We start from the raw sequence: 69,645 nt of genomic DNA, 5'->3' as shown, positions 1-69,645 counted from the left end.
TATCAGATTTTATGGCTCATAATGATTAATGATTATTAGTAATAGGTCTTTTTTGAACAAAGCTTAAGCTTCTTACAGTGCTACATTCCCAATTCTTAATGTGATTAGGAATACACTCAGTTTCAGCTTCATCTTTGTGTATCAGCCCTTGATTTTTAATTGAAAATGCTACTGTGATTTTAGCTGTTCAAACTGTGTAACACTGTTCCTGACAGGCCCACAGAAGTTCTCATGTGCTGTGATTTCCCAGGTGATTAGAATAAAGTTCAAATGGTACTTCTAAATATCCTTTGAAAAGGTTAGACTCAAGGAAATGGAGATTCTGAATCAAAGGTTTGCTAAATCAGAGTTGGAAAGCCTGGCCTTAGCACTCAGCTACTTTTAGCTTCCATTCAATACAACTTGAACTTTCAGCCCTTTGATTAAAAGGTAACCCATTTATTTCATGTTCTTGGCTCCCTGGACAAAGTGGCAACAGTATAAATGACTACTCCAACAGCAGCACTGAGGAGACAACAGTCATGAGCTTTGGGGCTACATCCCAGAACTGATTTCCAGGCCAACGTGACTCACAAGAGCAGAGGCCGCCAGCCATCGTAACCAGGGATTCCCACACTACTATGTGGCGGTGTACATAAAGTAAGAATTCGGTGTTAGATCTAGTTTTGAATTTTAGCTGAACCACAAAGAGTTAGTGTGCTTTTGGACATGTTATCTAACTACCCTCAGACAGTTTCTGTATCTGAAAAGGGGCTTAATAATGCCCACCTTACAGGATCACTGCAAAGACGGAGCAGTATCATGTATGTGAAAGGGAACTGGAAAGGCTGGTTATCATTATACTTACTCCTTGGTCACTTGATCTGGGACTCTGTGGGACCACCATCCACAGTGACAAATCATTCTGACCTTTGCAACAACTGATCAGTTTAGACAATTTGACCCTTTTTAACTGAATGCCCAATTAGTTAAATCCTTTAAGTCTCAGCTTTAACTCAGACCAGCCGTTGCTCAACTGTGTGTTACTAGAAACAAAGGGACTATTTTGTGATAAGGGCGGGTCATCACAAAACTAGGCGACCATGCAAAAATGACTCGATGAGAGTGAAAAACAACAAAACAGTGGTGTAAACTGATCTCATTTTTGGAAAGAAAAAACATCTTGGTATATATATATACACAGAGAAAAAGCACAAAAGGAAAATGCCACAATATTTTAAAAAAGAATTACCTGAGTTTATGAATTCAACAAATATTGATCTAGCCTCTGTGCTAGGTATTAGTGATACAGTAATTAATGACCCATATAAGGTCACTGTTCTGATGACGCATATATAGTTCAGAAATGATTATAATAAAGGAGGGCCAATAGGATGATGGTACATCTAAGGAATCTAATCTATTACAGGGGTCAACAAGACCCTCTGAGAAAGGGACATTTACACTAAGACCTAAAGGTAAGTGGGAGTTAGCTGGAGAGAAGGGCAGAAGAATAGTAACAGCAATATAGATGATTTTGATTTTCTTCTTTTTGATTATCTATAATTTATAATTTTTCTTAATGAACATACTAAAGAGTCCTTATTGTTCTGTTGGTAATATCTTTGTACTCTGAGGCCGAATACATTTTCTGATCATAACCAAAGTTTTAGTTTGGTATTTATTTGAGGCCAGCTGCAGGCCTTATCTATATTCTTAGGCACTGGAAGAGGCAAAAGGAGAACAGAGTTAAATAGCCCAAAATCTAAGAATTGGAAAGAACCTTGAGAAACATCAACAAACTCTCTTAGTTCAGAAACAGACCCAGCGAGATGAAGCATCTTAACTAGGAAAACACTGCAAGAGTAGCCAGCCCCACAGCACCAGTCAGAATGATTTGACAAGTCTGTTTTTTGTTTCATTCTGAAACCTGCAATCCTCTAATATGTGTTTTTTGATATGATTGGCTATAGACTAAAAATGACTATGAGACATGGCAATTGGTAACAGTGAGTAGCCATTGCTCATCGATTACATTAGGAAAATAATTTAATGAGGTAAAATCCCATGCTCATGAGGGTGTGGTGAAATTGAGCCTATCAGTTCATTGATGATAACACTGCAAATCAGTACACCCCAATCAGAAATCAGCACAGCAGTGTATTACAGAAGCCATAAAAATAGGCAACCTTATCCTAAGGAAACAGATAAATTCTGGTACACTAATAAGGAGATGTCAAAAGTCATGACTATGATTTGACAATAATGGAGGAAAGGTCACAGACTAATGTTGATGCCATTCTATACACCCACAGCACTTACAACCATGTTTATGAAGAAGCTTATAACCTGCATCTGTGTCTTAAGCCACTACAGTGGCTTTCTCCAAAGTCCACCAGGGAGCCTAGTTGCTGAATACAATGATTATGTTTCAGTCTTCCAATCACCTGACTGTGGGAAAGCATTTAACATCTCCTCCCTGCTGGACCCCTTAACCTCCTTTCCTCCTCTCGCCCTATTTGGTAGTCTTCTAGACCTGAGCCCAGGTTACTGCATCTGTTCTCTTAGTACTCTCTTGCAGAGGAATTTCTTTCATATCCTATTCCACATCAGCTTCTATCTCCATCTGTGTGTCAAGGATTTCCAAATCCTGACCATTTGGATGACTCTAAGTTAAACCTCTCCCTAGAGCTCAAGGCACAGAGTCACTAGCCTGCTGGATATTTCCCTTTGGATGCTGCCCAGGCTCCTCAAATTTAGTAAGTCTCAAATGGAACTAACTCTTTCCCACCAAAAGATACTTACTCTCTCTTTGTACCTCTTTGATACTAGATCCTCTCTCATCACTTCCTCCTACCTGGATGATGACCACAATAGTTTCATAAATGGTCCCACTGTCCCCAGTCTCTCCACCCTTGACTTAGCTGAAAGAGTGATCCTCCTCAAGGACAAACCCCTGCCAAGGTCATTCCCCTGACTTAGGTCCTACAATGGCTCTCTGCCTTCAATGTAAAGCTCACCTCCTTGGCTGGTACATGAGGTCTTTCCTAATCTGGTCCTCACACACTCTTCTCTGGGCAAAGGACAAACCAAGTGCAGTTGCCAGAACAATCCACATTCTCTTGCTCTGGTATATACTGAATCCTGTAAGTGTTGTAAATCCTTAAGTGTCTGTCTCCCTGAACCAAATTTAAAAATCACTCCTCCAGGAAGCTTTCCTTGACTCCTGAGCTGAATGAAATGACTGTCCTCTAGGATCCATTTTATAACTTTTACCCCACCTTTAGACCTCTTTAATGGTTTTTCGGGTCTCTTTCCCCACCAAGAGCTCTGTGTAAGGTCAGAGAATATGTCTTCCACATGTGTGTCTAGGACCCAACACAAAGAGACATGAGGTAAGAGGAAGAAAATAAAGCCAAATGGTGACAGTAAATTGTTATACTGATAGAGAAGCATGTGCTTATTTTTTCTCTTCCTGTTTTCTATATTCTCTACTATGTGGATTACACTATTTTTATACATTTAAAAAAATTGTTTATTTTTAAATTGTGTCCAAGCTCTCCTACATAGCTCTAATAAAAGAATTCACTGCCTAAGTGAAATTAAGTTCTTCTCTCCCCAGGTCCCTCTGGCTTCTCAAGACCCCCCACCTCAAGCTCCACAAATTCTTTAGAAGTTAGCAAAGTAGAAACACTTACTTCAACACTTTTAGTAGACAGAAGGACCACCCACACACAAAAAAATTCTTTGGCCTTGAAAAGGTTACATTGCTCTAGTAGCTGAGTGCCAAAACCCATTTTTGGGCAAACATTCATCAGAACCTCACTGTACTCACAGCCTAACACAAATGAAGAAGTACATTCACAGAACCTGCGTAAGATTTATGTAGGATGGAGACAATGAAACTTCTGAATGATTTATCTATATCACCTTCTCAACTTGAGGCATCAGTGAAAGATAGGGGGTGAAAAGCCCTCTGAAAATTCTTCATTTGTTTTCTTTTCTTTTCTTTTTTTCTTTTACCAAAACATCTTCAGATATCAAAAATTTCAATCATGCACATTGGCTTGTAATTCTTTTAAACTTGTGAAAAATAATCCAACCATGTAATATTCAGTCTGACATTTGTTACTATTTTTCCTTAAAACAAAATCCTGATTAGTTCCAAAAATAAAGAAAAACTCTGTTGAAAAGCAAACCCTGTGGCTTAGAAATCATCACTCTAATTAACAGCACATAAGTATTACCTGACGAATGGATTCCTATCTTAAATGTAATTAGCACAAATTCCTTGTGATCCCTACTGCTCTAGAGTTTATGCCCAACTCTTGAAGCAATAACTTTAAAAGCAATAAATAAAAGGAAATCTTGCCTCAGCATTTGGACAGACTGGACCACTTTCCACTTCAGTCAGCAGAGACCCTGGAGTGAAACACTGGATCCTGGCTCAACAGCTGTCCAGGAAGGTACTTACATCTCTACCCTCAGAAGTCCTTGCATCTACTCCTCCAGGATCCTGGCTCAACAGCTGTCCAGGAAGGTAATTACATCTCTACCCTCAGAAGTCCTTGCATCTACTCCTGGAGGGGCTCTTATCACAATTAAGCCTATTGCCAGGGCCCACTGAGACAATCAGAACAAGCAAGAAATCCCTGCCTGATGTGCCACTGGCCTCCATCCTGGGGATGACTCTACCACGCTGTCGGCAGTGCCAGAGCAAGGTGCTTCTGAGAGTGAGGATGAAACATCATGCAAATTAAAGAGCCACTGGAGTACAAGAACGTCAAATCTGAATTCACTTCCTCCAGGAAGTCAGGGATGTAGAGTGTGGCAAAAGATGAGGGATGGAGGGAAGGATGGGAGGGTCGCGCAGCCTTTTCACTAGGAAAACTGAAAGGGTCTGGCAGGCATGTGTGTTACTGAGAACATACTGTACACAGGCAACAGCATTTAGAAGGTACAATTTCCAAGGTTTATGATTCAACTCAACACATGTTATTTGTCTATAGGTACCACCCATCATTATCGCCTAGAAACTTACCTCCTGAAGATTATGTTCTTACCACAGAGGACAGGAGTAGTGAAAAAGTGAGAAAAAGAATGTGAAAGCAGGTCAGAGGAAGATCAAATGACTGATTCAAAGCCGCGCGACCATCAGAGGTATTGTCACAGCCAGGAGACACCTGTTATGCTTCATCGACCATTAGTTTATTGCAAAGTGAAGTTTTGGCAGAACAAAGGGGAAATAAGTCCACCAAGAATGAATTACACTAATTAATGTAGTCAACTCAACAGATAGTAACGTGTATTTAGTATCAGCAGTAGGTGGTTCTCAAAGTCAAAATTTATTAACTATTCAAATTTCAAGCTGTACAGATTTTTTCAGATGTACTTACAACATATTTATATCATAATGAAGTTAATTTTTTATAAAATGTTATTCCCTTAAGGACTAAAGATGCTAAAAAGCTTCAACCACCAATTAATTAAATATTCGATATACATTATAGGTATTATTAAAGATCTGACATAAATACATAAGTCACACAGCTGAGAAAAAAAAAGCTATGACCCCTATAATTGCATACTTGATCTATCCCACATTAAAGTAGAAAACAAAATTATGCCACATAAATTGAGCAGATTTTAAGAATATTTTTGTTAGAAGATAAAAGCTACGTCCATTTAAATCATTATTCCTAAAAGACTTCCAAACAATAAAGTTATTACCTTAAATCTCAAGCTATAACACAATCTTTACCATTCAAATTATCTTGGTTGATACAGTACATCTGATCCCTCCATGATATATGCAGTGGTGATTAATGATGACAACTAGCAGTAGTTATGTATACATAGTGGAAGCAGTAGAACTAATCATACACACATTTGAATCACTACTCCCATGGAGAATAAGGTCAATAAAAATAATGGTTAAAAACAATACACATTTTATCTATTCACCCGCTTGCTATCGTTAGCAGTAAATGCCACACAACACACATATTATTTGTTCCATAAAATCTTTACGTGTCAAAAACACTTTTTAATACAGGTTCAGATCATCAACAATAAAAAACGTTCATCTTCATTCTTACCTTCACGGACTTTGGCAGGCCTGCATTCACTGGACACACAGAAACGTGAGTAACTGGATAGACAATTTAACCATTGACTGTTTGCAAAACACAAATGCTCTATTTTAAGGCAAGTATCTTTATCATATACATACATAGCAATTTATCCATTAGTGAACTTTATCACATGACAGTACAAAATTCAACAAAAAACTGAGGTATAACAACATAAATACAAATGTCAGAAAGTATAAAGACATCCTTAAGGTACTTAACATATTTTACTCATAACTAAATAGAGAACTCTTCTCAAAGTTCTTATATGTCCAGAAATACCCGAGACTCTGAATTCTAGAAAATATACTAGAAATTAAATACTCTAAAATTTTTGCAGTAAGGCTCTATATATAAGGCTAACCTTTGATATAAGGCTACTTCAATTTGGTTCCTGAAAACAGCAAAAATGTGTGCCAAAATTCAAGCTATTCTAAACTAAAGAGAGAGGAATTGGTCTCATGAGAGATAGTAACATTAGATGAGTTTATTGAGCAAAATTGAAACAAGGCAATAAGCAAAGTTTAAAACACATCAAATAAAAATTTTTCTTATCATATTTCACCATAAAACTGATCCATTGTGACATAAAAATGTTTGAATGTGTAAAGTACTTTTTAGTGTAAAACAGACATATTTACCCCTTATCTGAGTAATTTAAATATAATCCCTAACTTGGCATGTATACTATATTTAAAAATCTACATTCTGTGACCTTTACAAAAGTAGATCTATTCTTTACTTTCAAGTTAGAAACAGTTTAACAATTTATCTTTGGATATGTCTAGTCAATGGCTATATAGAATTAAAGAAAAGATAAATTTAAGTCATAGGTCATTAGGTACATTAACATGTAAGCCATCCGTTTTGGGTCCTAAAAGTGAAAAATGATTGATACTACAGAAAGTGGAAAAAATATACCCCAAATTTCTGCTCTAGTCCAAAAACTTATAGTCAATGTGTATTTTTAGTTATTGAACGGTTTGATAGCAATGTCATTCAGTGAAAATGTACAATTACTAATTATACTCACATTAAAAATGTTTTTCTTAAAATGAAAATAGGTAGTATTCATTATGCCTAAATATAAAGGAAAACTAGTGACAAGGGAGATTTTTGAAAAGTTTGACAATTACTGCACTTGCTTCCTCTGCGAAACTTCTAGTGACTTTAAGAGAAAAAAACTGTAAATATGTTCATCTAATAATTTAATCAAGTACTCTAGAAAAATACTGTTTTGAGGGGAAGTTAAGCAGAAATTGCATATTAAGTTTCCAAATTAGATTAAAATAAGGGAAACAAAATGGGATTCAGAAGATTAGACTATGTAACTGAATAAATTATAACAATAGAGACAAATGAAATCCAAACTTTGGAAAACTCAAGAGCAAACTTTTTGGTAACCTCATTATTGATTGTACAAGATGAAAAGGAACTTAAGATTGTAGATGGATGAATGTAAGTTTCCATTAAAACAGCTGTACAGAAGTAGATCCACAACCCAAATTCCGCTTCTATAATGATGTCAGGCATCGTGCGCTTACGGGTTGTGGGGTCTCCTGCTGACTCCTACGGATTAGGCACGAGCACCCTCAAGTTTTCACTGGCACCAAACTCAGATAGTTGCTCCTTTGCAAAAATGTCCTAACATTGGTTAAAGGTGGGGGAGGGAAAAGAGGAGCCATAAGTCTAAATACCAAGTGCTTCTTCATTTCAAGCAATCTAGAAATCTGCTTATTTAGTAATTAACTGAATAGGCCACTGACTTCGAACACCCGTACTTCTAGAGACAGCCACAAATCAGCCACAGCTTCTGCCCACTGAATGAGTCACTCTTGTTGTAACTGTGGCTAATCACAACAGCAATTTGAAGCTCTGGGTAAATCAGTTTTCTACTCTGAGTACACCAGACAAGGCCAAGCACAAAGAACTTGCTACCTCCTGTTCTTCACGCGTAATCAGCAACACACCATAAATGTGGTGGCCCAGGGTGTGGTTTTGTGCATTGTCTCTGCAGACCGCATAATGGCACTTCCAACATCTCCTTCTAAAGGAAACTGCCCTGCCCACAACGATTTCCCCACCTCAAAAAGATTGCTTCCCCCAAGCCAGGGGGACTGGCTTGAAAAACTGCTTCTCAATTCAGGTGGTGGTAAGGTTAAGCTAATGTTCCTCTGGAATTTGAACAGGAAAAAGAAAGAGAATCAACCAGTAGATGTCAAGTGGAAAAGATAATGGAGGAGGTGCAGAGATGCCACACTGCCAAAAGTGATGCCAACTCCGAGAGGCAGGAAGAGAGACATCAGACGTCAGGCAGCTGCTGCTGTGTCTTTATAATAAATGCCCATTGCCTCTGGTGACCTACATATTCCCTGTAACAAATGAACCTATAAATACAAAAAAATGATGTATTTTTGAGTTACCGCTAGTTATACATTTTGCTTCCTCAGCAAATTTTGGTTTTTTGGATGACCAATTAGGGTCAGATTTATTTTCAGATTACTTAATAAAAGCATTAAGCAAAAATAAAAGAATTGTAAAACATGAGTACATTATTTTTTATGAAAAAGTTGCCATAATTTTCATTACTCTATAGATTTTAGAAATTGTAGCCATTATTCAAGCATTCAATGACTAGTAATTGGGAATCCTACTATTCCTAAGAATAGTTGCTATGAATAGCACTGAAAATACTTATTTTACATTTGTAGCAAAGTATACTTCTCTTTAAAACCTTTTTTCCTAAATATTTGCTGTAAAAATATAACATTACAAATGTAGCATACTCCAAATCTTGGGTGGTAACTAGGTTTGAAGATTGTTAACATTTGCCCAGCACATTCATGAAATTTATTTGAAATATAACCATTAGCCATAGGCTTTTGGAGTGTATGTACAAAATCAGAAAACTGTAAGTATCCAGTCAAATACTACATTAGCAATATTACTCATGAAAAAAAAAATTGCCAGTAAGGCTCTATCCATTCAAAGGTGGTCAGATTGAATATAGTCAATAATATTGTAATAACTATGTATGGTATCATATGGGTACTAGATTTATCAGGGTGATCACTTTGTAAGTTATATAAATGTCTAATCACTATGTTGTACACCTGGAACTAACATAATATTGTATGTCAACTGTAATTTAAAAATAAAAAATATTATTTAAAACAAAAGTCAGACTGGAAAACTCGATCTTGCAGGTGATTTTCCAAACCCATTGGGGAAGTATTATTTACAGATAACACTGAACTATTCTCCAATTATTTTACTGACATAATTTCCTAGAGGAATTTCAGAATTATTATTTTCATAGCGAGAGATTACATTAAAAACTCTGGGTTTAGTATTTGTGTAAAGGACCCTCAAGTTAAATCAAAGAATGGGACTTTGGGGCAGAATAGGAGGGGTTTTTCAAAGGGTATCTGCCAGGGCAAAACCAGCCGATGATCATCTCTGTGTACCCCACAGGGCACAGCACAGCAGTGACACTTATTAGGCAAATGTTCCTACTCCATGCACACAAAGGATTAACAAAAATAAAAAAAAATTTCCTGCAGTGATGCCACAGGTCTTGATGAAGCCTGCCTTTATCCACAGTTTGGTATTCTCCTAGTACTCCTGGAATATCTGAGTGTGAGAAGCTAGGTTAGGTAATAAACAGGAATTAAAATAAAGCAACCAACAGAAACAAATGATCTTATCTCTTTTGTACATGTGTGTCTCTACATCTTTAGGCAAGTGAACACAAACTCAAATTAACTTGGGTTAATGAAGAGAATCAGTTTAATACTCTTAGAATCCATTAAATGTATATCAATTGACGAACTGTAAAAACCATCAACAAGCACTTCTATGGCTTCAATCTTATTAGTATCTTGTATAGATTTAGAAACTCACTTCAACAAAATGTATTTCCTGACACAGACAGTACAACGACTCAACTCATAACAAAATCCGTCTATCTCTTCAAGAAAACACATCGTTAGAATCCAACAACCCTTTCATGATGAAAACTTCAAACGAACTAGGAATACGAAGAAATTTCCTCAACCTGATCAAGGGCATCTATGAAAAATCCACAGCTAACATCATACTTAACAGTGGAAGACTGGAAGTTTTATCTCTAAGATCAGGAATAAGACAAGGATGTCCACTCTCACCACTTCTATTTAACATTGTAATAGAAGTTCTAGATGGGTAATTAGGCAAGAGAAAGACATAAAAGGAAGAAGGATAACTCTCTCTCTTTGCAGGTGACATAACCTTATACATAGAAAACCATAAAAATTTCTCAAAAACCAATTAGAACTAATACATAAGTTCGATAAGCTTGCAGGATACAAGATCAACTTACAAATATCAGTGTGTTTCTATACATTAGTAATGAACAATCTGAAAATAAAATTAAGAAAACAATTCCATTTACAATAACATCAAAAAGAATAAATACTTAATAAATTAAACCAAAGAAGTGCAAAGCTTGTGCATTGAAAACTATAAAACACTGAAAGAAAGAAGACTTAAGTAAATGAAAACACACACTATATCCATTGATTGGAAGACTTAATGTTAAGATGACAATATTTCTCTAATTGATCTAAATTCCCTATCAAATTCAATGCCATCCCTATCAAAATTCCAACTGCCTTATTTGCAGAATTGGACAAGCTAATACTAAAATTCATGTAGAAGAGATCCAGAATAGTCAAAACAATCTTATAAAAGAAGAAATCACACCTTCTGAGTTCTAAACTTACTACAAAGCTACATATAGTCTTCCGTGTGGTTGTGGCATAAGGATACACATATAGATCAATAGACTTGAGAGTCCAGAAGTAAATCCATACATCTATAGTCACTTGATGGTAGTAGGGCAAAAATACAGAATGGGCTAGTACCACACCCACCTGTGGCAGTTAAGAAGTAGGAGGAATATCTCGGCTGTGGAGGTCCCCCCAGAGGAGAATGGGGTCCTGGCCCTACACCAGGCTCCCCAACCCAGGGTTCCAGTTTTGGAAAGAGAAGTCTCCACTATTTTCGGCTGTGAAAACCAGATAGAAGGCCGCTGGAGTCACAGACATGCCTCTCAAGGGGCCCACACATGGACTTATTCACTGATGGACTCATTCGCTCTGAGGGTGAGAGTTGAAAGGGCAACTTTCTTCGAGACAGAAGTGCTGGTGGAGGCCACTATTCCTTTGTTGAATCCTCCTCACACCCTGTGTGCAGACATATGCGACTGCCATATTGAATCTTCATCGGCCTGGCTAACACTGGTTGTCCTGCCCAGGTGATTCCCTGAGACCCTGCCCCACCCAACTTGTGGGCCCACTCAGGCCACTTCTAGTGGATTTTCCATACAAATGGCCTGTCTTGGCTCATGCTGCAAACTTTCCTAAACTCTCTCAAAGATTTGCAAAACCTTAAAAAGTAGCATCTGGCCTCAGTGTGTCCCATACCTCTTGCTGAGCAGCCCCAAGCCCAGTACTAGAGACAGCCAGCCTCAGTTTGCAGCTTGGCTTCTCAAGGCACATCCAAGCCCAGTGTGGGTGGTAGCCATCTATGAATTGTTTGGTGGCTCATGCTAGGTGGCCCAGGGCAGGGCACAAGCTGCAGCTGAACTTGGCCTTTGGTAGGACCCCTCCCAGGAGGCCCTGGGACCAGCATGCCAAGTTACCAGCTTTAGTCTGAGCCAGAGCACAACCTGGGGCCACATCCGAGGACGACACACCCAAAGGGCAGACTAGGCAGGCACGAGAGCCCTGCTAAAGTGAATCAGCCCCTGTATAACAGCTCCTCCACTGTAATCGGCCAGTCATCACAACCAATCGGCCCAAGGGGCAATCCCTCCCATTGACATGCAAACAGCAACCAAGGCTCAACTACAACAGGAGAGCACACACATCCCATACAATGAACACTCCTGGAGCACCTAGCTCAGTTAACAAGGGAGACTGTGCCACTGGGCCCCACAGGGCACGTACTACATAAGGCCATGCTACTAAGACTGGGAGACATAGCAGCCCTACCCAATACATAGAAACAAACAGAGAGGCAGCCAAAATGGGGAGACAAAGAAACATGTCCCAGATGAAAGAACAAAACGAAGCTCCAGAAAAAGAACTAAACAAATGGTGACAAGGAACCTACCAGATGCAGAGTTCAAAACAGTGATTATAAGGATGCTCAACAAACTTAGGAAAAGAGTAGATGAACTCAGTGAGAACTTTAACAAAGAGATAGAAAACATAAAAATGGAGATAGGAAACAAAAAAAGAACCAGTCAGAAATGAAGGATACAGTAACTGAAATGATGAAAATCTTAGAAGGAATCGACAGTAGATTAGATGAAGCAGAGGACTGAATCAGCAATTTGGAAGACAAAGTAGTAGAAAACATCCAATTAGATCAGCAACAAGAAAAAAAGAATCCAAAAAAATTAAGATAGTTTAAGGGGCCTCTGGGACAACATCAAGCGTACCAACATTCACATCATAGGGATACCAGAAGGAGAAGAGAGAGAGCAAGGAATTGAAAACCTATTTCAAGAAATAAAGATGGAAAACTTCCCTAGACTGGCAAAGGAAATAGACATACAAGTCCAAGAAGTGCAGTGAGTTCCAAACAAGATGAACCCAAAGAGGCCCACACCAAGACATATCGTAATTAAAATGCCAAAGGTTAAAGACAAAGAGAATCTTAAATGCAGCAAGAAAAAAGCATTTAGCTACCTACAAGGGAGCTCCCATGAGACTGTCAGCTGATTTCTGGAGCTTCTCTACTTTGTAGGCCAGAAGGGATTGGCAGAAAACATTCAAAGTGATGAAAAGCAAGGACTTACAATCGAGATTACTCTAACCTGCAAAGCTATCATTTAGTATCGAAGGACAGATAAAGAGCTTTCCAGATAGGAAAAAGCTAAAGGAATTCATCACCACCAAGCCAGTATTACAGGAAATGTTGGAGGGACTTCTTTAAGAAAAAAATTTTTAAAAAAAGAATAATAAAATGGCAATAATTACATATGTATAACAATTACTTAAATGTAAATGCTCCAGTCAAAAGATAGGGTGTCTGAATGAATAAGAAAACAAGACTCTTACATATGCTGCCTACAAGAGACTCACTTCATATTGAAGGATAGAGACTGACAATAAAGGAATGGAAAAAAAAGTTTCATGAAAATGGAAACAAACAAAAAGCAATATTTATACCAGACAAAATAAACTTTAAAACAAAGGCTATAACAAGAGACCAAAAAAGGACTCAGTTATCCCACTTCTGAGTAGCCAAAAAACCCTAACAGACTGCTTCAAAGGGGCATAAGAATCCATATGTTCATTGCAGCATTATTTACAATAGTCAGGCTATGGAAGCAACTTGGGCAATCATCAGTGGATGAACGGATAAAGAAGAGGTGGTACATATATACAATGAAATGTTATTCAATCATAAAAAAGAATGAAATCTTGTCATCTGCAACAACATGGATAGACCTAGAGGGTATTGTGCTGAGTGGAGTAAGTCAGACAGAGAAAAACAAACGCCATATGATTTCACTGACATGTGGAATCTAAAGAACAAAGTTACAAACAAACAAAACAGAAACAAACTCATAGATACAGAGAACATTTTGATGGTTGCCAGATGGGAAGGAGGTGGGGGGGGTGGGTGAAAAAGAGAAGTGATTAAGTAGTACAAATTGGTAGTTACAAAATAGTTACGAGGATGTAAAGTATAGCATGAGGAATAAAGCCAATAATATTGTAATTACTATGTATAATGTCAGTGGGTACTAGGTTTATTGGGTGGTCACTTTGTTAGTTATATAAGTGTCTAATCACTATGTTATACACCTCATGCTAATATAATATCATATGCCATCCATAATTTAAAAATAAAAAAATTATTTAAAAAAAGAATAGCCTTTTCAACAAATGGTACAGGGACAACTAGATATCGCCTCTAAATGAATGAAGTTGGATCCCTATTTAACACTATATACAAAAAGTAACACAAAATGGATCACAGACCTAAAAGTAAGAGCTTAAACTATCAAAATTTTTATAAGAGAAGTCTACGGCCATGCTACCCTGAACAAGTCTGATCTCATCTGATCTTGGAAGCTAAGCAGGGCCTGGCCTGGTTAGTACTTGGATGGGAGACCACCTAGGAAGACCAGGTGCTGTAGGCATAAAAAATAACAAAATAAGGGATTGTAAACTGACAAGGTCCTTGCAATCTGTGAGGTCAACCAAGGGCTGCTTCACCTAAGGAAAAAAATATATATATACATATATATATATATAATAAATCTTCATAACCTTGAGTTTCTTAGATACAACACCAAAAGCACAAGAGACAAGAGACAAAATCAATTGGACTACATTGAATATTAAAACTATGCTGCAAATGATATCAGTAAGAAAGTGAAAGGACAGCCCTCAAACTGAGAGAAAATATTTGCAAATGATGTGCCTGCTAAGGGTCTAGTATTCAGAATATATAAAAAACATCTTACAATTCAACAATGAAAAGGTAAATAACCCATTTTTTTTTTAATGGGCAAAGGATTTGAATAGACATTTCTCCCAAAAAGACATACAAATAATCGATAAGCACATTAAAAGATGCTCAATATCATCAGCCATTAGGGAAGTGCAAATCAAAATCACAATGAAATACTACTTCACATCCACTAAGATAGCTATTTTTTTTTTTTAATGAAAATAAGTGTTGAGGAGGACATGAAGAAATTGAAACCTTCATATATTGTTAGTAGGAATGGTAAGTGGTTCAGTTGCTTTAGAAAACAGTATGACAGTTCTTTAAAGTTAAATATAGTATTACCATATGATCCAGTAATTTCATTCCTAAGTATATATACAGAGAACTGACAACATATGTTCACACAAAACTTGTACATGAATGTTCACAGCAGCATTGTTTATAACATCCAAAAAGCCAAAATAACCCAAATGTTCACAAACAGAGAAATAAACAAAATGTGGTATATCCATACACTAGAATACTATTCAGCAGTAAAATGAACAATGTACTGAAACGTGTTACAATATGGATGAGCCTTGAAAAAATGCTAAGTGAAAAAAGCCAGACACAAAAGATCACATGTTTCATTTCTATGCAATGTCCAGAAAAGGTGAATCCATAGAGACAGAAAGTAGATTAGTGGTTACCAGGGGATGGGTGAGTGGGGACCGGGGAGTGACTGCTAACGAGTATGGGCACATGGAAATGTTTTGGAGCTAGACAGTGATGATGGTTGCAAGGCTCTGTGAATATACTAAAAACCACAGTTGTATACTTTGAAATGATAAATTTTATAGTATGTAAAAATTATATCTCAGTTTTAAAAAAATGCATCGGTACAGTCACTTCTTATTTATTTAGTTTAACTTTTAAATTCCCTAACTAGTCTTCCAAAATAGCCTAAAATTTATCGACAAAACTACAATGCTAACAAAAGGCATGCTTAACCTCACTTGTGTGGTTTTTAACAGAATAAGATGTAGGTCATTAATTTGAGAGAGGGAAAGGCAGAAAAGATTTAGAATAGGTAATAAAAAGAAGGTATCCATCTACCATCCCTAGCTACCTCTTAGAAAACTTTTGTGGGTACCAGAAAACCACACACTTATATTAGTTGATAAAAATCCTCATTATTAAGTCAAATGTTATCATAATTCCTCAAATTTAATTTCACATGTAGCAGTTTTTCAATAATTTGATCTGATTATGATCCCATACCTTCTCAAGGGTATACCTGTATTGTTTATCTTTTTAAACCTTCCAAATTATAAGAATTACTTAAAAAAAAATACAGATATAAAGTTAGGCAGTTTATCTCAAAGCAAAAAATCTAAACTTTCCATTTCTGTCTTATTTGTTCATAAACTAAACAGCTTTCACATGGACTTGAAAGCTAAGCCTTAATATCAATTTCATGATTTTGCATTTTACTTCCAAGTGTTTCATATGAAAGACTGAGTATGGCTAAAAATAAAATAAAATAAAATAAAATAAATATATGTATAGCTATAACACACACACACACACATACACACACGCACACAGGATTTATAACTCAAATACTGCTCTCCACTAAGGAAGTGAAATTCTCATGCCCTCTGTATTGTAGAGCTGGAAAGCATGGAATTCCATCAAAGTTGCAAGATCAAGCTTGTAACATACAGTTAAAAAGCAATATGTAAGTTGAACAAATCACTATATAGTAATACAGCAAAAATACCTGTCCTTACTGATGCTTCCTTTCTTTAAAAAACAAAACAAAACACTTTGTAACAATACACCCTGCAAGTGGCCTCTACTCTGTCATGGGCAGAGTTATAGAATTATTTCAAAACAACTGAAATAACTGAAATCCATAGAAAGAAAACCTAATACAAAATTATAGGAAATTTTAGTTTTAGTTTTAATAAAATGTTGTATAAATGAAGAGTACTACTTCAGATAGAAATGACATAGCATGATTTAGTCCTATAAGGTGTAATCCAAATATTTATTCCCTCTGTCTTTCATCCACTAAAGGTCATTTATACTTTCACTATACTTGATATAGTGGTGCTTTTTTAAATATAAATAAAAGGATTCTCACCAAAGCTACTTAAAATTAATTTAAATTACAGCATAAATGCAGATTATCAAGTTCAATTTTCTAAACAGACAAATAATAAATTGACAACTGAGCTTGCACTAATGGTCAAAAGTTCATTTATTAGGAATGTCTGGTAGAATTTGAAAAATCTGAAAGTTTAGGCATAAGTAAGTGGTCAATTGCTAAAAGGAAAATAGTTAATCACAGAATGAGACAATATGATCACGCTTTTGGGTAACATTTCATAAATCTTGGGAAGGCTCCACAGTATGGGGCAGTAAATCATTAAATTACTTTCAGGGGCCAAACTGATATGCCCAGTCCTCTAAGTGCAGATGGGTCAGAGAAGACAGGAAGTAATGAAAGCATGTTAAACAGAGAAGTATATGCAACCTTTCCTGACCAAAATGGAACTTTTCCATTAGAGCGTCAACTCATGTTACTTCCCATTCAGCTATGTCATTTCTCAGCCTGCACTTTCTAAATACTGCAATAACTATGAACGCACTTACTCGTATATATGTAAATGGATGCACAACTGTAAAGTTTTGCAATTCGAAAACTCTATTGAAAATCTGAGTTCTCTATACTGGTCCCAAGACCTCCTTCCTGACACCTAGGGTGTCTAAAAGCAACATTTGCTTTTTATTTGACCTGTAAAAAGGGGCCCCAAGGAAAATATTTTAAAAAGAAATCATTCATGCCTTTCGATGTTACAAAATAAAAAAGAAGTATATCCAAAGAGTACTGAACCCAAAGTCTGGAAACCAGGTTTCTGGGGCCTGACCTGATACTAGGATGCCAACTCTTCCAGTATGCCTGAGACAGGAGGATTTCCCAGGAATGGGGGACTTCCAGTGCTAAAACCAAGAAGGTCCCAGGCAATTGGGACAAGTTTGTCTCCCTATGAGTGTTAATGGCTAAATTCCAACCCACTGGGAGCACAGTTCCCTGGCTGCTGACATTCGGATGGGATAAAGGGCCTAGGAAAGAGATCTTCAGGTCTCCAAGGTCCTTTAGCTCTAATTTCCTATGACCCTGTGAAATATTTACATTGTGTTTGATTGCATTTTATAGTGTATACCATAAATGAATGTATATTTATGAAGGATCGAGAGCTCTGGAGATAGTTTGTGAAGCTATGCATTAAGTTCGGAGTTATATAAGCTTAATAGTAAAACAGAGCTAGGAGTTTTCTGTTTTTTATTTTTCATTTCTATAGCAAAGAGGAAAAATAAGCTGCTTCTAGAAAATATCAAGCCAGCAAAGAAAATCCTCCCAACACCCACATCCAACTTATCCCCATGTACCCTACTCTCAGATCACAGGAGACCTAGGCAAGATATCTGGACAAAAGTTTAAAAATAGGAAATATTACTTTGACTTACTGACAGCCACTGTGAAAGAATATATTTCTATATTTGTAAGAAAGACCTTACAAAGGTGTGATTGTAAGTAACTGCAAGACTCTTGAGCAAAGCAAATGCAATGTTTCAGTTAGCAACCCAGAATAACTATAGGGTCATAAAAGCAAAAGATAAATAAGGCCTTGAGTTAGAGTATGTTCACTTTCAAACACATACTCCCATTTTAGAAGATACAAAACAAGTTCTACATAAGAGCAAGTCACAATCTCAGGTGTGGTAAAATCAGAACAAAACATTCAGGCTTCTTCTTTCCTCATGGGGCATTCTAATTAGGATAATATCTGATTTACTGCTACTAATAAGGATCCTAACGAAAGCATCTCTGCCATGAAGACTGAGTTATAAAAAATGTCTAAAAGCGCAACTAAGAAAGAAGTCCTACTAAATGATTTTTTAAAGGCAATGACATTCAGGGAAAGTTATGAAAATGCCTGTTCTAAAACATAACAATACCTGTGATTTTTTTTCACTCATGATTGAACTACTCTATCATGTCTGGTCATCATTCTTCGCAAAGGGCAGCTAAACTGTCATTAGAATTTATCCAACATGCTCCTTCCTAAGAAGTCTGGCATCACCAATAAGACATTTCTTACTGGTTACTTAAGGGCAGCCTCAAAGTCTGTGCATGTATAGTCACACATGTACACATATAGGAATTTCCTTCTCCTTGCCTCTTCAGAAGTTTCTCCTCCAAAATCAATCAATAGTTTGTGCCCAAGTCTGTCTGAGACACTGTGGAGATATCAAGGTGAATGCAGGAAAGAGGGTCCAGTCCTCAAGATAGTTGTTATAATTTCCTTGGAGAGATAAGAAATATTCCCATGAAGAGTTCCCAGTATTAGCAAAATGGATGGCTATCATATTTTAGTAAGTAATACGGAGATACTGTCATTTACATGTTGTTTGCATGAATCACAAAGCCTTACCCCAATTAGGTAAGAAAAAATAAATCCATGCCATTTATTTCAAATATAGTAAAGTATAATAAATATACAATAAATAACAGACTTTATTTTGAATATGGGGTGATATTCTTAATGGCCAAAATATCAAACTCAGGAAAGGGAATTAGGGAAAAGGAACAGTTTTGCTATTACCTCGGCAATGGCAATGAATTACGGCTTCGCAAAGCTCTTCTCAAAACCCAGAGATTTATTAAGAATAAGCTGCTGGGCTTGGTTTCTAGAGATCTAGGTTTTAGCCCCAACTCCACAATCGTATCCTCTCTTGCCCTGGTTTTCTACTTGTACTAGTTGAGGTTTGAACTAGATGATGGCTAAAGTTCCTTTAATAAACACTTCTGGTAACCTTTTCTCTGATAAATATATCAAGGTGTCATCCCCTCTCTCCACTCCCTCCTCCTCCACTAAATTACAGTGTACAACATCATGAATCTATACACAACAAGTGGTTAACAAAGATCTTAATTCACATTGCCAAAATTTAGCACTAAACAGTTAACAGTTTTACATTATCTAGTCTTAATAATCTACTGAGATTAATGTGACATATTATTCAATACTGTTGCAAGAAGATTTGGTATAGCCATAATTCATGATGGTAAAGATTAGATCAAATAATTATATATTCATTGCTTTTAGCAGGCTTAAAATTGGCTTAGCTACACAGCAACCAAGAGTAAGGAAATATTTCATTTCTTTCATTATGATAATCCAGTGACAACATCTGACTTTGGTACAAAAAGGCTACATAAATATCTTTTCATCTAAGACTTAAACCCACGTTGTTTGTGGGGTGGCGGGAGGAGAGAAGAAGATAAATATGGGTTGTAACATCAAACTACTTCTATTATCGATTTTTATGTCAAAACCTTGTTTGGACAGCTGAATGTTAGGACAATTATCACCTAGTAACAGCAAAGAATTCAAATAAAATGAACTCCAATAAAATGCTAAACAATACAAACTCTCTTCATTCTAAAATACTCTTTAGAGTCATTTCAGTAAAGAGATAAAAGAAATCCAAAATGGAAAGGGGACTACATACTCAAGCTTCCATGCAGCTGTATAATAAGGTGAATAATAGGAACAAAAATAAGTCAGAGAATTGAGAAATATGCTGGAAACGTTTTCCAAATACTATCCTTGCTTGTATCTAGCTCCATTATACAGTTTAAATTCAGCCAAATTTTTAAAGTATTTGTTAAACAGTTCCTGCATGTGACATATGTTTCCAGGATACTTCTGACATTGATATGAGAGATTATAAAACATTTAGAAATGAAAATGTCACTCTCCAACAAAAAACAACACTAACTTCCAAGCTTCTCCTGAATTCATAAGATGGAAAAACATTTGGAAAATACAGCTTTCCATTTTAAAATGTTCAGATAATATACCTTAAAACAAAAAGTCTAATTGTTCAAGGCAAGGAAGGAGGAGACAAGTCTAAATAAAACAAGATCCTAAAATTTACTCTAAGAAACAGTATCTTTCCTTTGCAGTCTCAATTTTATTTACTCCATAATAAGTAAATTGCTTTATCCCTTCGGCTGGGAAGGATAATTTTCACCCTACCAAGATAATGACAGTACCACTGCAGTGCTCGCCGAGCAAGAAACACATGAATATGAAGTAGCATCAACTTTTTCAATCAAAGTGTATGCAAGACTTGATTTGCAGTGCATTAATTTAGGAACTCAGCAGAGAGGCTCCTACTATATCTAGCTGATCTAAACTTGAGCTCATGATAACACTGCACAAAGCTATGGTAGATAAAAGTGATAGGTAATGCCAACAGAACAATTCCACTGACAACACAAACTCCTCCAAGAATTCTTCCAGGCATTGTGATAGGATACATATCTCCATAGCCAACTGTAGTCATAGAGATAATCACCCACCAGCAGGCAGCAGGGATGCTGGCGAAGTCCTTGTTGGATGTTTCCAGGTCCAAACCATGTTCAAGAAGCTGAGAAAGTGCACTAAAGATTGCCATGGCAACACAAATGAAGACAAGTAACATAACCATCTCTCGGTAACATCGTTTGAGAGTCAAACCAAGTGTCTGAAGACCAATGAAGTGACGGGCAAGCTTAATCACCCAAAAAATCCTCATCATTCTAAGCACCCTCAAGGTGACTCCAGCCCTTTGGAGTTGAGAGTTCTCGCCTGTAAATACTGTCATTAACACGGAGATGTAATACGGCGTGATTGCCAGTAAATCAATGATGTTCAGGGGTCTCTTGACAAACTCACACTTGTTTTTGGAGACGATGAACCTCACAATGCACTCTGCAGTGAACCAACCTATGCAGATAGCTTCAATTATCCTGTCAAGAGAACAAAAGAAGAATTGATCATTTTATTTTTAAACATTTTAATAGCTCTTAGAGTTTTTCAGATAGTACTACACTGACATATTAATTCAGTTACTTATTCCAGAAAACATAAAGAACAGACAGCATTACCAACATCATCAGACCCACTAGGACATAACAGAACAACAAATAGTACAGTTTAAATGAAAGCTGAATTTGATAAAGTTCTTATTTACATACTGCATGTAATACCATTAAAATTGTTTTTGATTGTATTAATATTTTTTTAAGAAAAAGATTCTCTTATTTGGTGGTTTGAAATTAACTTATACTCAGCTAGTCACAAAATGAAGTGGTACTTACTCTGTGAGGACAATGGTTCTCAACTGTGACATCAATTTGAGGTAGGTCAGAGGACTTTGTTCCTATAGAGTTGACATACTCAAGTTTTCAATTTATTTCTTGGTAAATAAGAGTGAACTCAAGGTCATTCCCTAAAATGTTACTCTGTCTTCTTTTCCTATAGGCTTTGTGCGGAAGTTATTGAAGCTGAGCCAGCTTTGGGGGCTTGGAAGAAGTGCCAGTGCCCTCACCAACAGAGTGCCACCATCTCCCATGAGTGTCACTCTGGAAGAAAGGTTGAGGAGTGCCATACTAGGGCAAAACAATCACTACGACTTTCCCAAAGACCCAACTAGTTTGTTTTCATAGCTATTTTTATTCAACGTACATTTTAAAAATATATGGCCTCATTTTAGCTAGAGCAGTATTTACCAGCCTTTCCTCATCACTGCACACATTGAAAATAATAATATTTACATAGCACACTAGTGTTGAGGGGTTATATTCTTGAAGCGGAATTCACCAGCCTGGGTACTCTGGCTACCACACCGGTCAGGAAGCCTTGATCCACAGTGACAGGGGATTCTGAGGTCATTTTTAATTAAATTACCTTTATATAAATAACATAATTATTACACCATCATTCATTTTTCTCCACATAATTCTTTCCCATCACTGAGCTAGACCCAAACATCAGAAATACAATGGAGAGAGAAAGATTGGAGTAGGTGACATAGGCAAGCCCGTGGGGCAACATTTTGAAAAGAATTACTCCAAGTGCATTCCACAGAATACAGATTGCACTGGATGTTGCTCAGGGAAATGAATACATAAAATTAACCATGTCCCCCTCCTGTAGGATTCCCAGGGCTGTAAAGATTATTTTTATTTATTATTTGAACAGGTAGTACATTCACATGGTTCAAATTTAGAAGGTGAAAAAAGAGAACATTCTCACCCAGTTTCTCAGTCTTTGCTCCAGTCACCAATTCCTCAGGGCACTGGTTAGAATGGTGGTTGACCACCAAGAAACTGGGAATGTAAGTGTATTAGTTTTTTGTGAGTGCCATAACAAAATTACCACAAACTTGGTGGCTTAAAACAACAGAAAATTATTTTCTCACAGTTCCAGAGGCCAGAGTGCAAAATCAGTATCACTGGGCCAAAACTCAAGCGTTAGGAGGGAGCCACTCCTTTAGAAGGTTCTAGAGGAGAATGCCCTCCTTGCCTCCTCCAGCTTCTGATGGCTGCTGGCATTCCTTGGCTTATAGCCATATCATTCCAATTTCTGCCTCCATGGTTCCACTGCCTCCTCCTCTCTGTCACTGTGTCAAATCTCCCTCTGCTTCCTTCTTATGAAGATACATGTGATAGCCTTTAGGGCCCACTGGGGTACTCCAGGATAATCCCCCATCTCAAGACCCTTGATTTAGTCACATCTGTACAATCCTTTTTGCCATGTACGATAACATCCACTGGTTCCAGGGATTAGGACCTGATATCTTTGAGGGGAGAGGGGGAATATTTTTCAGCCTACCACACAAACCCAGCAGATGAAATCACACCTACCCCCACTATTTCTCCACTGTGTTTATCTGCTGCTATGCTCACAGACCCCATTACCCTGTGGTCGGCAGCAGCTTCCCTGTCTCCACCAGACTATCCATAAAAGCCATGATGGCCTCTATGAACCTTGAAGCTTAGAAAACTAGGAGAGTAATAAAACTTGGTAGATATAGAGGACAGGAAACTGCTTTTCTTTTCCATATACAGTTTTACCATATATATTACCATGTAGCACTTCTCCCGGGCAATGCTCATTAAATATTCCATATGCTCCCCTGTATTTCCAGCCCCTTTGCAGTTTGGCAGGGTCACATGACCAATTTTGACAGATAAGCTGTGAGAAAAATGACTTTATCACTTCTGGGCAGGAGCACAGATGAGTGAATGCTAGTTCTCTTCCCTGCCATGGCAACCTGGAAAGCATGTGTCTTAAATGGCTACAACATGGTCCCTGTTAGCCCAAATCCCTGATTGTCTGTGCAGAGAACAGACATTCCCTAGCCTGACTCTGATTGGACATAATATGTGAGCAACAAATAAATCTTTGTTGTGTTAAGCCACTGAGATTTCTAAGTGGGTTGCTATCCTAGGTAATAAACTGGTAAATATAGTAAGCGGTAAGATGCACACTCGAAAGGGATTTGCAGGAACGTACAGTAATAATGGTAATAGGTTTGTTGGATTGGCTGTGGTTAAAATGTACCAGTTCTCCAGCTAAAGTACTGTCTCTTCTCTAGCCAGACACAATCATGAGCACTGGACCTGATGCCTAAAGGCCCGCTGCTACTCCGGCTCTGAAGGAAGATCCTCACCCACCAAGTGGCAGAGTTGCATTGATTCTCCTCAGGGCTCTTCCAGCAATAAAATCTTAATATTCTATTAAATTAAGAAGAGTAAAAGTTTTAATTGTGCCCAAAATACCAGACCATTTTCTGTTTAATTATTTTCACCAGAAGCCAAACTTCTTAAGGTAAAAAAAGGAAGAGATCCAAATGGTGCATAATAATCCCTCAGTAAGAGAATTTCAAAGAGGTGAGCTCCCCTTTAATAAAGCCCTCTGGGCTCTTCCTGTCCACCTTCCCAAGTTAGACGCAGCTTATTCAGAATTCCAGGCTAAAGGGATGGATCAGTGAGAAGCCCCAGGCATCTCTCTCACCTAGGATTATGCCAAAATAGTCTTCAACAGCAAAAACCACCAAGCCTGCCAAAATCCGCCCTCCCCGCCACCACCGTTTCCAAATGACACTCTTGCCAATGCCCCCACAGACAACTGCTGCAAAACTGAGCACTGTTTTACTGAGCGCTATAGCCAACAATTGGGTACTCCCAATGGCTACTTCCATAAAAAAATAAATAAGGAAAAAGAACTAAAAAAGGTACTGAAAGATAACTTATTTTTCTGAAGTCCATTCTGATTTCTTTTGAGGCTCACACATATAGAAGTTCATGAATTCATGGCTAATAAAAATATTTACCACTTACTGAGGCATTTCATTTGGGCACTGTGCTAAGCACTTCAGACATCATCTCATTTAATCCTTTTCAAGAATTCCATGAAGTGTGTAGCTCCTCTACTATCTCCATTTTACAGATGACAAAACTGAGAATGAAAAGTTAATCATCTTTTCTAAAGTCACACTACTAAGAATTTTAGTGGCACATATAATGAAACTTGGAAATATTGGGCTTTGAAGCTCTAAGGAACATTTAAAAATGCCAATAATTTTTATGACTGTTCACTGTTGATATTAAATGATCTATGTCAATCTCTTGATTTTCACGGTTTACATGTTAGAGCAGCATTTTTCAAACGATCAGTTCTTAGCCCATTAATGATTCAAAATTGACATTTTTTCAGAATTAAATAGGAAATATCAGAATGCATCAAAGTATAGTTTCATGAAACTTTGTTTTAGTTAAATATAATTGTATACTAAGTAACGATGTAAAACGTATTCCTTTCTGTAGGTACTGGAGGACCTCAACAATTACTCTCACAGATCCCTCACGATGGAAGGCACATCTGGGAATGACTCAGAGGTTTCAAAACAGCCTCCAAAGGGGAGCAAATGCTTTCAGTGTTAACCAGATCTACCCCCACATCCTCCTACCTGTCCCCTCCCCGCAAAAAGACTAGGACAGGACATAAGAGGCCATTAACAGTGTGAGGTAAGGATCAGTCCCCCTGTAAGTGTTACCCTCTCATACTCTTCCATCAACATTTTATTATGAAAAATTTCAAACATGGAACAAATTCATCAATAGTTTAAATAGACCTGCTTATCACCTATTCGCCCCTTCCTGCATCGATTAATCTAATTTTTGGATGCATTTTAAAGCAAATTGCAGACATAAGTACATTTCCCTTAAAAACTTCAGAGTGCATATCACTAACTAGAGTTCAGTATTTGTTTCATTTTTTTCTTCTGATGTAAACCTTATGTGCAACGAAATGTACAAACCTTAAGTGTATATTCACTGAGTTTTGACAAATGCATAACCTCTATAATCCAAACTCCTATCAAGGTATAGAGCATTAACATCACCCTAGAGAGTTCCCTACTTATTCATCTTTGTATCTCCTGCCTTCACTTCCCAAACCCATCAGACATTTAGCAAGTGCTCAACAGATGTTTGTCTAGCACCTGTAAGTGGCTCTGCTAGAACTCAAAGGCCTGGGATGGCCACTCCACAGCCACAAGAAGTCTGTTGGTTCTTCTGGAACCTTTAAGGTATAACTGAAGTCTGCCATCAAAAATGGTGCTGAATTCAATTATATCGCATACAGAAACTGACTCAATATGATTAAAGACCTAAATGTAAGCCCTAAACTATAAAACTCTTAGAAGAAAACATATGGGAAAAGCTTCACGACATTGGGTTTGGCAATCGTTTCTTGGATATGACACCAAAAGCACAGACAACAAAATAGACAAATGGAACTACGCCAAAGTTAAAAACTTTTGTGCCTCAAAGGACACAATCGACAGGGTTGAAAGGCAACCTACAGAATGGGAAAAACTATTTGCAAATCATATATCTGGTAAAGCATTAATATGCAGGCTATATGAAGAACTCGTACAACTCAACAAAAAATCAAAAACCTGATAAAAAATGAGCAAAAGAGTTGATAGACGTTTCTGAAAGATGATATGCAAATGGCCAACAGGCACATGAAAAGATGCTCAATATCATTTATCATCTCCAAAATGCAAATCAAAACCATAATGAGGTATCCTCACACCCATTTGTATGACTACTATAAAAATAAATAAATAAATAACGAGTGTTGGGGAGAATGTAGTGAAACTGGACCCTTTGTGCACTGTTGGTAGGATTATAAAATGGTGTAGCTACTATGAAAAACTTTTTTTACTTTCTCAAAAAAGTAAAAATAGAACTACTGTATGATCCAGCAATCCCACTTCCGGGTATATATCCAAAGAATTGAGAGCAGGGTCTTGAAGAGAGATTTGCAAACCCATGTTCATAGCAGCACTATTCACAATAACCAAGAGATTGAGGCAACCCAAATGGCCATTGGCAAATGAATGAAAAAACAAAACAAGGTATATATATAGAATGGAATATTATTCAGCCTTACAAAGTAAGGAAATCTGTGACAGGCTACAAAATGGATGAACCTCAGGGACATTATGCTAGGTGAAATAAGCCAGCCACAAAGAGACAAATATTGAATGATTCTACTTACATGAGCTATCTAAAGTAGTCAAATTCATAGAAACAGAAAGTAGAACGGAGGTTACTAGGGACTGTGGAACTTTGGACAAGCTATTTAGTCTCTTTTCCTAAATTTTCTTCATTGGTTAAATGGTGATAATAATAATAGAACATATCTCTCTGGTTGTTATAAAAATTAAATGAAATAATATGAAATAGTAGGTGCTCAATAAATTGTGGCTATAATTATCATTATTACAAACCATTTCTGGGTTCATAGTCCTCCCTTCAACATGCAAAAGGAGGTCAGTTCAATACCTTTCTGAGTGTAAAGAGAAGGCAAGAATGAATGCACCATTCTTTCAATCTTTCTTCTCTCAAGAATTCTGCCTATATTCTCATACACTTGTGGTTGCAGCATAAATTTGCAAAACCACTTAAAAGAGCAATTGGCAGGATCTTTCGAGCTCAATACTGCATATGAGATCTAGAAATTTGTCCTACATACACACCCTTTTATTTACACAAGATCACGTACAATGAGATCCACTGTTCGTAATATCCAAGAACAAAAAATATATATAAATATCTATCTATAGATTTGTTATATAAATGAATTTGTCAAAATTATTAGGTTGAATTATATAAAATTGATATCAGCAATTTTATGACTCTATACCATGTACGCATAAAAAGGGATGAGGAGCATTACTGTGCTTTGATGTGGAACATTCTGGTGCATAATAATACATATATTATGCTATAGTTGTGTGCATGTGTGTGTGCATGCACACGTGCATGTTAATAAGATACTCAAGAAACTGTTAACACCTGTTGTGGCCTCTAGGGAGGGAGCCTGGGAGCCTAATGCAGGATGCAAACTCACTTTTTACTTTATTCCCTTTTGTATTGTTAAATCCTTTACAACATGTCACATATCATTTTTCTAATTTAAAAAATATTTTTAGGAAAAAATTTAAAGCATGCCTAACTAGAAGAGCAATCACCATGACGGAGTTGTCAGCAGCTTGAATCAACCAGCACAACCCCAGGAGTGCCACAATAGGAAAAGTTACACCCTTCCTACCCCAAGCTTTCAGATTTAAATGCACGAGACATTTTCAATCACATTTCTAACAGTCACGTACAATGTAACAATACATGGTGTAATAAAAATTTCCAACAAATCACACATCAATGTCCACCACATTACCTAGAGTCTCTTTCATGTCCTTACAAGAATTTTCTCCACAATAATAAGTTAAATGAGGAGAAAAAAGCAAAAAAAATTTTTTACTTGATTTTTTCTTATGCACTTTAATTACCTTACAGAAAAATAAATCTACATCATTTCATCTATCTTCCAATCTAGATCAATAATGAAAATATAAACACACATTAAGCACTTACTCAAGTATCAAGCATCTTTCTAAAAAATTTACACAATTAATTTAATTTCGTAACTGAATGCAATAGGTTTTGTTATTTTTCCCACTTTTATATGAGAAAACTGACGTACAGAGAAGTCACTTGCTCATGCCACACAGCCAATAAATGAATGGCAGATTAATAATACATACACACTGATTATGTAGTATATCGAATCTTGGCTGAGATTTACATATCTCCTTGTAGCTGTAATCAATGTATACTTGTTATTTTATGTTCCTTGCTTGATATATTTTGTTTATTCATGCTCCTATTTGGATGACGATTTCTTTAGGTTATGTAGCAGGATAAGGACACTGAAGAATAGAAAGGCTACTCTTCCACCATTGGAAACTGGCTACAGAGGACTGGCTGGGCTCCTCCCTGGAGGTTTTAAGAGGCTGCTACTATTCTGCAGGACCTCTTTTCCCCATAACCACCTTCACTGAGCTGCCCTTGCTTTTTTCACTTCCCCCTTAGCAGACAGCTCTCTCCTAGGTGAGTAAACTGGGTCTCTACCTCCTAACTGCATTGCAGGTTCTCCGCTGTTGTTCCTCTGGCTTCTGTTTTGGTAACATAGGCACCAGATCCATACGCTTTCTTTATAGGTAAACAGGGACCAATGACCCTCTACAAAGAAACAACCAAATTCTTGACTCTACATCCAATACTTGCTCTGCTAAGGCAGGAAGGCTACTCATTGCATATCAGTCTCCATCAAAGATCAGTGTGTGCTTCTGTGAAAACTCACAGGCAATTACTACAAATAATCCTTACCTCTTCTGACTCCTGGCATAATCAATTCCATTTTCAACCCAAATACATGAACTGAATGCATTTGGACAAAACCTGAGGTACAGGCATACCTCGGAAATATTGTGGGGTTGATTCCAGACTACCATAACAAAGCGAGTATCGCAATAAAGCAAGTTGTAATCTTTTTGCTGGTGGAAGGTCTTGCTTTCGGTTTGTAAAAAACACGACACCTGCGAAGCACAATCAAGCAAAATACAACAAAATGAGGTGTGTCTGTAGTATATATCTTGCTAGGAACTCTGTCCTGCTAGTGTGACTTAGTAGAGATGGCTTCTAAAACCTAAGAAAGTGGTTATGATGTTTTGTCAATGTGGCAGTATTTTTTTTTTAACTTTTGAGATGAAGAATTGCAACCATTTAACATACAAAAGAAAACAATGGTATTATGAACCTGCAAGTACCCAGCCCCATCTACCATCAACCATCAGTCTACAGCCAATTCCACACCTGCATCCACTTCCCTCCTCAAGCATTATTTTGAAATATTTTAAAATCTCAGGTGTGGGCATGTGTTCCAGAACCCTTTCTCATCCTTGGTTGACTGGTGGGTCAACCAAGTGTTCACAAAGGAAAGAAAGCAGGAAATGTCCCTGGGTTCAGTCTGGGTCTCATGAGGCCAGCCAGTTCTAGCCAGCCCTGGAGTAAGGATGGGTGGACAATCTATTAACTTGGATGTGGTCCTAAGCTCATGGAGAACATTAACTCATTCATCAAGCGATAAAGCTATGAGTACCTACAGTAAGCCAGACTCTACAGAGCCACCAGGAGGTCTATAAAGATGAATTAAAAATAGAACTTTAGTTATGTAAGATGTTATTTTATGTTATTATTGGAGGAAACTGGATGAAGGGTACACCGGAACTGTCTATACTATTTTTGCAACATCTTGTGAGTACAGTTATTTCAAAAAACAAAATTTAAACAACAAAATTTATAACTTAGCTTTTAAAAGTTTACAACTTAGTGAAAGGTAAGATATCCCTTCCTCTATGACAACCTTATCCATATAAACTCAAATATAAAATGTAGACAGTGCTAAATGTTATAATATTAATGTACATTAAGTTTAGAAGAAGTAAGTTTTCCTTCATTTGAGGGATGATGGAAAGCTTCTTTGAGAAAGTTGCAACTGAATTATTATGAAAGACTTGCACAAACAAAGGCAGGAGAGTGCTGGGTAAATTTGGGGAAGTGAAAGCAATTACATTTAAGAAGTAAAAAAACCCCAAAAAACTAAAGGAGGTAGCAGGTGATAAAGATGGAAAGGTAAATTGGGGCCTGAAGTTTGATGGCAATAATCATGGGTACCATTTATGAAATGACTGCTATGAAGCTGGTACTTTAAATATACCATGTCATATTTATAGGTACATATGTACTTGGAAATAGAGCCAGGTCATCAAATTGTTAACAGTGGTTATCCCAGGAAAAAGAGGAAGATTGGTAGGTGAAGAATTGTAAACATAGGAATCTTTTTTTTTTTTTTACTATAAGTATCTATGAAGAGTTGATTTTTTCACAATTAGAATGTATTCAAGTATTAACTATGTGATTTTTAAAATAACTTTTAAGTATATGTTATTATTACTCTTCAGGGCCAACAAGTTGGTCATTGCTATTGTATTATCCCTTTTTCACAGATGAGGAAACCATCTCTAGGCTAAGTCAGTGGCCTTGCTGGGTGCTGGGTCTGCAGCATGAACATTTCTGCTAGGGGAGAGACTGAAAACAGAAAGTCTGGTTAGGAAACTACTAAAATATTCAAAAACAGAATCGAGGTCAGAAATCAAGCAGTGATAGTGGAAAAAAGGAGAGGAGGGGCCAGGTCAGAAAACGCACACAGGCAGAAAAGCATCATGGTGCTCAGAGAACATGGAGCCTTACTTGGCTGTAAAGTGAGGTGTGCACTGGGATGAAGGAGTGAATGCAGGAATTATGGTTGGGTGTGTACACTGAGGCCTTATGGCAAAGCTGATGGGTTCAGAAAGTCAAGCTACATCCTTAAAGCCAAAGGGAACCCATTAAAGATTTGGCAACAGGTAAATTCATTCATTCAATAAGCATTTCTTAAGAGGTTACTATATGCTAGGCATATTGTCAAGCCTGCGAGCTGGGAAGAGATCATGTGTACTGTGAGAATAGATATCGGGCAGGAGGTTATGGGATGACTAAAGGGTATCCACACAGTCAGGAGACTATGACAGAGGCAAGAGAAATGGACGGCCCAAACTGGTAGGAGATGATGGAAAGAATGGAACGGAAAGGAACGCAATGGAACAGAATGAAATGAAATGAAGGGAGATAGATGTCAGAAGACTTCAACAAGACCCTGCCACTGGCTGGCTGTCAGAGGCACAGAGTCATAGCTACAAGGATGTGAGCAGACAGATGCCCAGCAGTCAGCAGACATTCATCACCACCCCAGACCTCCCAAAGAGATATGACAAAATAATGTACTTGTGTTGATTTTTAAAAAATTAAAAATAACACATTACAATCCCTACTTCATACCACACGCAATAATTAATGAAATAGAGTATAGTTCTAAAGATAAAAGATAAAACCATAAAGATTTTGGAAGAAAACATCGGAATCATCTTTTCGACTTGGCAGTGGGAAAACTTTATGTTCACAAACAGGAAACCCATATGGCAAAAAATTATATGAAAAGATGCTCAACTTCACTAGTTATCAGGAAAATGCAAATTAATCACAATGAGATACCATACACTCCCACTAGAATAGCCAAAATTAAAGTGACTGACAATATCTACGATACCTCACTAGTGTTAGTGAGGATGTAAAGCGACTGGAACTCTCATACACTGCTGGTAGGAGTATAAAACAGTACAACCACCTTGGAAAGCAGTTTGTCGGTATCTTAAAAATTAAACATACATCTGTCCTATGATCCAGTAATTCCACTCCTAGGTATGTATCCAAGAGAAAAAAAAAAAAAACATGTCCATAAAAACACTTATACATGAATGTTCATAACAGGTTTATTCATTACTAAAAACAAGAAGTCGTCTCAATGCCCGTCAACTGGTGAACTGATAAACAAAATGTGGTATATTCAGTATATTTATATAATGGAATATTACAAAAAGGAATGAGCTTTCCTCAAAAAGTTAAATGCAGAATTACCATAAGGCCCTGCAATTCCATTCCTAGGTATACACACAAAAGAAATGAAAAATGTATGTTCACTCAAAAATTCATACACGAATGCTCATAACAGCATTATTCATAAAAGTCAAAAAGTGCAAACAATCCAAATGTCCATCAGTCGATGAATGGATAAACAAAATGGGGCATAACCATACAATAGATTATTATCCAATCACTGAAAGGAACAATGATACATGCTACGACATGGATGAACCTGGAAAACATTATGCTCAGTGAAACAAGCCAAACGCAAAAGGCTCCATATTGTGTAACTGCATTTACTTGACATGTCTAGAATATGTAAATCCATAGAGACAGAAAGTAGATTAGTGGTTGTCAGGGGAGAGGAGGAGGGACTGGGAAGTGACTGTTAACAGGTAGGAGGTTTCTTTTTAGGGTAATCAAAATGTTCTGGAACAGTGGTGATGGTTGCACGATATAGTTAATATAGTAAAAATCACCGAATTGTACTCTTTAAAATGGTGGATTTTATTATGTGAATTATATCTCAATTTTTAAAAGGAATGAACTACAGATACAAACAACACATGGATGAATTTTTAAAAACATACTGCTGATCAAAAAAAACCAGACATGAAAGAGTACATACTATACAACTCTGTGTCAGAAATCAGTGACTGAAATCAGTTGCTGCCTAAGGCAGTAAGATGGAAGGAAACTTTTTAGGGTGGAAGAAATGTTCTATATCTTGACTGGGATAGTAATAACACAAATATATACATTTGTCAAATGTCAATCAAAATGTATACTTAAAAATGGGTTTATTTCATTTAATGTAAACTATATCTTGTTAAAATTGAAAAGTTTTAAAGTCTGACAACATGTAGAAATAGCAAAGATTGAGCAACAAGACTCTTATTCACTACTGGTAAGAGAAGAAATCAGTAGAACCACACTCAAGGGCTATTAGCAACATCTAGGAGAGATGCACAAACCTTTCAGTGTAGCAACTCTAGTACTGGGTAGATACATTAAAGAAATTCTCCTATATGTACACTGAGGTATGAACAAAACTATTCATTGCAGCACTACAGTAATAGCAAAATTTCCACCGACAGAAGAACAAATAAATCAATGCTTACTGCATTACAGTTAAAGTGAAAGGGCTATAACTATAGATACCAACACACACAAACTTCAAAAACGTAAAGCTGAGCTAAAGGTTGAGGTAAACAGGTAAGCTGCCGATTCCATTGATGATACCATTTTATAAAAGTGGTTTTAAATATGCAAAACAGCCTTATATTTTATGTGTAGATACATACACGTATAATAAAAGCATGCCTAAGGAGTATGCTTAAATGTGTGGAAATAATAACATCAAAATCAGGAAAATGGCTATTTCTGTGGGAAATAGGAAAGAAGCATCCAGTGGACTCAACTGTATTTTTATCTCTTATTTCTTAAGTTGTTTGGTAGGTACAGTCTATATTTTTTTACATGCCTGAAAGACTTTATAATGGTTTTATGCATAATTTCTTCTTCTACCTCTGTAAAACATGTCTTTTATTTCACAGATTGATTTGTTCTGCTTCTTAAGTTTTGGATAGTTGTATTCAAAGAAAACATATTTTGATTGGCATAAGGAATTCTACTTTTTTAATGGTTAAGTTTTGCTCTATTTTCAATAGTCTCTTGTATTTTAAAAAAATTCTTTAGAGCATTTGCTGTAATGCCTTAAAGCACCAACATTTAAATGTTATACAGATTAATTGAGAAATAGGAACAATTTGTCTTAAAAGCCCATTGTATATTGTACTCTTAGCTAGTAAATCTTAATTTTTATCTTTATACAAACTGAAAAATTCTGCACTTTCATTTACTTGCTGTAAAATGACATATGTAAAAATCACTATCAATTAAATTCAACGTGGTCCTTAATTTGGTTCTTGTGATTCAAGTCGAAGTTCCCTACATATCATTTACAAGCGCAAAGGTGGTGGTGCTGTCTCACAGAAAGCAATGGGGTTTCAGCCAAGCACACAAGCTCTGGAACCGGACCCCGGCTGATTCCCAGCTCTCTCATGTTCCGTGACCCACAGTAAGTCACTTGGCTTCTCTATTGCCTTCCCTGTAGCCTGATATACTAATAACCTAAGAGTGCTTTGTCTAAATAAGGCAATTCATGTGTTGCTGGGCATAAAATAGAGAGCTCTGTAATATTTACTTCACTTACTCCCATCTCACTTACTCACTTACTCTCATATACAAAGGTGCTCACAGGGTGGCATGCAGACTAACCATACTGCTTCAAAGAATTTTCTTTAGAGTGACAAAAATGAAAATGTTTGTTTTTTCTCAAAACATAATATATCATACCATACCGTCATATCCTTGGTAATCATAAATTAACGCAAATAAATAAAAGGGTGAATAAAGCCTTATCATGAAGAGGCATTTTATAAAAGCCAAAAACTTAATGTTGTCTCCCAGGCATTTCAGTATCAATATTTAGAGTTTAAACGCTTCCTTAGCATCCTGTCCCCTTCCTGCAAAGGTTAAAGTTACTATGTCACTTGGGGAGCAGCGGCCCCTCCCAATGCCCCTTCCCCGATTATCTTCATCTCCAGACACTTCATGACACCGTCTCAACTTACTGACCTATAGCAATGCAGTCCTTCAAAACCATCCCCGCAGCTCTTGCCTGCCTCTAGCCCACTACACAGTAGTCTCCAAACTTTTTGCTCATATCACCCCTGAAAGAATTTCTATATATCACCCTCAGACATTTTTATTTTGACAATTCTTAAGTTAAAATAGCTAAAAAGCACGCAAATTCTAGCATGTTGTAATATTAACATTTAAAAAATGAAATTGTTACATCACTTTTTAAAAAATATCTAATGAATCCAAATACTATAGTGTTTTGATACAACCCACCAACTCTCATTTAAAAAACACACACTAACAAACTCTTCCTTAACATAAATTATACATTGTTATCTTTTCTCATAAAACCCATATTTCCATTTCACTTCTCCCACATAATTTTGCTCTGATGTAATATTTTTCAGGCTTGAAAAAAATCTAAACATCCTATCGTACTTCTTTGCAATAATAAAATTATGCTTATATCTTTAATTATCTTAATTTCCTATTAATCTGTAATTTAATTTCCTACAATCTGTTATTTTTTCATTGAGTTGTCATTACAAAATTCTGTATGTAACCAATTAAAAAGTAAGATTTTATTTGAACCACATCTTTTAATGACATGGATAGGTTTTTTTCCTTTTTAATTAGTTTGTATCTTTTTAGCTGTTGGATATTTTACATGCTAATTAATAAATGAAGAATGCTTATTGGTAAAATGAATGACATAGATTCAGCATCACTTCTATTCCAATTTTTTGCTTTTACAGATAAAAGGGCTGAAAATTCTTATTTACTTAAACAAGTAGAGGAAAACAGAAATTGTATTATAGGAATGTTATTCAATTTTTTTACCCCCTTCCAAGTATGTGTAAAAAATATTATATTTTGATCTATTATCAAAAATTCTTTTACACCTATGTACTATTTCTATAGAAGTTTGACTTGAATATAATTATGAAGAATCCATCAGACAAGTTCAAATTAAGGGACATCTACGAAACAACTGACCTAGACTTTCAAAAACATATGTTAAATAATATCCTAAATGTGATCATTGTACTGTTAGATGGGAAAATGTCCTTATTTTTAGATGAGTGCCTAAGTATTTAGGGGGTGAAGTCTCAAGATGCTTGCAACCAACTCTCAAAATTTTCAGTAAAGTAATAATAATTATAGATAGATGATAGATAGCTAAATCAAATGAATCATCATAATAATCATATTATAATAGATGATATAATCAAATGAAGCAAACTCTTCACAACTGGTGAATCCAGGTGGAACATATAAGGCTGTTCGTTGTATTTTGTTTGCAACCTTCCTATGTGTTTGATATTTATAAAATTAAAATTTGGGACAATTATTTTTAATGATTTATCTGCTGTAAAACCAATTGTTTTTCAAATTTGTTAAAAGCAAAAACTGACAATCACCTAACTTGCGATAGGGTTTGTTGTCCATCATTAGAGTCATTCACTTTCTCACTTCCTAGGAAGTGCTGTATAAAAAATTCTCAGACCAAGAATTATCCAGTGACTGCTAAATAAACTGGTTACTCTTCTACTTTGAAGACCAGTTCTAAAACTGATAATATTAGAGAGGGTTGGGATATTAAAATATTTCCATACATCTTTGACAATACAACATTTTTATTATTTGCATCTTATCATGTGCTTTCAATACATTTTCATCAAAACCTTGGAATTACACACCTAGCTTATTCAGCTTATGGAAAATGCCCACCATGTAATTGAACTTGCAGTCAGTCCTCCTTGTCAAATCAATCATTCAAATCAGATATACTTTCTTAAGGAATAGACTGATTTATTTTTTTTCAATTCAAATGATGTATAAATATATTTCCCTATGACAACCTTCTAACTTTTGAATTCTACCACAGAGAGAGAAAAAGAGGGAGAGAGGGAAGGGGAGGAGAGAAAAAGAATTGAAAGAAAAAAAGATGATTGCTATAAAAAAGAAAAAGAAAATAAAGTAGTATTGGATTATAATTTTTATAAAAAAGAAAAGATGATTGCGCATTGCCATGAGTCTGCTGCCTGGATGATATAAGATACTTCTGGATACTTTCTCATGGATCCAATTCTTTCAGATTTTCCTACCAATGTCCTCTTTGTTTTGCTATCAAAAGACTCTCTCAGAGAATGGCAGAGGCAAAATTACTAAAAGAAATATATTCTGTGTCATCTCTTTCATTAACATCCATAGGTTTTTATACCCTGAGACAATACACCTTAATAAGATTCAGGATGGTAAGAGAAATGCTCTTCATTTGTAAACTAGGAGAAGGAATTATAAAAGAACACTGCCTTCACCGTAGGCATGCTCTGAAGCAGACTGTTTCATGAAAGTGAACATACTAAAGTTGAGGGATTGGAAACTGGTGCCTTTAAAATTGTGGCTCTCAAATTTTTGGTCTTAGGACTCTTTTACACTTAAAAATTACTGAGGACCCAATACTTAGCATAAATAGATATTAAAACTAGGACTTCTGAAAGATACTTATTTGTTCAATTTAAAACAACAAATCTATTACATATAAATAACATTTTTTAATGACAAATAAGTATATTTTCCAAAACCAAAACAAGTGAGTGAGCAAAGTGACATCTTTTACCTTTCTACAAATCTCACTAATGTCTGGCTTCATATAAGACAGCTTAATTATCCTATCTGTTTCCACATTAAATATGCTGTTTTAAAGTATATGTTGTTTTAAAGTATATGAGGAGAATTTAGCCTTACAAAAATAGGTAGTGAGAAAAGGGAAGTATACTCTAATAGCCTTTTCTGATAAATGCGGATATACTTCTTTGATACTACACCAAAACTCGAAAAGTGGTAGTTTTTTAAAGGTTAACTGCAATATAGAAACTGAAATCATATCATTGAACTTCTGATATTTGGTTACATTAAAACCTGCTGGTCCCTCTGACACTGGGAGTGGATCTTTTGTCCACGCATAGTTTGGTAACATCAGGTATTGGTCATTTAGCCTGTACCGGTTGGTTACTGAATGACACTGCTCTTCCAATGTTAATACATTTCGTTCTATAATATTTTACAAATCACATTAATATCACCACCAACCTCATCAGAAAGTTGTTAAATATTGGGGAGCTGGCAAGCACGCAGTGGCAGGTTCTAGTGTTCTGAATGTCTTAATTTTTTACTTGGAAGCTTTAATTTTATCTTTGGCAACAAATATTGTCCGTTGTCTTCCTTGAAGTGACAGACTCACCTAGTTCATTTATGAGAAAATGTCTGCTACATACTCAACTCTAAATAACCACAAGTTTGTCGTTCTTTCAAAATAAATGATATTTCATGAAAAAAGCAACTAGTTCAGCTTGCAACTCATCCAATTGCACCAGTGCTTCTCTTTAAGACAGACTGTATTTCAGTGTTCCTCATAAGTGCTTCCCGAAACTTCCCATTTCATCCATAGAATATTTTAAAATATATGCTTAAGGGTCAAGGTATAATAAAATTAATAATTTGACTGCTTTGTCAAGGGATTCTTAGATGAACCTTTATTTTTATTTTTTTAAACTGTAAGTATGTGGTGGTGGAGAATACAACTAACAATCTGAGTCCTCTGCCAATTCTACTGTGTTCTTATGCCCGGCATTCAGGAAATGCAGCGTAGACTTAAGCCTTTCCATGATACCCCAGGCTGCCCTAGCTCTGCTCCCAAACCTGTGCTCCCTTGTATAGCCCGTACCATCTCACCTTCTTATCATCAATGACTGTGGCTCTTCCTCCCAATGTACAGGAAGCTTCCAGAGAAGGGCAAGGGCTGTCTTAGTTATGCCTCAAGGCTGCCTGAGTTATTCCGTGTATTAATAAATATGACTCACTCCTTTTTGAAATGTACTTCCCATTTTATTTCCTATAAAATCAAACTTTTAATATGTTACAAAAATACAGTCCCTGATTTAACAGGACCTATCTCATGAATCCCAGTTTTGATCATTCATCCCTCCCCCAGCCATCTCCCTCATTTACCAATTCAGAGTAAATTGGGTGAATCTACATCTATAATCTGAAATCAATACAGACAGTCCCTAATTTATAAGTACTTGACTTCCCACACCAACCATAAATACTAATAAAAGCCTCCACTTTACCAGAACCACTATGATAGAAAAATAAGCTCTGGTTAGGGAAAGTTCTTTGGGAAAACAGCAATCTGTGAGTCAGGGTGGTCCTCACTGAGATCCAAGGGAAGCATTTGGCATTGGGCTGGTTAGAATACAAGAATCAGTAATCTAATCCTCAATTCTCAGTTCTCAAAACAGGTACTATCTCTATCCTTACTTTACAAACGAGGAAACTCAGGCGTAGAGAAGGAATGTGACTGAGGAAGCACAGCTGGGCAGGCCCAGGCCCTGTGTCAAACCATTCTAGACCAGGGGTTGGCAAACTTATCCTGTAAAGGGCCGAATAGTAAATGTTTTAAGCTCTGCAGGCCACACAGTCTCTGTTGCAACTATTCAACTCTGCTGATATCATGGGAAAGCTGCCATAGGCAATATGTAAATGAGTGAGTGTGGCTGTGCTCCAATAAAATTCTATTTACGGACACTAAAATTTGAATGTCAGATAATTTTTATGCATCATAAAACAGTATTTTCTTTTGATTTTTTTTTTACCATTTAAACATGTAAAAACCATTCATAGATCAGGGGCTGCAGAAAAATAGGTAGTGGGTCTGAGTGGTCTGCAGACCACAGTTTTCCTACCCCTTCTCCAGACCACCACCAGTCCTGCAAGGACTGGGTATAGGGGACAAGTGGAAACTCTTTTCATTGAATGATGTCAGAAGCAAACTTGGCAGATTACAACAATATCTTCACCCAAAAAATGAAAAAAGAAACCCTGCCACCACAACCTGGACCAACATGACCATCAGCTGCCTAGATCCAGGACTCAAGGCAGCCCCTCTGAGTGCTGAGTTGCAACTGTGGCCCTAACTGACCTCAATGGCTTCATCCATCTTTGTCCCCTAGAATCTGTTCTCCACTCTTGAGTCACAGTAATCTTTAAAACTAAGTCAAATTACGTCTTCTGCTTAAAACCTACAATCAAATACAAATCCAAAGTCCTTACCATTTTCTCTTTTAAAAAAGAAGACTATCGAAAATAAATCCTTTTAGTCGATGCATCTCTAAGGCTGTATAAGATCTATATTCCTCCACTTTCACCCCCAATTCTCTACCAGCCTGCTTCCTTGCTGTTCCTCCAACAGACCAAAGGCACATACACCTCAGGGGACTGCACTTACTGTGCTGTATGCTTGGAACTCTCTCGCCCAGGTATCTTCCTGGCTGCCTCCTGCATCCCTCTCGGTCCTTGTTCAGACATCCACTACCTTATCACAGAGGCCTTTCCTGATCATGTTTCATACATACTCTGTAAACTCATAGCACTTATCATCTGTTAAGTATTTATTTATTAGAATATATGGTTCTTGAAGGCAGGGACTCTGTTTTGTTCACTGCCATATACCCAGCATCTAGACAGTCCCAGATACTTAGTAGATGTTCAATAAATGTCTGTTGAATATAATGTATAAATGACTAGTATGCAAATTATATTTCAATAGAGCTTTTATATTTTTAAAAGGAGATTATTTCCAAATGTTTGCTATTAACATATTAGTAATATTAGTATTCTATCCATTATTAATTGCATTATTATAATAGTTATTATTAATAAAGAGTCCTGCTGAATTTCATTCATATTTTAGGGGAAAATTTGGCAATATCTATCAAAAAAATTTTAAACGCAATCCTTTTGACCTGGCTATTTTTCCCTTTTGCAGTTTATCCAACATATACACTCATACCGATTTGCAAAGATACATGAAAAAGATTGTGCTCTGCAGTACTGTTTGAAAAACTAGAGTCAAACTAATCATTCCACAGCAGGGTAGATCAGGGACAAGGAAATCAAATCCCAAGTCACCTATTAAATCTTAAGCTATCTAAATCCTAGTCATAAAATGGAGATAATAATAGTACTACCTCGTAAGATTGTTATGAGACTTAGATGACAAAATACCTGTAAAAACTTAACAAGTGACTAGCATATATTAATTATTTATTAAATATTGACTATTGCAGCCATTACTATTTTCAACTGGACAGACACTTGTTGAATGAATTGTGGGCTTTCCATATGATGGAATAGTATATGAATTTTAAAAGAATAAGGAAGATTTATATGCACTGATATGGAAAGAGTTCCAGGATGCTAAGTAAAAAAAGGAAATTGCTAAACAAGATTATAGAATGATCCCAGTTATAATATTTTAATCTATATAATATGCATATAATTACACATGTATATATACACATATGTGTGTGTGTATTTTTATATGTGCATAGAACATTTCTGGAAGAATACTCAGAAACTGGGTAATGGGACTGACGAGAAAGGAGCATGTTTATTCTTCACTTCATAACACTTAGAACCATACTTTTTTCCAATGAGCAAATTTCTTGTTTTTAAAAATTAAAAGAAAAATGTTAAAGAGGACTTGCTTACCAAAAGGTAGGGAAAAAAGCACTTGATTAAAGAGAAGTTATTGACAAAAGAAAGTTTCCACTGAATTCTGAAATTGGCAGCGGGTAGAAAAACCCTATACATATACTAAAAGAAACAGTCCACTGTGAAAGAACAGACTTTAACTGAGGCTCTGGGTCATGTACAATCCTATCAGAAATCTATTAATTACTGGCTTCTGAAAATATTCACCTTATCTGCTACAGACTTCCATCTTCAGTTTCAAATACTATTTTTATTTTTAAAGTACTTAATAACTTATTGGATTTGTGTAATACTGACCGAAAAGGCAATAGAAATAATACAATTGATTTTTAAATTTCCATCACCTGGTGTTTCATTGTGATTATTTCATTTTTTAAACTTGGGCTTAAAGTAACACCAGAGGAAATTTAAACATCTTTACATCTCCTCAAATTCTCACCACTACAATACAAATTAAAGATCAAAGTTCCAACATAAAGCAACTGTTAGAAATAATTTCCAACGAACAGATTAAAATTATGGCAAGACTTTGCATGCTAAGGAGATTTAAAAGTCAAAAAAGAACACTGCAGCTGAGACTGAGGGAATCGAAGTTCAGAAGCAAAAGAGACCAAAAAGAAACAACTACTTTATATCTCACCCTTTTCTCAAAGTTTTGACTAGCAAAGAGCATCTCTTTACGAAATAGGCAGCAGCACTTAGTAATTTTAAAAGATGACTATATATCTATATGTTAAAATACCAAAAGAACATTAATCTCCTTGGCAGTGTTGGAACGATACTCAGATGTTACTGTGAGGCAAACTGTCTAAAAAATCTTCAGTTTGTCCTATCAATCAGATATAACATTAAGAACATCACCATTCTAATATTAGTTACCAGAATTGTGCATTATGGGAAGTTGTGAATATTTTCAATGAAGATCTTTAACAAAAGGAGCAGTCCTCTCAATGAGATAGATGGTTTTGGTTGTACAAAAGGGAAAATGGCACATGACCCTTCTCCCACCGACCTTCAAAAGATGTCTTTGAGAGACTTCTCCACACAATACCCCCAAATGGAAAGCAGATCCTGTAGGAAAGAACTAGGTTCCCACCTCACTATATGTGTGCCAAGGCAGTGAAGCAAGAGGGACTCCAATGTCTGTGGGCCCTGCATCACTTTACTCAATAAATAATACCTCACACACTGTCCTAGTACTGGCAGATGTGTCATCATTAGTAACATAATAAAAATCCATCTTTTGACCTGAATCCAATCACTTCTCACCATCTCCATTGCAACTCAAGCCCTGCCTTCTCTCACTTGCCAGGTCTTGCTGACTCTGGCATTGCCGCCTCGGTCCATTCTCTACCAAGTAGTCAGTGGTGTTTTTAAAACACATCATATACCTTTCTTCTGCTTTAAAATCTTCCAAAGACTTCACTGTTACACTTGAAATAAAATCTAAACTCATTCCCACGTCACACAGGCCCTGCCTGATAGGTCCCTGTCTCCCTAGAACCTCATCTACCCCTCTCCCACCTTTACACTAAGTGCTAGCTTACATGAAACTTCTTTCTGTTTTGTAGACAAGCCAAGTCCATTGCCATCTCAGAGTGTCTGCTTTTGCTGTTCTCTCTGTCCAGAATATTCTTCCCTCCCTCTTCCAAGACTGGATCTTTCTCATTGTTCAGGTCTCAAGCCACCTCCTCACATCCTATGCAAAGGAGCACTCCTGCTGCTTTCTAGACTGATTTTCTTTCACTTTCTTATTTATTTGCTGACTTTGTTGTCTGTCCTCCGCTTCTACTACCACCATTAGTCTACCAGCTCCCTGTGAGCAAAAACCCTGTCTTATGTACCTCTGTATCAACAGTGCCTGGCATAGTCAGAAGAGTCAAAAAATGGTTGATAAATGGTTAGAACTCACAATTATTTTTTAATCATTATATATTTTTCCTCAATAAATAGATACTAAAAGTACAGCTGCTATGGTCTAGGCAATTGTGGTTTTCTTTAAATGGGGTCCTAAACTACAGAACAAAATATTTTTAATTCATATGATAAACAAAAGCCAATTTCTTAATTTTTTAAATCTTCAAACTAGGAAAGTCATTGAGAAAATGAGCAAAGGGTATAAAAAGCTCATCAAAGAGTAAGATAAATGACCCCTAAATATACGTAAAGATGCGCAATTTTACTCAAAATAAGGCAAAAACAAATTATAACTACTAGATATCACTTTTCACCTTTCACCATGGTAAAGATCAAAATTAACACTTTGTAGATTATGAATAAACATGTTCTGTCACATATTGCTGGTAGGAGCATAAACTGATATAATCTTTTTGGAAAGCAATTTGGAATTATCTATGAAAATTAAAAGTGCACATGCCCTTTGACTTAACTTTTAGGAATTTATCCTATGGATATATTTTCATAAAGCAAAAGAATATTCAGTACCACATATCCTGCAGCCAAAAAACAATGTAAATGTCCAGAAATTATGGGACATTCATACAACGGGATATTTTGCAGCTGCATAAAAGAATCAGGCAGCTCTTTACAAACTTGTATGGAACAATCTCTATGACATGTTGGTTAGTTAAAAAAGCAAATTTCAGAACAGTGTTATCTCACTGGTTTTTGTAAATATATATGATATGCTTGTCAATATATAAAATGCCTCTGAAATGACACAAAATACCATTACTTTGGTTATACCTAGAGAAAATAACTGAATTGCTAGGGAATGGAGAAAGGCATGCTTTTGGAGCTCTTGGACTTTAAACTATTATCTGTATGATTATTAATCATCTAAAACAAATCAATTTAGAAAATCATGTTCATACCCCAAAAGGTTTCATATTATTGATTTAGAAAACCTCTCAAGATTTCTTCCAAACTTCAGATTGTATGCCATTCCAAAATTTTAGAGGTTAATTGAAAAATTTGTATTATTCTTATCTTTATAACTTTTACACAATAAGTACTTGATAAATAATTGTTCCTTGATTTAACAGACTTTTTTCTCATTCCAGCACAAGATCTCATCCTCCTCAACTAAGAATTCCACTGCCTAAAGCCCACAGCCTTATCCTACACAACTATTCAATCACTGCAAGGGAAGATATATTCCTGTAAGGTTATATTTTGAAATGTAATATAAACGGTAGATATTTATTGTGCCGGAATAATAATTTTTTCTAGTAGCTATCATAATAAATAGAACAAGAGAATGTAGCTGCCTTCCAGGGCTTTTCAACACATCTAGTTTAGAAGCTAGGACATGTTTATATGAAAAAATAACTACTATGCTAGGAAGAATATTGTAGGTGCCAAATAAGTAGCACTAGTAAGTAATCCCTCAAGAAATTCAGGAGGAAAATAACATTTATTAGGGTAATAAGGAAAGGCTTCAAAAGAGAAATAGAATCTGAGTGCGGCTTGATGGATGATCCAGTTTCAATAGGCAAGGGAATGCACAGTAAGGCACATTTGGATAGTCTGGGAACCAGTGAACAGGCCAGGTTAGACAAATGGAGCCTGCAGGTGGCAGAAGTGCTCCTAGCTCCTGGAAGTCTACTTAATCAGTCCCTGGACCTGTATCCTTCCAATGCCCTGGATTAATTTTGATTCTTCCTAACAGCTCCCAAAGTTGTCATTTCTCCTCTTCTCGCCACCTCAAAGCAATCTAAGCTCTCATTCCCTCCCTCTGGAAAACTCTCTCCAAACTCATCCTCCTGTTTCCAGTCCCTCCAATTCTAATTCACAGTACACAATCACAACATTACTTTACATATATAACCCAAACCCACCAACAGCTAACTCCTTGTAACATAAAATGATTCTCCCGCTCATTCCAGTCCTTCTAACATCTGCTCTCCATCTACCTCTCATGTCCCCTAAACATAAAAATTTCAAGCCCATGTCCACACTGTTTCTTTTACATGGAAAATCCTTATTTTGTTCCCAGGTGGGGCACACATGGTTGCACAGGCTGAAAACACTGTAATTTATATAAATGATACTCCCTGCCCATGTCAAGCAGTGTACAATCTCTGCAACCTCCCAAAGATAACTTATTTCCATCCTCCCTCACCTTGAAGGCCTCCCCAGAACAACTCAATTCAATTATTGGATTGATTGTGCCTCTGATTCCTACATCGCCAACTTGACTCCTTTTCTTTACAAATAAAAGTTATAATATTTAGAACACCAAGAGTATCTTGAACACAGCAGATAACTCAAAAGATGCTTGCAAATTACAATGGACTAAGTCGAGAAAGGAGGATTGTGGCATAAAGAGCCTTAAAGGCCAAGATAATTGGCCTTTAAGTTTCTACTTTACTTTGTAGATGCCAAATATGGCCAAATGTTCAGAATGATATTTCAGAAAGACTAATTTCAGCAACCATAAGCAAGCAGGGGCTGAGAGATTATACACAAAGTACCAGCTGAGGGGCCCTCTCGGTTGGAGACCTGTGGGAGGCTCCCTCTGTAATGTGCAGCCTCCTCAGTCATTCAGCCATCCTTCAGTTTATCTGTTTGGGATTACAGGTATTGGTTTGTATATACCTGTCAGTCCCTCAGAGTGAAGCTTGAAACTGGACCATTAAGCCAAGAAAAATATGCTTTTGCCTGAAATATCTGCGTCTCTAGGAAACAGTTCTGACTTGAATAATTATATACATACATAAAATACGTATACACAAATTAAGCATTACTCTTATCTTCTTCCTTCACTTCTTTTGCAGTCTTCCTCTTTTCCATCTGTCTCTTCCCTTTTTGGTTTCTTTCTCTCTCTCTCTCACATTATTATTCATATCTCTCATTTCTTTCCAAATGCTTTACTTTAGTATCTCCAGGCTGCCCTCCTCTTCTCCCCAAACTCCCTCCATCCCCCTAAAATTATTGTTCAGGTTGACTGTTTTTGCTTATTTATTGATTTAGCCAACTCCCCTCAGTTTTTGTGCCAATAATTCAATTCTCCTATTTCCTTTGCTAATATAGCTTGAACCTTCACTAACCTTAGAATTCTGTAATTACTAGTGAATCATTTCAAGGCCAATCTCTCATGGCTTATTTTCCTATGACCCTTTAAAAGAATCAAGGGTACTTATCTATTTAGGTATATAAATTAATTTCATTGTACTGCTGAAGTAACAAATTAGTAATTCTTATCTGTGAATTGAAAACTCAGAACTTAATACACTAAACGAAATGAGTTTCCTAATGAATTTCCTTTCAAAGCATGTATCTTGGACTTCATGCCAAGATGGCCTATCATTAATGGACTCTGTAGTACTAGACAATTTTATTTACTTAGATTTCCATTAAAATATTTACTTTCCAAAGGAAGAATATGGTGAGGAAGTAATCCACTGCAACATCTAGGCACATAGCACCATTAGAAACATGCACATGCCTGTCATGAAAAGATTACCCGGTGCAACCTAATTTTAAAAATGAATAAAGAAGGAATCTTAAAACAGTACCAAAGGTAAAACAAAATATGAAATTTTGTATTTGTGCCCAAACAGGCTGTCTCCCTCAAAAGTCCAACTAGACTCTGCTTATTCTTCCTACCAAATATGTAAAATAAACTAGTACTAAGAACAAAGGCATGTTATCATTATTGAAAGGTAAGAATGATCTAAGGAAAGATTTAAATACTTTCCACTCATCCTTGTAAAGTGAAAAAATATATATTAACCACTCATATACTGTTTCTGGATTTAGGGCATTTCAGCTTTTTCTCCTCCCCCAAGGTAACGGTTTTTCCCTCCCCATACTGAAGATCCCCTATGAACGTCACGGCGTGACTCTTTGGTGGTGGCAGGTGCGTTGTTAACTCCATACTTTGTAGGAAAGGAGGAAAGAAAAGGGCACAGACATCCATCATTTAGAGTCTATGTTAAGTTAATCTCTTTTATAACAACAATGCCATTACAGTACATATTATGCAGAATGTATAATAGTTTAACAAGGCTTCGTCTTTTCAAACACCACTAAAAATTGGCAAATAACTCAAACTGCTCTTAGCTCAATTTTAAATTGTTTAATACTAACAATAAAAGTTTAGAGAAATCTAATTAAGCAGTTGCTAATTGCTCAAAAGTAATCTACAAAGATGGGAGGGAGGCCTGTCATTATCTACCCCTCCCCAAGCCTGGCTAATAGCCCACAAGAAGGGCGTCTAGTGTATGGACCAAAGCCCGTCTGTGCTCTGGGAAAATTGGGGTGGGGAGTGAGGCCCAACGCGTCCCTTAGCTTAGCTTGCCACGCTCGGGGCCTCGCTGGACTCAGAACTAGATCAGCTAGGCCGCTCAGAGGCATACAGGACAGAGACGGGACCGACGGAACGGATGGACAGACGCGACAGGACGGACGCGACGGGCAAAGAAGCAATGCGTCCTACCCGGAGGGCTCCCTCCCAGGGCCGGCAGAGTACCTGCTCCGGTCATCCAGGCTGCGGTTGTCGGCTGCCGCGGCGCGCCAGTCAGGCAGTGTGCTAGCGCACAGCACCACCATGGACACGATCACGAACACCACTGACACGCTGGCCAGGATTTGCGCGGCCAGCGACGACGTGGGCTCCTCGAAGGTCCGCCGCATGCGCTCCAGCCAGCGCCTAGAGGGGGCCGCCTCGGCACCGCCGGGTCGCGCCTCGTCGCGGCCCAACGCGCCGGGCTCATCCGCGGAGTAGAAGGTGTAGGTGTCGGACATGCGGTCGTCGAGGCGCCGCTGGCAGCAGTACTCAAGGTGTGCGCCCTCCAGTCCCCAGTAGATCATCTCATTGTAGAAGGAGAGTTCGCACATCCTCGGCGCGAAGCGCAGCTTGCCGTGGCCGCGCACGTAGAGCAGGATGAAGCCGAAGGCCTCCGAGTGCCGGTCAAAGAAGTACTCGTTGCGCTCGCGGTCGTAGTCGTCGCACACCTCGAGCACGTCGCGCTCCGAGCGGCAGCCGTGCAGCCGGCTCACGCGGCGCAAAGGGAAGTCCTTCAGCAGCTCCCGGGACAGCGAGTACCGGGCGCCGCCCACGTTCAGCACCACCGAGGCGGCCCCGCTGCGCCCGAAGGTCATGGCTGGCGGCCCTGAGGCCCCGAGGCCCGAGGGCGCCGCCGCCGTGCCCCGGCCGCCGCGCGAGGTCTACCTGATGTTAGCTGACCCGGGAGCGCGCCGTCGGGGACCACAGGCTGTCTGGCCCGCTGTGCCTCGGGGCTCCGCTCCTGCCCTTCGCTGTCCTAGTGGTCCCTCGTTTCTAGCCTCTTCGGCAGTCCAGCGTCGCTCCTAGAGACTCTCCCTCCGCGCGGCGGTACCTGCAGGTGGCCGGGAGTCCTCTCCCGCGCCAGTTCTGCGCCCCACTGGCCGAGAACGAGGATAGCAGCGCCGCTGCCCCTCGAGCCCTAGGGATGCCCCCTCCGAGGCCGGGGTGCCCCCTTTAAGGCAGGGGCGCTGTCCCCCCAGACGGGCACGGGCACCGGTGGGGATGCCAATGCGGGATGGCTCCCGGTCCCCGGCGCTCCCTCCCGCTGCAGCTCTGGCAACCGCCCCGCCGCCGTCCAGAGGCGACAGCAAAGTGAGCGGGTTCGGAGGCGACCAAGAGCCGGCTCTGAGAGAGGCGGGGGCGGGGCCTCCTTGCCTCCCAGCTCCGCTCCGCTCACCTCCCTCTGCGCGCCGCCCTCCTCTTCCCACCCGCGCCCGCACCTCCCTGGTTCGCTGGGGTTGGGATTCCCCCGCGCCCCGCCCTGGACCTCGGGCTCCCCGCCTCATGACGGTGTCCTCCCCCTCCGCTCCTGCCTGCAGTGGCCGGGAGGGGTCCATGGGGCGGGGAGCAAGGAGCCCCAGGGTGGAGGTGAGAGCCAAACCCCGCGGCCGGGGTGCCTCTCCCGAGTCCCACCCCCGGCCACCGGGATGACTTGGACAGCCTCCAAGGGCCCTTTTGACAGTCCCAAAGAGAGGAGACTGGATGGTAAGGAGAGGTGAGGACTGGGGTGCGGTATTTGAGGGGCGGAGACAGACGGCGTTTGGAGAGCTTTTTCCAGAAAGTATCCGGAACCCAGCCTGGTTTCTGAGACCGCCCAAAGGATTTCTCAGAGAAAGCATCCCAGCAACTGTTTTTCTTGTCGACTTTGCTCTTCCTCTCCCGGTGTGGAGATCACGTACCGTGTGCTCCGAAGGCGGCCACACACCCCAGCACCCAGCCTCGGTGCTACCCTCCCACGGAAGGGAGCAGCTCCAGCCCCCTCTTTCTGGGGCATCGGTCCTAAGAGGGCGCCTACGTGTAGTGCGCCTGGACCCCATCATGAAGCTTTCTGTACAGTAGGGTGAAAGTCTGAGAAGAATCGCCTTGCCACTGGCAAGAACAGAACTGCTCGTTGCCTTCATCTGCATCCTCCTTTTCATAAAGTCTTGATTTCTTTCCCCTTTGCATCCTCAAGCCGGCTGCAGCACCAGCCCTCAGAGCTTTAAGAGCTTTTTAAGACTCCGCAGAGCGAACCGCCTTGCTCTCTGCTCTGATCAATGCCCGGGCAGTGGGTGCCGCTTGGCAGGGATTATTTTAAACTGCTACCAGCTAGTCACACGACATCCGACACCGGCAGCCCAGCCCACGAAGTGCCCGCCAGAGGCGAAACAGGTGAGTCGTAAGGCAAACTATGTTAAATGCAAAACAAATACTGGAAGGAAAAATAATGGTGGAGCAGGGTGGGATGCAGTCATCTGACCTGAGAGTAACCCAGTTGGTTACTGAGATGGGTTCTACTTTGCCCTTCACTTTTCATAATTTTGTAGGATTGTCCCGTGCCCACTAGAGGTCACCATAAAGAGCCATTTTGCTCTAGTTCTAGTATGGATTCCTATAGCGAAGAAGCAGACACCCCAAAACTGGAATGCTTTCTCTCACAAAGTAAAATCACTCTGGGTGGTTTCTTAAAGAATGAAAATCTCTATAAGTTGTTTACTCTAGACTTGGATAATTTATCTTAAAAGCACTTGATGTGATTAAAAGCTCAAAAGCAGGAGTTGTTTATTTGCTGAGTAGCTATTAAACCAGGAAAACATCCTGAAGGAAGTGAGTTTCCAGACAGAATCAAAGGCAGTGGTGGTCATGAGCTGATATAGAAAAAGAGCAGAGCATTCCAAGGAGAAAAATATCAAAAGTGAAGGATTAAAGTCTAAAGAAAGTTAATATATTTGCTTGGCTGAAAGGATGGGGATCTCAGTTGCAGAATTTAGATTTCATCCTATAAGCAATGAGATATCAGAAGGTTTTAATAATAGAAATGGCTTAATGAAAGCATTATCTTGGGAAGATTCCTTTGCCCTTTGGGGTATTCTGAGGAGAAGACTGTTTCTGTAACCCACCAATGAGAATCCCATCCCCAAATATTTGAAGATGAGAAAGGTTCCATTCTGAGAAACACTGAGACCAAGGGCTCAGCAGAGCTTAGAAATGGATTTGTTATAGGATATGTGGATGGAGAAGTTTGCAGATGTGAGCTGAGAGAAGAGCCTGGCTTCACACCAACAAGAGCCAATTCCTCAGGGAGTTGTTAAAAATACTTTCTAGAAGCATCACAAGCCACAGAACACAGAACAACTATTCCGCTGATTATTTGCTCCGACATTACTGTATTTATTTCCTGTGTTCTCTATCTAAAATCCCTTTAAAGTCTGTTGATTGAACCAGTTAAAGAAATATCACATTTTAAATTAAATTTTATCTCAGAAAACAAATTAATTTGATGGCAATATAATTTGTGCCTCCTAGGTATATTTTCATAAACTTTCTTAGCAATTGGTTTAAATCACTTCATTTGTTTCAAGAATAATATGTCTATTTGATTTTAATATCATCAATCACTGCTATAACAGCAAAAGCCATATCATTTTCTTAACAACAACAACAACAAAAACAACAGTAAGATGCAGAAATGATTGGCTTGTCTGGTTTAGAAAGCATTCTTAAAAACAATTCTACTCCTTTGTACTTTGGAAAGAAGACTAGGTTAAGAATTATTATATCTAAATTCTTTTCTAGATTCTGGATGATATTTAGGGTCTTCATAAATGTTTAGTTTAGAATGCATTAAAATTCAAAGGTATCAGGCAGAATTTTAGAGTTTGAAAGAACCAAGAGATTTTTCTCATCTCAATTTATCAAACCCTTGTTTGAGGAGGAGTAAGAAAGCTTCAGCAATGTGGCTGTAACTTGCCTGAGGTTCCCCAGGCAGCAGCATAGCATCATGGTAGAGACAAGGCTAGAACCAGGTTTTCTAGTTCCAAACTTTAATCCCTCCATCTCCAGAGCCTCCATTGCTGCCACAACCTTCTAGCTGATCTCTTTGCACACCAGTTCTTTCTTCCCCCTGTGAATCCTATATTATGCCATCAAACAGCTCTTCCTTATGTTAAGTTTCATCATTACCCAATACAAGAACCAAAAAGGAGTATATATCCACAGAATTACAATATTACAATATTGTTGTCTGTACAAAAGTCCAAACTGGTTATTAGATCCCCCCATAGCTTGAAATCCTGCTGTACAACTTATTTACTAAGTGACCTGGAGCAAATTTCTTAACCTCTTTGAGCCTTAGCTTTTTCCTCCATAGAAGAGAGATAATGATAGCTACATCAAAGGGGTGATGTGAGGATAAATGAGATGATTTGAGGGTGGCCTATAGTTTAGTGTGTGACTCTGGAAAAATTGCACTTCGTGTATGCTTCCACCAACCCAAACAGGCCTTGCTCATTCTCATTCCTGGATTCCAAATAAATACGAATTGGACAAGTGAATTGATTCATCTTAAAATGTGACTAATAGGAAGTAAGTAACCAGAAACGTCAAATATTCAGTGAAAAGTTGTGACCCTAATGTACTGCTCACTCTCTGAATTGAACACATTCTTCCATCATTTTGCATTGCATGACTGGATGTGTTTAGGGACTCTAAATACCTTGCCCCGAAGATGCATAAGTTGAAATACTCTCTGAGCACTACCGGTTCTTGCAGCTTACTTATCAACTGTGCTTTAGAAAGCCCTCGCTCTGCTGTTAATTTATATTTCCAAGTGTTTGTGTTTATACCAGTTTATTTCTCAGCATCTGTAAGAATCAGTGGATGCTTCAAAAGTCAGCTTTTTGAATGGAAACATAGCTGCCAACGTCTCTAATTTTATATAAATTAAAGACTCCAATGACTTCACCCATTATGCATAATTACCCCTGTAGAGGATAAAGCTGTAACTTTCAATAAACTGTCCTCAGAACCATCCCACCACAAGGACCCCATTCTCAAAGGTGAGAAGCCAGCAAGGGATCATGTCATCCCATCCCACACCAATGTCTTTGCCTTTTTCTCTGCTCCAGTACACTTTATGCTCTTACTCAAGCAAAAGGAACACTATCGTCCTTACATTTCGAACTTTGAGAGAATCATTGTGTATTCATTATAGGGAAGGCAAAATTTTACCTCTACTCACTTAGAGTTTTCAACTGGGCCTGAGAATTAGATTTACATAAAACATATTAGCAGGAGAAAAGCATGCAAATTTATTTAATATAAGTTTTATGTGGTATGGGAGTCCTCATAAGGAAATGACCCAAATAAGTGGCAAAACCTAATGCTTTTATACCAGGCTGCACAAAGAGAGGCAACTGTAGAAAAGTAAAATATATGGGGAGGCTAAAGGAAGATAAGAAATATTTCAACAAGGTGTGTTTGTGCAAAATTCTCTAGGTTTCAAATTCCAGTCCTTGATGATAAGGGTGGTACTTTCCTCCTGATATAGGGAAGACATCTTCCTTTATGAGGGTTTTACCTCCTGCTTTTAGGAAGAAAAAAAGGGATACCACTTTTTAAGTGGTTTCAGCCCAAAATAATCTTCATGGCAATGTGACATGTTTTGGGTGGCATGTTCTGCTGCCTTTCATTATTAACAGCAAAAACATTATTGGTGCCATTATAGAACGGCCCCTCTTCTTTGTCATCTTCACCCAAGCCTCACTCCTGTCCTGCTGCTCTGTTGGATTGGGATGGCCTTTCCCACCACTGCTACATTCTCCTTGCCCCTCACAGGGACTGAGAGCCCCTTTTGTGTGTACCACAAGCTCAGCTTTCCACAAAAGCACTCTTGTTATCACCTTCATTTTCCAGACAAGAAAATGAGGTTTCAAGAGATTAGACTTGCTCAAGGTCCCATAGCCACCTAGTAAGTGCTGGACCCAGTAATGGAATGTAAAGTCCATACAAGCTCTCTTTGCTTGCCATGCTGGCTCACCGCCACCTCTCCTCTCTACCAAGCATCAAACACCCCTTGGGAGGGAGGAACAAGCTAAGTAATATCAGAAGAAGCAATCTGACACATTTTGAATGTGGGTCATTCTACAAGATAACTAATGTTTAAAAAGCCACATTTTTATATCATGAAATATTTGAGATGATACAATATTTGATACTTGCTTCAAAATAAAGGCAGGGAGGGGCAAATTAATGAGGATATAGATGAAACAAAATTGACTATGAGTTGATAACTGTTGAAGCTGGGTAATTATATTAATCTCTCCCCATTTTTATTTATTTGAAATCGTCCATAATAAAAGAGTTAAAATAAAAAATTTAAACCTTGAGCTTCATTTAAGCTTATTCATATGGACAATTATTCCTCTAGACTAGACCAAAATGCACTCTTTCACCATATCTGTAATGAAGAGTCCCTCCAATTTCTCCAGAGTTTAAAAAAGCTCAGCACACATTTGGCCGTGGCTATTAAAATTCAATAAGCACACACCTCGTGGTCCAGCAATTTTAACACCAGACATTTATCCTACCAATAGAGACACATATTTCACAAAGACATATCTTTAAGGATTCCTGCATTGTTTTTAATAGCAAAAGTCTAGAAACAACTTAAATGTCCATAATTCGGAGACCGATTATTTAAATAATAGCACATCCATGAATCTAATGTTATTGTTCAGATAGGCTCAAAGAGAACCATTTTTAAGCCAAACTGCTAAACAAAAAAGCCTAGATCCTGAGCTATGAGCTAAATTATTCATTCTTCATATTAAAGATATATAGAGATATAAATTTAGATATATGATATGATTTCTGAAAGGATACATAAAATACAGTTATGGGTGATTGTTTCTTCATTGAGAGACCAGGAAGTTTTGGGTAGATATGAGACTTACGTGTTATTGGTTATTCTAAAACTTGTCCTTTCTTTTCTAACCAAGTACAAGAATTACGTTTTCAGTTTTGAAAATAGTGTAGAAAAAAAGAAAATCTCAGCACATATCCTCCTACCAAATTCTCTCATTCTCTTTTTTTCCTCGGGCCCATCCTTGCTGTGTCCTTATGAGATAAACCTTACAAGATAAAACCTGAATGTCTGTTTCTCCTGGAACCTATTTTATTCTTTAAACCTTTTGAGGAGTCCTTATTGGGTCTTATCAGAATAATGTAGCACTTTGAGGCAAAGATGCAGCCTAGTAATCTAGCACTTGAAGCCAAGATGGAGAAGATCTCCACAGCAACCATGACATTGCCCTTGATGCTGTGGTAGGTAAGGAGGAAGGTGACCCAGATACTGCAGAACATCAGCATGCCGAATGTCAGGAATTTGGCCTCCATCTTTGCTCAGTTACATCTGGGGTTGTGCACTTGCTGCCCCCTTTGCCTGGAACACTCTGACCTAGAGTATCATGTGGCTGACTTCTTATCAGTCAAGTCTCTAGTCAAATGTTATTTCCTCAAAGAGTCCTTCCCCAACTACCCATTCTAGCACATCAACTTATTTTTTTATTCCCCTCTCACTATAATCTTCTTGCTCATCCACCTGTTCCTTATCATCTGTACCCCCCGCCCACACACACACACCCCAGAAGCTGCTTGCTCCATTTGGTCCCTGAGAGCAGGGACCCTGGGTCTAGTTCACAGCAGTATCCCCAGCTCCTAGAACAGTGCCAGGCTCCTTATTGAAGCCCAATAACTATTTGTTGAAGGAATGAATATTGCTATTGATTAAAATAATGTTCTCTGAGTGCTGAACTGGCAGTATCAGTGTATACATATAGTGAGGCTGGAATTGACCAACTTGAGAAAACTAGGCTTTTTCTGAAAAACTACTTTTATTTTGTTAAATGACTGTCACACTGGCAGAGAAGATCTTGGCACTGTCTGGCCTCTTTACTTACAATGTATGCCAGTTTCCTGGCATTTACAAGCACTTCAGAAGCCTTACAGGTATAGTGGGCCCCAATCTTGAATCAGTGAGTACCCCTATATTCCTTATCTAGCAGGTGCTTTAGTCAGGAAAGTTCTTGGAATCAGTTCCAGTCGTGTCTGGGTCCCATCATCCTCTCCTACCCATCCTTGGAGGAAGGAGATGTAGAAACAGACCACGGCTGCAAGGAAAGAAGAATTGTCTACTATCGAATTGAACACTTTAAAATTGTTTCCAAAAAATAAAAATAAAATTGTCCAGAAAGGACTGGATGTGGATCCAGGAGATTCAGAGTGTCTTGGCTCAGGAACTATAGGAAATATGGACATAAAAGGCGCCCTGGTGATGGTTTGACATCTCAGAGACCCAACTGCCTAACTGGGTGCTCAAGATTAAGAAGAGAAGCTTTCCAACAAAGTGGGCCTTGAGCCCAGAAGTGAAGGAAGTAGGAGAGCCAAGCAGAGTGAGAGGGATTCCCCCACTCCACCCCTTATTATATCACAGGGCATAATCAAACAGCCTGAGAGAGGATTCTACTCACAAGAAAAATCAGACATTTTCACAATGAACGAAAGATCCCCACTGTGTTCTATCCCCGTTCTGCAAAGACGACAGCTGCCTTTATCACCATTAATGGACCAAAATTAACTACTTCAGGAGTCAGTTTTCAAATACACCTACTGTTTTTATCCTTCTGTCTCTGTAACAATCTTTCCCTGCCCAACAATCTCCTACACCCATCCCATGCCCAGTGCTGTTATTTCTGCCTGAAGGAAGATTGGGGCTGGGGTGGACTGAAGTGAAGTATATAGTATTCCTGGAAATGATCTTCTCGTTGTAGATACAACCAAAATAGCACTGGCTATACACTTAATAATTGATATACTCTTCAACAGCAATTACATTTTTCTCCAGGTACAGGATTTAAAATACAGACTATTTTTCTCCAGTTAAGAACTGGAGATGAAATAATCTAATTCTGGTGTGTGTAATCCCTTTACTCTTCTATGGCAAAAACTTCAGGCATTTGCCTCAATTTTTCCTGAGACAGATGTTCTTACAGATACACTCTTAGTGGAAAGCTGAAAGGTGCAGCAATCTGGAAGATCTGCAGTTTTTAAAGGGGGCTTGGAGCAAAGGTGGTTAGGTTGGTATAAGTCTGTCTCAGGCCTAGGTAAGAGAACTGAACCAATGGCTTAGCAAAAAAAAAAAAAAAATGCTGAGATAAATGCCCATTGTAACTCCATGTGGTGGTGTGGCCCAGAGACATCAGATCCTATCCCCAGGTAGGACCTACCCATGCCTGCAAGGAACCTTGCCCTCTGCTTCACATTTGGTAGCACTTTAGGTCTTCCAAGTAGAATTTTTTCTTTCTAGAGGAAAGTAGTCACAAATAAAAATTTTTGTAGCAAAAGACACAGAAGCTTTTTATAGCCTTTCACTAATTTCTATTGTGATGGATGAAACTGCAAGAACAGTTAGAACAAATGTCAGTGTAAATCTCCAAAGAAAGAAGAAAATAGCCTTACCAAGTTTCTTTTGACCATGCCAAGGCATTCTCTTTTCTAGATAGAGTGTATATTTAACTTACGCAGTGTCAGGGGATTAGCAGACACTCAATGATTGTACCAGTGGTCTATCTCAATAGTGACAAATACTTATGAAAAGGGAGAAATTATGAATATAAATTCCACTGAATCAGCATTAGTCAAGACATTCATTGTTATTTCACCCTAGAAACCACCTCAAAAGTGATATTTATATTCTATATAGATTAAACATTGCTGAGACATCCTCTTGCTTATTGAACCCTTTAGGAAACTCTAGTATTAATAGTGTCAAACAATCAATTCTCTCAGACTATGAAAATGCAAGATATACAAATAATAGTGCCAATTCATTTGATTCCATTACCATAAGGTTTCCTAGAAGAATATGCACTCTGCCCTTCTATCTTGCTAAATAATCCATTCGACACATAGGTGTTCATTACCCCTTCAGTGGGCACCCCATTTCACCTCTGCCTTAGCAAGCACCTTGTTAGCCGTTTAAGGTATTTTTTGGATGTTAAATTGTAGTGATTTATATTGCAAAAACTAATTGGGATCAGAGGGATCGTAAGGGATAAAATGAAAACTGCTTGGAAAAACTGGTCCCTATTCAGAATCTGAGAAAGGATCTTGCCATCATTGAACTTGAGTAGGTCAATATTCTCTGTATAACAATTATCCTTAGAACTGAACATGTTGGGCTTAAAAAATAAAACTTCCCGAGCGGACCACTAGGAGGCATAGGAAGGAAAGGGCTGTGACTACATCCTGGAAAAGAGACAGACTCCAAGTTAACAAGGCAGTAGCCTCCAGAGCCACCTGGCATTCAATGGTGATACTACACCTAAAGCTGGTAAGAGACCCTGTTCCATAGAAGAGTATAACCAGGCTTTTCAGGACCTTCAGAAGTATTCTTCAGATAGTCAGATAGAACAGAGAAAAGGGTAGAACTTCCAGGGCAGAGAAAGAGGGACACCAGGAGAGACATCTGGAAAATTAGACCCAGCTGACTTGAAGCCCAGAAAATGAGTGCTGGAGTCAGTAAGGTGGGAATTGGGGAGAACCTGAGAAATGGCCAGGCATCCCAGGCTGGTCTGAGGGGTAAATGGGGATTCATGCCCAGGAAGGCCCTGGAAGGGCCTCACATTTCCACCAGACCCAGCGATGCTGCCCCCACTCCACTTCAAGTTAAGAGATGGGAGTGAAACCTTGAAGAATCCCAGGTCTGTAATAATTAAAATTGTGCAAATCATGGTTATCTCAAGATAAGAAAACTGTGCTGTTAGCTCACCATTTCTATGCTGTTTTTTAAAAAATCTGCACTTTTACATTTGTGTGTGTGTTTATTTTTAAAAGCCCAGTCTTTTTCTTAAAAGCTCAGTCTGTGTTTGTTAAACCGAAGGGGGAAAGATTTTTGGCTATGCTTGGGTGGCAGCAGCAAATATAAATTATTTTTAAAACACCATAAATACTACTCCTTTTTCCTTTGATCCAGGCCTTCTATTAAGCACAGAAAATGGACACCTCTTCATAAAATTCAAGCCTTTTGTGGTTTAGGGTCCCAATTCGCTCCAGCTCCCTAGGTGTCTGGGTGACTCCGTCTTTCCTTCCCCAACAATGGTTTTATAGAATTCTAATTTGCACAGGCTTACAAACTCATAGCAAATGTCATAGTTTTGTTGTTTTGTTTTGTTTTATGAAATGGCAATACCCTTACATTTGGAGGAATGAAATGGCTGCAAGAGCTCAAGTCTAGAGTTGAAACAGTAAATATAATGAGAAATCTAGTGGTGACAACCATGGACATCATTCCAGCCAAAGCCCATTTAAACAGCTTTAAATATCAAGAGAAAGCAAAGACAAAATGAGTATCAGCGTACACAAAGAAATTAGGAGACCAAAATGGAAACAAAAGTAGGCCTATGCAAAAGTATAACACACTTTACATAGGGTAAGGAAATAGTAGAGGATGAAGATGTAGTTGAGCACACCCAGTGGCCAAATCTTAGTTTCTAATATCATTGCTGCTTGGAGAAATGGCTGATTCTATGACTGGGGCAGGAAATATACACAAAGAACCTGGAGTATCTTATAGTGCCGGAAAGTAAAGAAGTGCTCATAAAACAAAACCATTACGTTGATGACAGGATGTCAAAGCAACAGAGGAGCCAACTGAAAAAGCTTTCAATGGCCAAAGCTAGAACAATTTGAGCAAAAAAATAAATGGTATTGGATTATAACCCAAAGTATAAAATACATATTCATTAGTCCATACTAATATATATGATTGAATGAATACATATATATATAAATAAATCTCCCATGCATAATAATCCTAAATAATATGTGTTGGTACTCCACCCTCAAGGAAGTATAGCATAACTCTTCACTCCTCAGTGTAGGTTGCTTATAGTTACTTCCTTCCAAAGAGTGCAGTATAGAAAGGTGGTGGGGAGAGTAACTTTACAAGGGAAGAAACTGGCAAACTACCTCAGCTAGGTGATCAAGGTCTACATCACCAATGATGTGTCGATGGTTAAGTATCCCATGATATGAGGTGATGAGAATGGCACTTTTTCTCTCTAAAACCCGTAACCCCAGTCTAATCATGAGAAAAATATCAGAGAAATTCCACTAGAGGGACGTTCTCAAAAATACCTAATCAGTACTCTTCCAAAATTTCAAAGTCACCAAAAACAAGGAAAGTCTCGGAAATTGTCACAACCAAAAGAAACTTAAGGAGACATGATAATTAAATGTGATATGGTATCCTAGATGAGATCTAGGGACAGAAAAAGGGCTAAGGAAATCTGAATAAACTATGGACTTTAGCCCATGATAACATATCAGTATTAGTTCACTAACTGTAATAAATATATCATCCTAAAGCAAGTTGTTAATAATAAGGGAAACTAAGTGTGGGGCACATGGAAACTCTCTGGACTACTTTCTCGACAATTTTTTTGTAAATCTAAAACTTTTTAAAATAAAGTTTATTCTTTAAAAAATAAAATTGAGTTCAAGAAAAATATAAACACAAATTAGGATAGCAGGTTCATGACAGGTCTCAAAGAGGAAAGAGTATGTTAGAAACACTTTTAGTAGTAGCTGCCTGAGGATCTGACTGTTCCTTAGTCTACAGTGATGGTCCCTGCTTCTGCCTCTGCCCCTAGTCTAAGTGTCTGTGTTCCCAACCCTGTACATATAGCCCTCTCTAGATCTTCCATCTTTTTTCAATTGTCCAGAGGACATTTGTACCTGAACAACCCAAAAACACCACAAAATCAACTTGTTCCAAAGCAAATCAATGACCTTCTTTCCTTCTTATCTTGTTTAACTGTACCACCATCCACTTGCATCAGTTATACCTCGTCTTATGCCTCAAGATCCTGTCCCATAAGCATAAGAGAATAGCTGTGTGTTATGAGCAAGCTTCCTAAAATTGTTTCCTCAGTGCCCCCATCGACTCATTTGTACCTTTTCCTGTCTCAGACCACCCTATTATTGGCTCTTATTCCTTCTTTGGTTCCTCTTCTGCCTAACCTCTTTACCCTGACATCCGAGCCCCCTAGTTATGGCCTCAAGTCCTTGACTTTAAAAAATATTTCTCTGTCCTGGCATCTCCTACTGACAAACAAGTGACATTCTCCTTGTTGTCATCCCACTTCAGTGACTTCCTGTGGTAGGCAGCCTGTAAGATGACCCCCAGTGATTTCTTGGGTGATCCCCTCCCCTTGAGAGTGGTCTGGACCTAATGCCTCACTTCTAATTGAAAAAAATATATAGCAGAAGTAATGGGATGTCTTTTCCAAGATTAGGTTATAAAAAGACTGTTGCTTCCATCTTGGGTGTATTCTCTTGCGCTCTCGTGCACTTGCGCGCGCTCTCTCTCTGTCTCTCTCGTCTCTGTCTCTCTCTCTCTCTCTCTCTCATTTGCTCACTCAGAGAAGCCAGCTGTCATACAAGGAGTCTCTCGTGACAAGGAACTGATGTCTCTGGTTAACAGTCAGAGAGGACCCAAGTTCTGCCAATAGCCATGTGAGTGAGTTTGGAGGCAGATCCTACCCCATTTGAGCCTTATGCTGACTGCACCCCCCAGCCAGCAAGTTAACTGCAACCTTTCGAGCCACACTGAACCAGAGATACCTAGCTAAGCTGTGCCCATATTTCTGACCACAAAAACTGAGATAATAACTATTGTTCTATGCCACTAAGTTTTGGGGTCATTTATTACGCAGCAATAGATAACCAATACACCTCTCAAACCCTTGTACCACAATCATGGACAACTCTAATTGGGTGTAGCCCAATGTCACCCGTGGATCCCAGATATCATTATGCAGGGCCATGAATCCAGGGCCACACAAAGGAATGAATGGAACTAGTGAATAGGCAGAATCCTTTCCTTTTCACTTTTTAAGCCACTGTAGGAAGCCCTTTGTCAGACTGGCTCATCTAGGTTGGCTAGTTGCCAGATAATTGCACTTGATTCCTTCAAAGGCAGCCAGTCAAGCTGTGTAAATTTCTAATGCAAACAGATAATTTCTTAACCTTTCCAGCTGTGTGATGGAGGCTGCCTGAGCAGCCTTCTTATCTTAAACCCAACTGGGGAGACAGAGATAGTTACAACCATCCTCCCTTCCTAACTTCGACATGGCAATAGAATTACATAGGGTTATTTGATGGAGAATATAAGATATCTGTGTCTGCAGTTTGTGTCAAGAGTACAGTTAGAGCACTGCGGCATCTCTGGGAAGGTTGAGGCAAGTGAGTTCTAGCTCTTGGTATGGGGCTTGCTCTGGAATAGTGTTTGTTTTTAGCACCCACTTTCAGGGAGGAGTGGTCATGGAATGAGACACATAGGCAAACAGCTTGGCAGAGCTGGAGGCTCATGCTTCTGGTTTAGGGAAGGGCGGGAAGTCAAGTCGTGGTCCTAGTGGTGATGTAAAGACTGGACTGAGCCTCCACTCATCCCTGGGGTCCAAGCACAGCCAGGAAAAGGGAGAAGATTTAGGGCCTCCAGAAGCACATAGATCCATACCTATGGAGGGGGTTCATCGCATCCTCAAGGTGCCCCCCAGAGCCTCCTAGAAGAGCTGTAAAGCAAGCTGGGACTCTGCCAAGATTACCACTGCCTGGTGTATGTTCCAAGTGTATGTATTTTCAAAATCACTTCCAAGGCTCAGCTACTTTTGAATAACCTTACTCTTTGGCTGCTGTATCTCCCCTGCTGGACTCTAGCACCTAAGAAACTGAAGCTTGTAATGCTTTCCTGAACCAGGGTGTGATCAGGCATTTGGATAATAATTCACATGACAATTTGTCCTTCTCTGAAAACAGGTCCTTACACTGGTGTGGCACCCAGGGGTGTTGTTTATGTTTCTCCTTCCTGCTCCTGGCTGGGGTTAAGTGTTAGGGGTTGACAGCTGGCCCAGCCTGAGACAACAACAGTTCTCCTGCCTATAAGTCTGGAACATTCAATGAATTGATATTGAGCCTGAGAGTTTGGGGAGCTGAATTCAGAGTATTGCCCTAGAGATAGTGTCCATGACCTCTAGCTGGTGAGGTCCCTGTAGATATGATAGTTCCTATTCCTTCCAAGACTTAATTATCTTTTTTTTTTTTCAATTTCAGAGAAGCTTTTCACTAAACTCTTAATATTTTTTTGCAGACAAAAGAAACTTAACACAAACTTCAACATGTATTTATTGAGCATACTTTATATGTAGTTACTGTGCTAAGTTCTAGAGATTTGGTAATGCAAAGATTAATTTTTTTAATCAGTCTTTACCCTAAAAAGATTCGAGTTCAATCTATATTCCTTGAACTTAGCCTGAAAGTGTTAAATGTGGGCTAACACAGGGTCTCTTTCTCCCTCCCTGCTGCCAGAATCTGGACAAGGCAAATGGCCCAGCTTCAACCAAGGAGATGGGATAAACCATAGGGAGAGAAGGAACTAATTATAAGAGAAAGGAACCTGTATATGACTTCAAGAAGCAAAGTTACCTGCGGACCTAGACACAGCTTGGATGTTATGCAAGAGAGAAATCAGCTTTTTTTGTTCTTTAAGCCACCGGATTTTGGGATTCTCTTTGGAACATTAACTTAGAAACCCTCTCTCCCCACAACTAATACAATCACCTCTCCATTAACAGAGACACTGTGTTATCATGGCCTAAGGTGACTATCCAGGGTACATCTTCAGCCAGGGCATGCTGAGTCTAGCAAAAGAGACCTTGGTTATAGATTGAAAACTCCTCAAGCCATCAAAGACACAAAGCAGTTCCTGAGTTTTACAGGCTATTCCTCTGATCTGATTTCTCTCTTTTCCACAACTCCTCCTTGATTGGCCTCCTGGGAGGGAAAAAAAAAAAAAAAAAGCTTTATATTTACCTAGACTTGTTGCAACCATCATTTTGCGAAGTTAAATGCCCTCTTCACCCTTGTGTCTATCTTCACTTCCCTTGAGCCAAGATTTATACCAGAGATCGATGCCTCCAATCTTGGGGTGGTGCTACCTTGTCTCAGAATCTGGAAGCACTAAGTCCCTAAAACTTTGTATTTTGGCACTGGTAGAAGAGGAAAAAAGGCTATATGGTTATCAGAAAAGAAAAAAAAAAGAAAGAAAGAAAGAAAGAAAGAAAAAGAGGCATCTGCAGAAAGGCCACCTTCCAAACCTAAAGGCCAACCTAGAGGGACCCAATACCTCATGACATACAATTGAATGACCAAAGCCTGAACCCCTCTAGGTCTCTTAAGGGTGAGACATGACAGATGCATTGAGTTGTATTACTTCTGCATTTCAATTTCAACCTCTCCTTTGCTACAGAGAAAGAAATGCCATGCCAATCAATGCTTTCCCAGGAAGCCAGAGTGTCCAGGGACTTCAAATGCCACCCAGAGAAATCTACAGCCAAATAACCCCAAAGAGACCTAGAACTCAATTCCCAGAACCAACAATAACACCAATCCGATACCAACAAGCTCCATCACTCAGACTCAGTTCCAAGAAAGGCAGGTGTAGGTGTGGCTGCCTGTCCCTATATGGTTATTTGCCCTGCTGGGTGAAGCCAAAAGTCATAGCTTTACCTATGTCTCACGTTTCTCTGGAGGCCTCTAGGGTCCTACCAAGGTGATTAATAAATTCCTTAAAACTTCTATTTGCCCTGCCAACACTCAGTGTGCTCTGCCATGTGAACCCAGACAAATGACAAGCACCCTGAAGACAGCTACATTCACCCTCATCTCTAGGCACCATGGAATATGGTCTATGTAGAATTTGTTTCCAAACTCCCCCCATCTCTGGAACATAATTTGTTTATTTTGTTCATTCTTGCATTTAACATTTATTGAGAAATTCTTATGTGCTAGGCATTGTTCTATTACCTGAGCATATGGCAATGAACAAAACAAAGTCTCTGTAACTTGGAAGCTTACATTCTAGTGGAAAAAGGGAAATGATACATTAAAAAGTAAATATAAACATTCTACAAGATACTTGCCAGTATAACTCAAAACTGTGCAATAAAATTTAATGATAATTTAAAAAAATAAGTATATAATATATTAGATGCTGATGAATGCTCTGAGGAAAAAGCAGGGTCAGTGCCCTTTTAGATAGATAGTCAAAGAAGGCCTCTGCATTCAGCAAAGACCTCAGTGAAGGAAAGGAATAAGGTGTGAGGATTTCTAGAGAAGAGGAACAGAGGAATGCAAAGGCCCTGAGACAGCAATATATTGAGTGTGTTAGAGGAATACTGAGGCCTAACTTGGCTTTATCTTCCTTCCTCCCTTTTCCTCTCTCTCCTCCTCTCTTTCTTCTCTTTCTCTCTTTTTCTCTTTTTTCCTTCCCTTCTTCACTGAAAATTTTTTTTTAACGTTCAGTTTGGAAGGAAAATGTCTGGATGTGGTCCTGAGAATACGTTCATTTGTGGCTATGAGCCCTTTGCAGCAGTCCCCAGCCTTTTTGGGGGACCAGTGCTCCTATGAGAATCTAATGCCCGACGTTATGGGGTGGAGCTGAGGTGGCGCTGAGGTGGTAATGCTAGCGCTGGGGAGTGGCTGTAAATACAGATGAAGCTTTGCTCACTCATCTGCTGCTCACCTCCTACTGTGCAGCCCGGTTCCTATCAGGCCACAGACCGGTACCGGTCTGTGACCTTGAGTTCGGAGACTCCTGCTTTAAGGCCTAAGTCCTCCTGACCTCCGTGGTGTTACAGACAGAAAGAGATAATACAGGGTTGAAGAGCCCAGGGAAGGTATTTGACTCAAACTTCAGTCTTCTCACGTATTTCAAACAATTTTTCTTTTTCACACAAAAAAATTCTGTTTCTTGATAAATAAAAATGTAAAAAAAAAAACAAAACAAATGTCAAAAATCTTTTGTGGAGTCCTAAGACTTCTCCTCTGCTTGTTAAGGCCACATTCTCAGTAGGAGTTCATTATGCAGAGATTCTACAACTACATGTTAAAGATTCATCCTTCCATGAAATAGCATGAGTTCTCTCCTTGATCTCATGACTCTCTAGGCAGCACATCTCTTCGCAGGAGCCAAGGAAATTACTTATTTCTCTTTTAAAGGAGCTTAGCTTTAGGAGATGGACCTGGTACTTGGAATCCTGGCTTTACCACTGATTAGCTGTGTGATCTTAGGAAAATCACCTATCCTCTGAGTGTCAGTTTCTTTCTCATCTATCTCAACCATTTTCAGTTTTTTGTTTGTTTGTTTGTTTGTTTTTAAGTAGTGGAGCCATTTTTAAATGAAATAGTATGCAAAACCTTAATATATAAATAGATAAAAGGCAGCCTGCTTGTGTTGAGGGGAAGCTTGGGGAAGCACAGAATTCTATTCTTTAGGCCTCCTCTTTGTTCCCCCTGCATCCTATTCCAGGCAAAGCCCAGAGGATCTCCACAAACTAGGAACTTCACAGGGTACTGTTTGAAGATCACTGGTCTATCCACAGGAATTGGCACAACTTCACCAGCACCTGGTCGTGATCCCTCATGCTCCAGGTCCTCACTTTTCTTTAGGCGCCAAGGGCCACCTGACAACCTCCCACCCTTTGGACAACTAAGAACCAAAAGAGAGAAAGCCCTTCTGCACCTGTTTTTGCTCTATACCTCAATTTTTATTTCCAATCTGAGGACGTGCCACTTTCCCAAGAGACTGTCATCAAGAATAAGCTCACGCATCATGTGATTCTGCTTCCCACTCTGTTTCCTTTGCAAGTCCTTAACTCTTGGCATTCGGGTAGCAGTGGTGTGAAACTGCCTATATGAAGCCATGTATTTGAGAAGCACCTGAGGAACTTTACCCATCTGAAATTCCCCTTCTGACAACTGGGATCATCAAGGCTAGGCATAGAATGGAGATAAGCTGGTCTATGACTATACGGGCCAGGAGGCAAAAAAGCTCTGAAAGATCTAGGAGAACTCAAAAAAAAAAAAAAGCATCAATCCAAAGGAGTCAGGCAGACAGGCAAAAAGCTTACCAATGAGATTACAACCAGAGACGAAAGATAGAACTGGCTGGCTTAGGAGGAGAACAGAAGCAGAGTCTAGACTTGCCACCAGCCACATGGAACCCCTGAACACTTACACCGTGGCTGGACCGAGATGCACCGTAAGTGTCAAATATACACTGGATGTCAAAGACTCGGAACGATGAACAAGGATGTAAAACGTCACTGCTCACATAATGGGGCAGTGGTTCTCTAGACTCTCGGTTCTACAGAGACATCCCGAGGCAAGGAAGGAAAGAAGCAGGGGCATTTAGGGAACGTGAAGCCTTGCCCTCAGGAAAGAGGCCGCCGTGCAGAGCCACAAACCCTCTCAGCCTTCCTCCTCTCAAAAGCAGCTTGGATGAAGTGGGCCTGGTGGCAGGCCCTCACAAGATCCGGAGGATTCCGAAAGTGGGGAGCAGATCCCTAGAGGGCAGTGGCCTTTACTCGCCACGGGCCTGGAACTGGCCCCATCACTGACCAACTCTGCCACCATACTCCAGTGGCCACCCTAGGTTACCTGATGGATGAATCAGTGCAGTTACATATAACAGATAAAACCCTGTGAAAATGAATAAACAGAAACCTCATTTAAAAGGGTATGTGGGGTAGACCAGGCGAGAGCACTTTTCCTGCACCTGTCAATCAACACACACTACTGACCTCAACAGGAAGAGACGTACCTTTCATTTCTGACGGGAAGTGATACTACTTTACTACCTCAGCAGGAGGAATCTTCTTCCTTGCCTAGTAACAGCCCAGCCAATGGGAGACTGCCACAGCCCAGCCAATGAAAAGTTACTATACTTTGAACTCTCGGTTTCCTCCAATGGTGGGTTGGTTTACAACAGCTCTTCCTAAGGCTATGGAAGAGTGGTTTCTCCTGACTTGTGCCTGGTTTGCCATTAGACTTGCATGTCACAAATTGGAGTTGATTGTTGTTCCCAAATAAACCCATTTTGCTGAGAAATATATGGCTATCTATTCGTTTAAGGTCAACAGCCCAAAATAACAGTAGCATAAACAATACAGAACTTTATTTCTCTCTTAAGGAGAAAAGAAAATTGAGAGAAATACTCTTATTTTGTTACTTTTTCTTGGACTTAGTCTATTATGTGAACCTAATGAGAAGTGGCGAATGGATTTCTAACAGCCATCTTGGACCATGAGACAATGAGTTAATGAGGGTAGAGAAGCAAGATAGAAGGAACCCATGTCTTGAATAACAATGAGTGGAGCTATCATTGCTTTATTGTCTCATGATGAAAAAAGAGGGAATAAGACCTTTTCCATCTTTTTAAGGAGACTCTTCAGAAGTGTCATATAACAATATATTTGAATTTCATTGGCCAGAATTTGGTTACATGGTACGTCTCACTTCAAGAGAGGATGGGAAATGCCTTTTATTTATTTATATTTTTTCATTATTTTATTATTTGTGGGGGGGAGGGATGCCTTTAATATAGATGAATTACTGCCTTGAATAAAATCAAGGTTCTAAGAAAGAAGAGGAAAATGAATACAGGAATAAGTGACACATTCGTACTCCTTGGGTGCATGTTGATGACCTGCATCTCTCTGAAAGTACCCACAGAATGATACAGCAGCTTCCAGCATGAGCATGTGGATAAAAAATAAACCACAGAGCATTGACCCTCCAAAGATCTCCCCTGAGTCTCATACAAATGAAGGGGACATCGAGTAAATCAAGTCTGTGCACAGGGGCAAGTTGAAGGCCTTCTCGAAGGCAGTCCTGCCTCAGTGAGAAATTGGGTGATTAGGAATATGTAGTGTTCCCTCATGCCCCAAGTTTGACCATAGTACAGGCGTCCCAATTAGTGGCTTTATTTGCTTATGTAACCAAACTGCAAGAACGGCAGGGGTGGCTGGACTCAAGGACAACAAGAGTCAGACACTCAGATGCCACCTATTCTCTGCATCATCTGCATCTTTTCTTTCTGCTGCAGATTGGCTTCCTCTACTCAGCTGAGAATTTAGCAAATCAGCCTCACATGTCCCATCAGAAAGGAGCTGCACTTTCCTCCTTCTCTCTAGCTAGAAATGAAAAAATGCCAGGGGAGGGCTCTGATTGATCCAGCATGCATCACATACCCTGTCCAGACACAGGGGTTGAATGAGGTGAAGGGGGAGGAGGGGTCTGACTGTCATGGACAAAATAATGCCCATTACAGTCAACAGTGGGCATTAGTTTTGTAGAAACCGTTACTAAAATGAGAAGTGAAAGTGTGTTTAAAAGTATTTTCCCTTTGTTGTGAATTTTCTGCCCAATGTGATGTTTCTTTTTAGTTATAGCCATTCAATAAACACTGCAAAGCACTCATTTTGTACTAAGCTTCTGTACCCTTCAATATCCTTTCTTCAGTCACGTAACAGTTGATTAGGTTACAGTTTTCACTAAATCCATTTCAGTTCTAAAGATGATGTACTTCAGCCTCTTGATAGGATTTAGGTATTTCCTGAGTCTTCTCAGTAATACCTATTCTAACCTCTTCTCTCTTTGAGGCCCTTACCCAGCTACCTATTGTCAATTAATGAAGACTCCTTGCTTGTAAATAGCAGAAGTTTGCTCAGCTCAGCTTAGGCAAAAAGTGTGACAGAACCTTTAGATCAAAAAAACAGACCTTGGAGGGATTGAAATCTGGAAATGGAAGGCTGTGAGGTGCAAGGCAGCCATTTTCATGTGTGCTCTCACTCTTGCTA

The 69,645-nt window shown here is 38.7% G+C and overlaps 1 protein-coding gene and 1 pseudogene across 2 annotated transcripts; one reads left to right on the top strand and one right to left on the bottom strand.

Moving 5' to 3' along the window:
* Positions 1-14,191: 14,191 nt before the first annotated feature.
* LOC111740658 lies at positions 14,192-14,310 on the top strand (annotated as a pseudogene).
* Positions 14,311-20,789: 6,479 nt separating this feature from the next.
* Positions 20,790-49,321, bottom strand: KCNG3 (potassium voltage-gated channel modifier subfamily G member 3). Of its 2 annotated transcripts, none has more exons than XM_011361355.1 (2): positions 48,059-49,321; positions 20,790-21,474 (listed from the first exon to the last, which is right to left on the bottom strand). In XM_011361355.1, the coding sequence occupies exons 1-2, from the start codon at positions 48,721-48,723 to the stop codon at positions 20,829-20,831; spliced, it is 1,311 nt and encodes a 436-aa protein (XP_011359657.1). In that variant the 5' UTR covers positions 48,724-49,321; the 3' UTR covers positions 20,790-20,828. The 2 variants fall into 2 exon arrangements, with proteins under 2 accessions (XP_011359657.1, XP_011359658.1); XM_011361356.1 differs by having other exon boundaries at positions 20,829-21,474; positions 48,092-48,723.
* Positions 49,322-69,645: the final 20,324 nt, after the last annotated feature.

Source organism: Pteropus vampyrus, unplaced genomic scaffold (genome assembly GCF_000151845.1).
Source record: "Pteropus vampyrus isolate Shadow unplaced genomic scaffold, Pvam_2.0 Scaffold66, whole genome shotgun sequence".
NCBI lineage: Eukaryota > Metazoa > Chordata > Mammalia > Chiroptera > Pteropodidae > Pteropus > Pteropus vampyrus.
Note: the sequence above shows the minus strand (reverse complement) of the source record. Positions and strands in the feature narration are given on the sequence as shown.

Bases quoted from the DNA above. Each gene is read 5' to 3' on its own strand.
- KCNG3 (XM_011361355.1), bottom strand. From the start codon at position 48,723: ATGACCTTCGGGCGCAGCGGGGCCGCCTCGGTGGTGCTGAACGTGGGC. The intron at 21,475-48,058 runs GTAGGACGCATT...TTCTCTTGACAG, and splicing joins CCTGGGAGGGAGCCCTCCGG to GATAATTGAAGCTATCTGCA.